The sequence below is a fragment of the Trachypithecus francoisi genome, unplaced genomic scaffold (assembly GCF_009764315.1).
Source record: "Trachypithecus francoisi isolate TF-2019V2 unplaced genomic scaffold, Tfra_2.0 Lachesis_group5, whole genome shotgun sequence".
Lineage (NCBI taxonomy): Eukaryota > Metazoa > Chordata > Mammalia > Primates > Cercopithecidae > Trachypithecus > Trachypithecus francoisi.
In genome coordinates this window covers 142,715,017-142,774,913 of record NW_022681470.1, presented here as the reverse complement: position 1 = coordinate 142,774,913, position 59,897 = coordinate 142,715,017, and the positions used below count along the sequence as shown (strand labels likewise).

Below are 59,897 nucleotides of genomic sequence, written 5' to 3'. Positions count from 1 at the left end.
CCAGCTGGCGTTTTCTGGGGTCACCTTCTTGATAAACTACTTTTGCTAGAATTCTTGTCTGAGGGTCTGCTCTTATGAGACCCTAAGATGTTACCAGAGAGAGTTAGGAAGCGGGGAATGGGGTGGAAGTGTTGCTGTATAGTGGTTAGACAGAGTTGAGATCTGAAGAAAAATAACATAGTTAAAGCTCTTGACTCTGGAGTCAGAGGGTCCTGGGTTCAAATCTCAGGTTTGAGAGATCTTGGACAAGTTATAACTTCTCTACAAGTCTCAGTTTCCATTTTGTTGGTGAATGGAGGGAGGGAGGGGAATTCCTACTTTACGAGGTTGACATGATAGTGAAATTACACTTTGTTGTCAATGTGCCTAGCACAGTGCCTGGTACGTGATAGTTGTGATGGCTGTTATATGGGAGACTGGGAAGAGATCCTAAAGGCTGAGATTTGCTTCACTGGAGGCAGGAAGTGGAAGCTCCTTTATTGGGTGCAATAAAAGAAGGTGTTGAGAGATGGGAGATAGATGTTGATGGGAAAGAAAAAGGGAGAGATGGTGGGAAGGAGAGAGAGAGAATGGTACGCATTAGGCAGATTAACTTCTCTTTATTGCAGAGAAAGGGGGGAAATTAGGATTTTCTAGGCTGTCTGCAACTCAGCAAAAAGGTCTGTGATGACTGGGCAGCATTGAGCAACTCTGACTCCGCCTTCCCCTCTTCCCACACCTTCTGGTTACCAAAAACCCAGGGTATAGAAAAGCTTCTTCTCTTTGAATGACAGAACCACAGCATAATGCGTGGCTTCAACCTGCTCCTCTTCTGGGGTGAGTGTGAGGTTGAATGGGGGGCTAGAGGAGGCCTGGGTTGGAAATAGGCTTCAGGGGAAATGGGAGGGCCATGGATGGTCCAGCCAAGAGATCATAAGTCCAGGCTGGATGCTGCAAACACCTTCATTCGGGGAACCTTTGACAAAATTCCATTGCCCAGGGAAGTCCATCTGTCACATTAGATTTTTCTCAATAGTCATTCATTTGACCTGTGTTTCCTGAGCATGTCCTGTGTATTAGGAGCTGTTCTAGGCACTAGAGGATATAGCAGTGAGAAAAAAAGACAAAGTTCCTGCACTCTTGAGGCTGATATTCTAGTGGGTAGGAGCAGATGGGAAAGAAGGCACAAACGATCATAGCCCACTTAGCACTGCTGTAACTTCTTTAAACATAGAATGTATCCAATTGTCACAACATTTCTATGACATTGGGTCATTATTAGTCCTATTTTGCAAATGAGAAAACTGAGGCAAAGGAGATAAAATAATTTTCACAAGGCCACTTAGTCAATAAGGGCTAGAGGCTGGATTTCAAGCCAGGCAGTCTGACTGCAGAGTCTGTAAGCTTTTCCACTACACTATGTTGCCCCAAATGATAAGTAAACATAGGAATTTCAGGTAGTGATAAATGCTATGAAAGAAGTTGTTACAGAATGTGGTTGGGGTTATGTTGAAGGGAGAAGTCTGGGGTTGAGGAGGGGCAATTCGAGCTGAGTCCTGAACAATGAGATAGACCCTTCCTGTGCTCTTATTTCTCTTTCTTCAGGTGTCAGTTTGTCTCAACCTTGTTTATCTTCCATGTTTCTGGTTTTTCTTCTATGTCTTGTGTATTTTGGTCATTGGATCACATTTAAGAATGGAGGATATTGGGGACATATTCTAAGTAGCAAGTATGGGTTTCCTCTGCTGTTGTACAGTGGATCTGAATCCCTTGTTTTAACAAGGAGGAAACTGAGGCACAAAGAGATTAAATAACTTCCTCAAGGCCACACAATCATTTATTGGTGAAGCCAGATTTTTAAACCCAAGCATTTTGAGTCTAGATGTTGTATGCCTAAACAGTATGCTGAATTGCCTCTAAAATAATTAATGAATGAGCAGAAGAATTTTTGTTAGTAATAATAGATAGAATTTGGGAGTGTGGATCTGTGGGACCTGTTGACCGGCAGGCTACATTAGAAGAAATAGGTGGCCTGTGGGCATCAAATGTAGGAATGTAGAGTTGTTATTTTGGGGTGCTGGCAATGGTATTAACCGTTAACACTCCTTATTCTGCCCTGAAGCCAATCAGCAAAGAGTTGTGATGGTGATAGTGATGATAATGATGGTGATGATCATGATGGTGGTGGTGATAATAGTGATGATGAAGATGGTGATGATTATGGTGATGATGATGATGATGATGATGATAATGGTGATGATAGGGATAATGAAGATGATGGTGGTGATGATGGTGTAATAATGACCATGAAGATGGTGATGATGGTGATGATGGTGATGGTGATGATGATAATGGTGATGATGGCAATAATAATGGTGATGATGATGATGGTGATGATGAAGATGATGATGGTGATGATGACAGTGATAATGATGGAGATAATGATGATGGTGCAGGAGACCTAAATGCTGCAGGGCTGCATTGCCTTTAAACATTAAAAAATGGGCTGGGTGCGGTGGCTTACGCTTGTAATCCCAGCAGTTTAGGAGGCTAAGGCAGGCGGATCATGAGGTCAGGAGATCAAGACCATCCTGTCCAACGTAGTGAAACCCTATCTCTACTAAAATACAAAAATTAGCTGGGCGTGGTGGCATGTGCCTGTAATCCCAGCTACTCGGGAGGCTGAGGCAGGAGAAGAGCTTGAACCAGGGAGTTGGAGGTTGCAGTGAGCCTAGATTGCACCACTGCACTCCAGCCTGGCGACAGAGCGAGACTCCATCTCAAAAAAAAAAAAAAAAAAAAAAGAAAAGAAAAATGAACTGCCCTACCCTGTCATGAAATTTTAATACTATAGACACACTGTATATCTATATATGTATTTTCTGTATATACATATGTATCTTATAAAAGAGTAAGCTTAAAAAAATCTCTTCCTGAGAACCAAGTTTGGATCCTTTTGGGGAGATATCAGCCCTTTTGAGAATGCAGGCTTTAATGTATAGTTTTGAGAATCAACTGGAACTTTTTTTTTTTTAGAGACAAGGTCACCTAGGCTGGAGTGCAGTGGCATGATCTTGGCTCACTACAGTCTCAATCTCCTGGGGTCAAGCAATCCTCCCACCTCAGCATCCTGAGTAGCTGGGACTACAAGGGGTCACCACCACCCAGCTAATTAAAAAAATTTATTTTGTAGAGACGAAGTCTCACTGTGTTGCCCAGGCTGGTCTCAAGTGATCCTGCCAACTCAGCCTCCTGAGTAGCTGGGGCTATAGGCATGTGCCACTATGCCCAGATAGTTTTTGTATTTTGTAGAGATGGGGTTTTGCCACATTGCCCAGGCTGGTCTTGAACTCCTGGGCTCAAGGAATTTACCCACCTTGGCCTCCCAAAGTGCTGGGATTACAGGTGTGCATCATAGTGCTTAGCCTGGAACTACTTAATCAAAAAGAAAAATAAGATAAAGACAGACAAAATGAAAAGAAAAAGCAAAGTGCAGAAAACCAGGAATGGTCATTGTTAAGCTTATGCAAAATAGTGTATGTTTGTTTCTTAACTAGGTTTGTCATCTAGCCTCTTCAAACCTGTTTCTGTGGGGCCAAGCCAGGAGCAATTTTGCAGGTTGAGCCCAAAAGGTTTTCTTTTGGTAGTTCATGGTGTTTTTCCGTTCTCTCTTCACAGGCTGTTGTGTTATGCACAGCTGGGAAAGGCACACAGGACCCACACTGAAACCAATGACAAAGGGTAAGTTGGCCAGAGAGAATGCAGATGCCGGAAGGGGTGGAGAATGTTTTCTCCCCAGGAAATCTCCCAGGAAGCTGAGCCTCATCCAGATGCTTGCTGGGAGCTAGTTAGTGGCAGAGCAAGGGTTAACATGCAGGTCTCCTGATTCTCATTTCAGGATCTTTCCTTTGTGCTTAGAATTGCTGTGTGATCTCAGATAAGTCACGTAACCTCCCTGAACTTCAGTTTCCCAAGCTGTGAAATACAGATAGCAATAGGGATGTTGTGAAACTTAACTTCAAAGAGGTAGCTTTGGAAACCACCTGATATATATATATATAGTGTGTGTATATAATGTAGTATATTTTTAATATTAAAATGTATATTTAATATATAAAATGTATCTACTATATATTATGTATGTTAAATACATGTGTTATATATTAATATATAGAATATATTAATATATAAAATATATTATATATATTTTATTAATATAATATATATGTTTTATAAATTGTTTATATATAAAATATATTTTATAAATAAAATAAAAGCAAGGAGAGGATGAGGAGGAGGAAGAGGAGGAGGAAAGGGAGGGAAAAGAAGAGGGCATCGAGAAATTGTGAAAATGTAGAACCAACCCACATGCCCATCAGTCAACAAGTGGATAAAGAACCTGTAGGCTGGGCACACTGGCTCACGCTATAATTTCAGCGCTTTGGGAGGTCGAGCCAGGCAGATCACTTGAGGCCAGGAGTTCAAGACCAGCCTGGCCAATATGCTGAAACTCCCATCTCTACTAAAAATGCAAAAATTAGGTGGGCATGATGGCACGTGCCTGTAATCCCAGCTACTCAGGAGGCTGAGGCAGGAGAATTTTATATATAAAATATATATTATATAATAATATATAATGTATTATATAATATATAACAATATATGATATATAAAATATTATATATTATATAATAATAAATCATTTATATATTATATAACATTAATATAATGTATTGTATTATTAAAATACATATTAATAGTATTCACATATTAATAATATATAACATATTATATATTAATCATATATAATGTATAATATAATACATGATTAATATATAAAATATATTTTATATATTATTAGTCGAGTGTGGTGGTGCGTGCCTGTAGTCCCAGCTACTTGGGAAGCTGAGGCAGGAGGATTGCTTGAGCCTGGGGGTTCAATACTGCAGTCCTCGAACACCCAGGCTGGAGTGCAGTGGTGCAATCATGGCTGACTTCTGCCTCGAACCCCCAGGCTCAAGTGATCCTCCCGCCTCAGCTTCCCCAGTAGCTGGGACTACAGGCACGCACCACCAAACTCCACTAATTTTCTTGATTTTTTAAAATGGTAGAGATAGGGTCTTGCTATGTTGCCTAGGCTAGTCTCAAACTTCTGGGCTCAAACAATCCTCTCACCTCAGCCTCCCAAATTGTTGGGATTACAGGCATGAGCCACTGTGTCCAGCTGGCTCCTGAAATATTTATAGGGACTTTTAAGATATCTTTTTCCCCATTCACGTCTTTGCTTTCTGAGAACTCAATCAACCAATTTGGTAATTAAAGAGTAAACATTACTGTTTTGCTCTCATTGTGTGTCTGGTGCTAAAACATCTCCAGTTCTCCTAAATGAGATGAAATCTTTCTCAGAATGGGTTGGGGGTGGTCACATCCATATACGTGGAAAAGAGAAAATTCCATTAAAACATTTTCAAAAAGGTTATCTTTGATAAAACAGCCATCATTATTATTGATCCCAGAAAGCCCTTGGAGGGTGGGGAAGAGGCTGTATTAATCTTTATACCTCTGGAACTCAGCCAGGATCTGGAAGCATGTAGGCAAGTAACGTGGGTAAATAAAAAAAGGAATAGACTAGGCATGGTGGCTCATGCTTGTAAACCCAGCACTGTGGGAGGCCTAAGCCTTGGATTGCTTGAATCTATTCTGTCATTCTTATGCCTTTGCATCCTCATACTTTAGCGCCCATTTATGAGTGAGAACATACAAGGTTTGGTTTTCCATTCCTGAGTTATTTCACTTAGAATAATGGTCTTCAGTCTCATCCAGGTTGTTGCAAATGCCATTAATTCACTCTTTTTTATGGCTGAGTAGTGTTCCGTCATATATATATATACTGTGATATATATACTGTGATATATATATATATATATATATCACAGTTTCCTTTCTTTTTTTTTTTTTTTTTTTTTTTGTTGAGATGGAGTCTTGCTTCATCACCCAGGCTGAAGTGCAATGCCACGATTTCAGCTCACTGAAACCTCCACCTCCTGGGTTCAAGTGATTCTCCTGCCTTGGCCTCCCAAGTAGCTGGGATTACAGGCATGTGCCTCCACACCTGGCTAATTTTTGCATTTTTAGTAGAGATGGGGGTTTCACCATCTTGGCCAGGCTGGTCTCAAAGTCCTGACCTCAAGAGATCCGCCCGCCTCGGCCTCCCAAAGTGCTGGGATTACAGGTGTGAGCCACCATGCCCAGCCTACTGTTTCTTTATCCACTTGTTGATTGATGGGCATTTGGGTTGGTTCCACATTTTTGCAATTTCTCAATGTCCTCTTCTTTTTCCTCCCTTTCTTCCCCCTCTTCCTCCCCCTCCTCCTCTCCTTCCTTTCTCTCCTCCTTTTCCTCCTCTTCCTCTTTGTCTTTGGGGGTCTTTAAAAATTAAATTATCCTTTGGAAGTTAGTAATGAAGACTGAATTTAAACAGAGGCAGGATTCTAACAAACCCACTTTTTTGACGATAATAAACCCAATGCTTTATTTAATCTGTATAGTAACATAGAACACATCTAAAGTATGGTAAACAACACTACAGAAAAAAAATGTGCTGGTTTAAAAACCTTTCTTTACTCTGTTTTGTATGTTTGTTTCTTTTTCCTCCCATGCTTGCATTTGATAAAAGAGCTATTATTTTCCTGCATTATGATAAACTTTAAATTTATCCTGATATGGTTTGGCTGTGTCCCCACCTAAATTTCATCTTGAATTGTAGCTCCCAGAATCCCCATGTGTCAGGGAAGGGACCCAGTGGGAGCTAACTGAATCATGGGGGCAGGTTTTCCCATGCTGTTCTTGTGATAGCATCTCGTGAATAAGTCTCATGAGATCTGATAGTTTGATAAAGGGTAGTTCCCCTGCACACGCTTTTGCCTGCCGCTGTGTAAGACATGCCTTTGCTCTTCCTTCACCTTCCACTATGATTGTGAGGTCTCTCCCACCAAGCTGAACTGCCAATCAGTTAAACCCCTTTCCTTTATAAATTACCCAGTCTTGGGTAGGTCTTTATTAGCAGCATAAGAACAGATGAATACAATCCCAACTTACTTTTTTCTGAAAATTATTTATGTTCTATTTTTTTTTTTTTTTAAGACATGAGCTGTGCTTCGTAGATTTTTTTTTTTTTTTTTTTTTTGAGATGGAGTCTCACTCTTGTTCGCCTGGCGGGAGTGCAGTGGCACAATCTTGGCTCACTGCAACCTCCACCTCCTGGGTTCAAGCGATTCCCTTGCCTCAGCCTCCTGAGTAGCTGGGATTACAGGCACCCGCCACCACGCCCGGCTAATTTTTGTATTTTTAGTAGAGATGGGCTTTCACCATGTTGGTCAGGCTGGTCTTGAACTCCTGACCTTAGGTGATCTGCCTGCCTCAGCCTTCCAAAGTGCTGGGATTACAGGCATGAGCCACTGTGCCTGGTCCCTTTGTAGGATTTTTTAAAAAGGGCTTTATTGAGATGGTTGGGAAAACTTTTTCAAGGAAGTGATGTTCCAGTGGACTTAAAGGATGGATGAATTGATGTTACCCAGGCAAAAGGGCAGGGTGGGATACGGCATGACTGATGGCCAGAACAGTGGGTGCAAAGGTCCTGAGGTTGGAAAGAAGTTGGAGGACCGAGCGAAGGTGAGTGTGACTGATGGCACAGGGCAGGAGATGAGATGGGGAGCTGAACAGGTACCTAGTCCCACAAGACTGGGTTGTTATTCTGGACTTGGGTGGGTTTCAGTTGTGAGGCAGAAGGCTAGAGGAAGAGGATGATGGAAAACTCACAGCATTAAGAGACCACAAGTGATAAAATATCAGAAGTCTGCATAGAGAAATGTTGCCTCTGCAGATGAAAGAGGAAGCTAGAAATGAGAAGAGAGAGACCATCTGAGGCCTCATGCAGGGAAGGGAAATAAACCAGGCACATTATAGGAGCAACTTAGATCTCAGTTTTTCCATACTACCAATCAATGTTGACATTATCGTTGGTTCCTCTCTTTTCACTCCTCACAACCAATCCGTTGGCAAATTTTGTTAGTGTTGCTTTAAAAAAAAATCTGAATTGCATTCCCTCCATTGCTCCCCTCTGTGTTGTATCCACTGACATTGTTCACCTGGACAAGTGCAGTCACACTGTCCTTGGTCATTTTCTTTCTGATCTTCTATAGTTCGTCTTCCAACTAGTGGCCAGAAGCCTCATGTTAAAACTTTATGCTGTGTCCCTACTCTGCTCTAAATCCTCCCATGACTCCCATCTTTCTTTGATACAAAGCCCAAGTCTACTATTCATAATAGCCAAGAACCCACAGACCCTACTTTGAGTAGCAAGGGTCTAGGGTCTTCGAGGTACATTATTAAATATGATTGGTGGCCGCATCAAGTTTCCTAGGGCTGCTTAAAATGACAGAAATTTATTCTCTTCAAGTTCTAGAGGCCAGAAGTATGAAATATAGGTATTGGCAGGGCTAGTCTTTCTCCAAAGGCTATAGGGCAGAATCTGTTCCATGCCTTTTTTTAAGGCTTTTGTTATTACTGGCAATCCTTGATGTTCCTTGGCTTCTAGACATATCACTCTGATCCCGGTTTCCACTGTTGCATGGCACTGTCCCTGTGCACGTCTGTGTGTCTCCTCTCTTCTTATAAAGACACCTGTGGCCCACCCTACTCCAGCACTACTTCATCTTAACTTATATCTTAATTACGTCTACAAAGACGCAGTTTCTAAATAAGATGAAATTCACAGGTACCAGGGTTTAGGACTTTAATGTATCTTCTGGGAGGAACACAGTCCAACCCATAACAGCCACCTCCACCCTTGTATGCTGGGCTCCCTTGCAGCCTCACTCTCATGCTCTAATCTTGTCTAAACTTTTCTTTATACACCGCCTAGATAATAACTGTAGAGACAGTACCATGTGCCCATCTCATGCCACCTGCACCAGCACTGTGGACAGTTACTATTGTGCTTGCAAACAAGGATTCCGGTCCAGCAATGGACAAAGTCACTTCAAGGGTCCAGGAGTGGAATGCAAAGGTGAGTTCACAACCCCTCAACCCTCCAGCATTTGGTAGGAAAATCAAGTAAAAGCTGGCTGGGTATTGAACGTAGGCACTCCCCCACCCCCCTTTTTAAAATCTGGTTTAATAATCTATACCTTTTAAGTGGAGCATTAGGCCATTTCTGTTCAAGGTTAATATTGATATGTGACGGTTTTGTTCCTGTCACAGCGTTACTAGCTAGTGTTGCTAACAAATTTGACTTACTTATTTCCTTCCTTCCTCCCTCCCTCCCTCCATTCTTTCCTTCCTTCCTTCCTTCCTTCCTTCCTTCCTTCCTTCCCTCCTTCCTTTCTTCTTCCCCACCCTTCCTCTCTCTGATCGTGTAAATAAATTCCTGGTCACTGTAAAATGTCATGGATGGTTGAGTTTCCTCACAACATGGTGGCTGGATTCCAAGGATAAGCATCCCAAGAGAACAGGTGGAAGGACATGATATTTTTATGACCTAGTGTCCTTCCAGCATAGTCACAAGCATGCTCAGATTCAAGATGGGGACGTACATTCCATTGCTTGATCTAAAAAGTACCGAAGTCACATTGAAGGAAGTGCCTATGGAATGGGAGATATTGTTTTAACGATTTTTTTTTTTTTTTGCAAAATACAGTCTTCCATGTAGTATTAGCAAATTTGTAACTCTAACTCTCTGTCTAGATGTTGATGAATGTTCTGAAAGCCAGCCCTGTGGTCCTAATTCACTCTGCAAAAACCTGTCGGGGAGGTACGAGTGCAGCTGTTTACATGGGTTCTCTTCTCCCACTGGAAATAACTGGAAACCAGGAAAGCCAGGCAATTTCTCCTGTACTGGTAATGTTCTCAGACTCCCAGGGATGGGTCTTGGGTGGATGTCTATCAGTGGGATGATTTCATGTGTTTCTAAACTTAGGCACCCAATTTCTTATCTGCTCACTCTCTTCCACTGCTTCTCAGAGATCAATGAGTGTCTTACCGGCAGGGTGTGCCCTGAGCATTCTGACTGTGTCAACTCCATGGGAAGCTACAATTGCAACTGTCAAGTTGGATTCATCTCTAGAAACTCCATCTCTTTATTATTTACCTACTTAATTAATTAAGGGCCATCTCACTGGAAGACCATGTGAGAAAGGGATTTTCTCATGTGGGGATGAGAAAATTGGGGCTCAGAGAGGTAAAAATATATAGTTGCCTATATCTTTTTCTCTATCCCTTTACTTTGGGCCTGTGGGTGTCTTTACATGTTAGGTAGGTCTCTTGTAGGCAGCACATGGTTAGGTCTTTTTTTTTTTTTTTTTAATTTTGTATCTAGTTTAACAATCTATATCTTTTAAGTGGAGCATCAGACCATTTCTGTTCAAGGTTAATATTGATATTTGAGGGTTTTGTTCCTGTCACAGTGTTGCTAGCTAGTTGCTTTGTGATCTCAATTGTGTAATTGCTCTATAGGATCTGTGAACTATATGCAAATGTTAAGTGGAAATGCTGGGATTTGAACTCCCGTTGAGGACCTATTATAAGTCAGATAATGGCATCAGAATGTGATGGGGTGCATTGTCTCCAGATTGATATTTCCCCCAGGAGGCATTGGCATGATCTGGAGATATTTTTGATAGTCACAACTGGTGATGGTGGGGAGAGGTGCTGTGTATGCTACAGGCATCTGATGGGAAGAGATCAGAGATGCTGCTAAACATCCTATAATGTACAGAAAGGCCCTCACAACCAAGAATAATCTGACCCTAACTGCCAATAGTGCTGAGGTGAAAAAACCCTATTTTGGGCTGGGTGTGGTGGCTCACATCTGTGATATCAGCACTTTGGGAGGCCAAGGTGGACGGATCACTTGAACTTGGAGTTCAAGACTAGCTTTGCAAACATGGTGAAACCTTGTCTTTACTAAAAATACAAAAAATTAGCCAGGCATGGTGGCAGGCACCTGTAATCCCAGCTACTTGGGAGGCTGAGGCAGGAGAATTGCTTGAACCTGGGAGGTGGAGGTTGCAGTGAGCTGAGATCATGTCATTACACTCCAGCCTGGGCAACAGAGCAAGACTCTGTTTCAAACAACAACAACAACAACAAACACACAAAACCTATTCTGGGGAGATTCTACAGTCCAAACTTCAGAACTTTCCCCTAAAAGCTATTTGAATTAACGCTTGAAAATTATCTTTAATCAGCCGGGCATGGTGGCTCCTGCCTGTAGTCTCAGCAGTTTGGGAGGCTGAGGTGGGCGGATCATGAGGTCAGGAGATCGAGACCATCCTGGCTAACACGGTGAAACTCCATCTCTATTGAAAATACAAAAAAATTAGCTGAGTGTGGTGGTGCGTGCATGTAATCCCAGCTACTCGGGAGGCTGAGGCAGGAGAATGGCATGAACCCGGGAGGCAGAGCTTGCAGTGAGCTGAGATTGTGCCACTGCACTCCAGCCTGGGCGATAGAGTGAGACTCCATCTCAAAAAGCAAAAGACAGTTATCTTTAATCTTTTCTCTCCCTCCACATTAAAGCAGTCATCACACCTTGGGGAATCTACCTGCTAAATATGTTTTGAGACTGGGTGTGGTGGCTCACACCTGTAATACCAGCAGTTAGGGAGGCTGAGATGGGAGAATCGCTTAAGACCAAGAGTTTGAGACCAGCCTGGGCAACATAGTGAGACCCTGTTTCTCTAAAAAATTTAGAAAATTAGCCGGGTGTGGTGGTATGTGCCTGTAGTCCCAGCTACTCAAGAGGCTAAGGTGGGAGATGGGAGGTTGATGCTGCAGTGCACTGTGCTTGCATCACTACATTCCAGCCTGGGTGACAGAGCAAGACCTTGTCTCAAAAATAAATATATAAATAAATATGTGTTGAATTCCTTCACTCTTTTCCATCCTTGGTTCAGGCTTGATCATCATTGTAGCAGCCTCCTCTCTAGTCTCACCTTGTTCGGTCTTATTCCCTCCAATCCATCCTCTACACTGCACACAGAATGTCCTCACCAAGAGACAAGGGCTCCATCTTCCTTTGTCTAGTGCATTGTTATTCTCCACATTCATTTACAGGGATAGTGACTCCATTGAGAAAGGCAAGGAGTGATCAAGCCCTCATTATATCCCCCTGGCTTAGTTTAAGAGATGTTTGAAGTCATCTCTGCCTTTGCTACTCCATTTGTAGCAGTGAGCTATCACTGGGTAAAAAATCATCCTAAAAATTAGTGTCTAAAAACAACCACCATATATTTAGCTCTTGATTCCATGAGCGGACATTTTAAGTGGTCTATTCTAGCCAGATCTTTTGGTCTCAACTGGTCTTGTTCTTGTGTCTGCAGTCAGCTGATCTTGGCTGGACTTTTGTCTTATTGCCTCTCCAAACTTAGGTGTGAGCCTCATCCCCATGGTTGGGAATGGATCACCCCACTCTGTCCATCTTCCAGCCCAGGTGAAAAGGGAGAAGAAGTGTAGAGTATGCTGTTTCTTTTCAAGGGCATGACCAGATGGTGCACACATCACTTCTATTCATTCTCCTTAGCCAGAGTGTCACCATGTAGCCACACCTAGCTGCAAGAGAAGCGGGAATGCAGTCCTCAACTGGATTGTTATACTATTACAAGGAGGAGGGAACAGGTCTCACATGTCTGGGCCTCATCTAGGATGATTCATTTCTCTGCCATTTGGTCTTTTGTTCTTCATTAGGCTAGTCAGGGGCTTGTTCGTGTGGCAGAGGTCAGAGGCCCAAGAGAATGAACAGAAGCCAACAGGTCTCTTGAGGCCCATGTTTGAAATTAGCACCTCATTACTTCACTGTCTTCTATTGGTCAGTGCAAGTCATAGGGCCAGCTATATTTAAGGGGTAGAGAAACAGACTCCACCTCTTAGTGCAAGGTATGGTAAAGTCACATGGCTTGCAATCTACATCTTGGGGTGTATATACAGAGAGAAGTAAAGGACTATGGCTACTTTTGCAATCTCTGACAATTATGTTTTGAAACTATTTGCCACCCTTCTGCTTACATGCCACCCTTCTGCTTACATGCTAGTGGCTAGAAATTGTTCTCATGGCCATGCCTACTGCAAGAAGGGACTGTGTGCCTAGGAAGAAGAGGGGAACATGGATATCGGGGAGCATCAGCCCTGTCTGCTGAAAATCAACACTCAGAGTGAATCTCCTATTTGTTGTCTCTACTCCTTGCTTTGTCATTTACCTTGACCTGGGTTTTTTCTTCCACTTGTCAGATGAGGATGAATGTGCCAATCCAAGAACTTGCCCAGAGCATGCAACCTGTAGTAACACTGTTGGAAACTACTCTTGTTTCTGCAACCCAGGATTTGAATCCAGCAGTGGCCACTTGAGTTTCCAGGGTCTCAAAGTATCGTGTGAAGGTAGATGGGGACGTCTTCTGAGAAATCAGGTCCAAGGCTGTTTGCAAAGACAGCAGTGAGGGAATTGGGGTGGGTCTTGGTTGAGTTTGAGATTTTCATCTGCAAATCTGAAGCCAATAGTCACTCATTCACTCATTCATTCACTCATTCATTCATTCATTAAAGAAATACCTCTTGAGCACTTATAATATACGAGGCACTATTCTAGGCACTGAGGATACAGCAGTAAATAACATCTCCAGATAACATCTCATTGGGGCTTAGGGCTTCCACATAGGAACTTGGAGGAGAGGCACCATTCAGTCCATAGCACCCATGAACAAACAGCCTGTAAGTGACAGCCAGGCTATGAACCCAGAATGTCCATGTTCTCAACCCCTCCACTCTATGCCTCTTTTTTTGTTTGCTTTTTGGTTTTTTGCTTGTTTGTTGTTTTGTTTTTGTTTTTGTTTTTTATGGAATCTTGCTCTGTTGCTCAGGCTGGAGTGCAGTGGTGCAATCTCGGCTCACTGCAACCTCCCCCTCCTGGGTTCAAGCAATTCTCCTGCCTCAGCTTCCCAAGTAGATGGAATTACAGGCATGTGGCACCACGCCCAGCTAATTTTTGTGTTTTTAGTAGAGACAAGGTTTCACCATGTTGGCCAGGCTGGTCTCAAAGTTTCACCATGTTGGCCAGGCTGGTCTCAAACTCCTGATCCCAGGTGATCTGCCTGCCTCAGTCTCTCAAAGTGTTGGGATTACAGGCATGAGCCACTGTGCCCAGCCTGTTTTTTGTTTCTGAGACGGAGTCTCGCTCTGTTGCCCAGGCTGGAGTGCAGTGGCGTGATCTCAGCTCACTGCAACCTCTGCCTCCCAGGTTCAAGCAATTCTCCTGCCTCAGCCTCTTGAGTAGCTGGGATTACAGGTGTGTGCCACCGTGCCTGGCTAATTTTTGATTCGGGGCAGGCGAGCCCCAAAGTGGGGTTTACCTCACAAGGGTTCTTGGCTTTGCCCAGGAAAGAACTCAAGGGCAAGCCAGAGGTAGAAGACAGCTTTATTGAAGAGGCAGGCAGTGTTACAGTTCTGTAAGTGTCACAGCTCCTGCAGAGCAGGGCTACCTCATAGGCAGAGAGCAGCAGCTCAGGGCAGTTTTGCAGTCATTCTTATACCTACTTTTAATCATATGCAGATTAACAGGTGGTTTCTGCAAAATTTTCTAGGGAAGGGGTAGTAACTTTTGGGTCATCGGGTCATTACCATAGAAAGGGGAAGTAACTCTCCAATGTTGCCATGTCAGTGGTAAACTGACCTGGTACACTGGCGAGCATGTCTTATGGAAAGCTGCTTCCACTCTGTCCTTGTTTTAGCTAGTCCTCAATTTCCTCCAGTGTCCCAGTCCCTCCTCTGGAGCTGAGTCCTGTTTCCTACCTCATTACTAGCTTAACGTAATAGAAATTTATCACTCTCATAATAATTCAATACGGATATACCTGGCCCGTGGGCAGCTTTTCTCCACGCGGTGATAAAGGAATTCAATCTCTCTCCATCTTTTGGTTCTTGCATTCCTCAGAGCCTTGGAGTTCCTGGTTTTAGCCAGTTGAGGCGAAAGAGGGAGGAGAGAAGTTACACCCACTTCTTGACCACCTTGTTCTTGAAATGACATATATCATGGCTCTCATATTCTATGAGTGAAAAGTAGTCACATGACCTCACCTGGATGCAGAGGGTTCTGGGAAATGTAGTCCCTGGCTGGGGTGCCAGTTTCTAGTGAAACATGACTCCATATTTTGCAAAGGGAAGTATGATTTTGTTGGATCACTGACCAACTTGACTCCACACCCATTCTATACCCCACAGATATTGATGAATGCACTGTAATGTGCCCCATCAATTCAACATGCACCAACACTCCTGGGAGCTACTTTTGCACCTGCCACCCTGGCTTTGCACCAAGCAATGGACAGTTGAATTTCACAGACCAAAAAGTGGAATGTAGAGGTGAGCAGAGGGTTTGATGGACAATCCAGAAAAGACATTTCTCTTTGTTCTTTTGGGTTTCTTGATATTCTCCAGTTCTTTGCAGATATTGATGAGTGCCGCCAAGATCCATCAACATGTGGTCCAAATTCTATCTGCACCAATGCTCTGGGCTCCTACAGCTGTGGCTGCATTGCAGGCTTTCGTCCCAATCCAGAAGGCTCCCAGAAAGACGGCAACTTCAGCTGCCAAAGTAATCATCTCTTCGTATGTGTTGGCAATGGAATCTGTTTCTGGCTTTCACTGGAAAATACTCATTCTACCCAACCTCAAGATCTTCCTCTTACTGTTGCCTCATCCGCATATTCTGTTTCTTTTCTTCTTCATCCATTTCCTCTTTCAATAAATGATTTTTGGAGTACCTATTAATTAATTAGTTAGTTAGTTAAACAGGCCCCTGCAGTAGGCGCTGAAGATTTGGTCCTAAATATGATAGGCATGACTCTTGTCCTCTTGTAGCTTATAGTCTAGGGAAGGAGCCAGAAAACACACACACACACAATTATTTAATTATAACTATGAATAAAACAACAAAGAAACATAGTGTGCTTTGAAGTGACTAATAGGATATTGATTATGCGCCAAGCAAACAGTTAAGCAGAAACCTGAAGAAGGAGAAGCACTGCTCTAGAGGAAGAATGGAGATCATGCTGTTCTGGGTTATAGCAGATGCAAAGGTCCTGAGGCTCACACCAAATGAGGACAAGGGGAAGTGGCATTAGACATATCTGATGAAGTGGACAGAGGTCAGATTCTGCAGGGTCTTGGTGGCTTGTGAAGAATTTTGAAAGGGCTGGATGCAGTGACATGCCTATAAACAGCACTTTGGGAGGCCAAGGTGAGAGGATCACTTGAGGCCAGGAATTCAAGACCAGCCTGGGCAACACTGCAAGACTCTGTCTCTACAAAAAATAATGATAAAAAATTAGCCAGATATAGTAGCATGGGCTTGTAGTCCTAGCTACTCAGGAGACTGAGGTGGGAATATCACTTGAGCCTAGGAGATTGAGGCTGCAGTGAGCTATGCTCATGCCACAGCACTCAAGCCTCGGTGACAGAGTAAGACCCTGTCTTTTTTTTTTTTTTTTTTTTTTACGGAGTCTCCCTCTGTTGCCCAGGCTAGAGTGCAGTGGCGCTATCTCAGCTCACTGCAACCTCCATCTCTGGGTTCAAATGATTCTTCTGCCTCGGCCTGCCGAGTAGCTAGGATTACAGGTGCCCCCACCACACCCAGCTAATTTTTGTATTTTTAGTAGAGACGGGGTTTCATCATGCTGGCCAAGCTGTTCTTGAACTCCTGACCTCGTGATCCGCCCACCTCGGCCTCTCAAAGTGCTGGGATTACAGGTGTGAGCCACCATGCCCGGCCAACCCTTTCTTTTAAAAAAGAATTTCAGAGTCCTTTCCCCCCCCAAGAATAATGGGGAACCATGAAATGTATAAAACTGTTAAAGTATGGATTATTTATCACATTAAAAATATGTGTACCTTATTGGAGGCAATGAAGTATAACAAGCAAATGAATATAGCTGATGTATTTCCCAATATAATAAAGATAATAACAATGCCACTGGTTCTCCTATACATTTCTTCTCCACTCTATCTCCTCGTATCCTCCTCAGAAAACCACTTGGAATTTTGTGTTTATTATTTCCCTACTTAAAAAAATATTTTCCCCTGGTACGTACCCCTAAACAATATCTGCCTAGTATTGCTTGTTTTGGAGCTTTGTAAAAGTGATATCACACTACATATGACTATAGATGTATGTCTTTTATATGTATGACTTCTCTAATTTGCTCTGTTTCACTTATTATCATGCCTCTTAGAGTATAAGTTGTGCAGGGACATAATATGGAGTGAGAAGTCACACATATAAAAAACATACATCCATAGTCATATGCATGATTGCCTCTAAGAGGCATGATATTGAGTGAAATAGAGCAAAGTAGAAAATTGTGTGTTGTAGTAAACACATCCTTCATGTTGTAGTGTGTAGCTGTGGTTTGTTCATTTCCCCCCTTGTGTATTAGGGTAATAGATGGATTTTAAGCCAGGGAGGGGAGGACATGAAATCAGATGTGAATTTTCGTCATATTTTGCTGAGGTTGAAATTTTTTTGGTTGCTGTTGTTTTCTTCCTAGGGGTTCCCTTCAAATGTAAGGAAGATGTGATACCTGATAATGAGCAGGTCCAGCAATGCCAAGAGAGAACCACAGTGAAACCTGAATATGCAAGTATTTCTTAAGCTTCCTAGTTTCTGAGGTTTTCTTAGAAGTCATTCAGGTAGAATGTTGTTTTTGCAGTTCTAACAAAGGCAAAAGTAATAGTGGCCAAAACCAACAGCAGTTTATTTTTCTCCTCTGTAACCAGCTGAGTGTAAGCTGTGCAGAGTTCGTACAATGGCTCCATTATGCTCTGTCAGCATCAACACAAGCCTCTCACTTTGTGGTCCAAGATGGCTGCTCCAGCTCCTGCCCTCACATCTGCATTCCAGCTTGTGGGAAGGGGAGAAGAGGAAGTGAAAGGCATGATCCTTCTCTTCAAGTGTATGACCCAGCACCACTTCTGCTTGCACCTGATTGGGTAGCAATTAGTCACGTGGTCACATCTAGCTGCAAGGGAAGCTGCGAAGAGAGGATATTTGCCTATTGAAAACTTGAGGATTCTCTTAATAAAAGAATAGGAGAATATATTGGAGTCTTCCTGTCGGTGAAGGTGTTGATGCTGCAACTGAGGGATGTTGGTGTGGGGGTGTTACACAGCCAGCCAGACCAAAAGGAATTTGGACATCCTGATTGTCTAATGAAATCATTGCAATGAGTAAAGACTCCATGGCCTCTTTAGACATTAATGTCACTATTCTAAATATGAGCTTGTAAATTAGCTTTGGACCACTGTTTTTCTTTTTAAATTGCGGTGAGGTACACGTAACATAAAATTCACCACTTTAACTATTTTGAAGTGTGCAATTCAGTGGCACTTAGACCATTCACAATGTTATGCAGTCATCACCTCAATCTACTTCTAGAATTGCTGTTTTTTTTTTTTTTTTTTTGAGATGGAGTCTTGCTCTGTTGCCCAGGCTGGAGTGCAGTGGGGTGATCTTGGCTCACTGTAACCTCCACCTCCCGGATTCAAACAATTCTTCCTGCCTCAGCCTCCTGAATAGCTGGGACTACAGGCACCCACCACCATGCCTGGCTAATTTTTGTGTTTTTAGTAGAGAGGGGTTTCGCCATGTTGACCAGGGCTGGTCTCAAACTCCTGACCTCAGGTGATCTGCCCACCTCAGCCTCCCAAAGTGCTGGGATTACAGGTGTGAGCCACCATGCTCAGCCAGGTTCTGGAATATTTTTATCATTTAGCAGTCACTCCCCATTTTCCCCTCCCACTAGCCCGTGGCAAACACTAATCAGCTTTCTGTCTCCGTGGATTTGTCTATTCTTGACATTTTATAGAAATGGAATCATGCGATATTTGCTCCTTTGTGTCTGGCTTCTTTCACTTAGCATGATATGTTCAAGGTTTATTCATGCTGTAGTACATTTCAGAGAACTCCATTCCTTTTTATGGCTGAATAATATTCCATATGGACCACTGTTAGTTCATACATTTCCTCTCCTTTTAATATCACTAAGTAGTTTTGCTATTTGTTTGTGTTTGCTTTTTTTATTCATGGAAGGAAAAGGTGATATGATTCTAATTCTGATCAAACAATGAGTTTTTATTTCCCTGAGAATTCTACAGACTCAGGAATTCAGGGCTACCTCATATGACGGGCTTTATGGGCTAATTTATAGATTACATGCTTGGGGGAATAGATGGATTCATGCTCACAAATGCTCTTTTTATTTTTCTGGGTCACAGGTCTCCTTTTGTGCACAAATAAATAACATCTTCAGTGTGCTGGACAATGTGTGTGAAAATAAAACGACTGTAGTTTCTCTGAAGGTAACGATTGGGTCTTTTAAATTATGTTTTGAGTTTCAAACATCCTGGGCACACTTTGGGTGCAGAAAGATGTCTTTATGGTCGGGCGTGGTGGCTCACACCCGTAATCCCAGCACTTTGGGAGGTTGAGGCATGTGAATCACTTGAAGTCAGGAGTTCGAGACCAGCCTAGCCAACATGATGAAACCCTGTCTCTACTACAAATACAAAAATTAGCTGGGCGTGGTGGCAGGTGCCCATAGTACCAGCTACTCAGGAGGCTGAAGCAGGAGAATTGCCTGAACCCGGGAGGCGGAGGTTGTGCACCACTGTACTCCAGCCTTGGCAACAGACCGAGAGTCCGTCAAAAAAAATAAATAAATAAAGGAAAGAAAGGTTTCTTTATAATTAATGGATTGTGAATTAATATTTGATTTTTTATAGCTGTAAGATTTGAAAAATTAGCACATAGTAAAATTACCTTTTTACTTGTATAGTTCGATGAGTTTTCTCACCTGAATAGATTTGTGGAACTACCACTATAATTAAGATGCAGAACAGTTTAATTATCTCTAAACTGTTCTGCATCTTAATGTGGAGTGAGAAGTCACACATATAAAAAACATACATCCATAGTCATATGCATGATTGCCTCTAAGAGGCATGATATTGAGTGAAATAGAGCAGAGTAGAAAATTGTGTGTTGTAGTAAACATATCCTTCATGTTGTAGTGTGTAGCTGTGGTTTGTTCATTTTCCCCCTTGTGTATTAGGGTAATAGATGGATTTTAAGCCAGGGAGGGGAGGACATGAAATCCTTTGGGCTTCTCCTTTATAGTCAGATACTCCCTCCACCACTAACCTCTACAAATCCCTGATCTAGTCTCTGTCACTGGAGTTTTGTCTTTTAAAGATTGTTAAATAAATGAAACCGCATAGTATGTGGTCTTTTGAGACTGGCTTCTTTGACTCAGCATAATGCATTTGAGATGCCTGAATAGTGTGTGTATAAACAGTGCCATTTCCTCCTCCTCCTCCTCTTTCTTCCTCTTTTCTTTTCCTTCCTCTTTACCGTGAATGAGATTCAGCACATTCTCATTGCTGTATAACCATCACCACTATCCATCTCGAGAACTTTCTCATCTTTCCCAAAAAACGCTGTCCCCGGCAGAGCGTGGTGGCTCAGCCTGTAATCCCAGCACTTTGGGAGGCCGAGGCAGGCAGATCATGAGGTCAGGAAGAGGTCAGGAGATCGAGACCATCCTGGCCAACATGGTGAAACACCATCTCTACTAAAATACAAAAAATTATCTAGGCATGGTGGCACGTGCCTGTTGTCCCAGCTACTCAGGAAGCTGAGGCAGGGGAATCACTTGAACCCGGGAGGTGGAGGTTGCAGTGAGCTGAGATAGAGCCACTGCACTCCAGCCTGGGCAACAGAGTGAGACTTCATCTCAAAACAAAACAAAACAAAACAAAAACAACAAAAATAAAAAAAAACAAAATATCCCACTCTGTCCCCCTGGAACACTCACTTCGCATCCCAATCTCCAGTCCCTGGCACCCACCATCCTACTTCCTGTCTCTGTGATTCTGGTGACTCTAGAAACCTCCTAGGAGTGAGATCACACAGGATTTGTCCTTTTGTGTCTGATTTCTCTCACTGAGCGTGATGTCCTTGAGGTTCATCCACGTTGTAGCATGGATCAGTGCTTCGTTCCTTTTTCATTACCGAGTAATATTCCATTTTATCAATGTGTCATCATTTAGTTTATCTGTTCATCTTTGAAAGACATTTGGATTGTTTCCAGTATTTTGGAGATTATCAATAGAGCTGCTATAAACAAACATCCATATATAGTTTGTGTGTGTCTGTGTGTGTGTGTGTATATATATATATATATATATATGAGCATAAATTTTAATTTCTCCAGCATAAATACCTAGGAGTTGTTAGGTTATTACAGTTGTTGATATTAAGTTTTTCTTTCTTTCTTTTTTTTTTTTGAGATAGAGTTTCACTCTTGTTGCCCAGGCTGGAGTGCAATGGTGTAATCTCGGCTCACCGCAACCTCCACCTCCCAGGTTCAAGTGATTCTCCTGCCTCAGTCAGCCTCCCAGGTAGCTGGGATTATAGGCATGCACCACTACATCCAGCTAATTTTCTATTTTTAGTAGAGAGGGGGTTTCTCCATGTTGGTCAGGTTGGCCTCAAACTCCCGACCCCAGGTGATCCACCCACCTCAGCCTCCCAAAATGCTAGGATTACAGGTGTGAGCCACCACGTCTGGCCAAAACCTAGTTTTTCTCAAGCTTTACGTTGAACTCATTGACATTGTCATTTTCTTTATAAATCTGGTTATTTCTGTATGAAAATAAGAATAACTTTTTACTTATAATTTTATTAATTTTAAATTAATACATTTATTCATAAAGTATACATTCATTCCTAGGGTTTTCAGATTAAATTTTTATAAATGGTTAACCCTATTTACAAACAGTTCAATTTCCTCAAATGTTTTATACTATGTTTATAAATATTCCAAATCCCCCCTCCCCACTCCACGCAAATTTCAAGTACCTAGTGAAGAGGATTTACAAATCTAACAGGCAAAGTCGCCTGGGTCCTCAGCGACTCATAAATCCAATTGATCGAATCTGTAAATGTAGTAATTCAGATTCTTTTAGACATTAAATATGGTTATCTTAAATTGTTCATATTAAAATAACAAGTCTAATTGCTTTTTGCAATAAAAATCATGTGGTTAATTGGTTAGCATCTCTAATGTGTCAAACTGTTCCAACTCTTTTTTTTGAGGGGGGAAAGAGTTTTGCTCTGTTGCCCAGGCTGGAGTGCAGTGGCGCCATTTCGGCTCACTGCAAGCTCCACCCCCTAGATTCACGCCATTCTTCTGTCTCAGCCTCCCAAGTAGCTCAGCCTACAGGCACCCACCACCACACCTGGCTAATATTTTGTATTTTTAGTAAAGAAGGGGTTTCGCCATGTTGGCCAGGCTGGTCTCGAACTCCTGACCTCAGGTGATCCACCCACCTCAGCCTCCCAAAGTGCTGGGATTACAGGCACAAGCCACCACACCCAGCCCCAACTGTTTAAATAACAGATGTTTCCAGATTATGCTAAAGATGTCAAAAACTTCTAAATTTAACACAAATCCTACTAAGGAGTTTTAGTTGGCCTAAAATTTTCTAACTTTCCTGAGGATATAATGTAACTTTCCTAGCTAGGAAGAATAGACTTGACAAATCAGACGGGCAGGATTTGAAGAGCTTTCAGCTGTAGAATTGAGTAATATGTTTCCTGGAGATGGTGCTAGTTGAGATATTTCTGCTATGTCAGTGGGGAGGGGAATCCCACACCCATACCTTTCGGGGAATACAGAACTCAGGGCATCCTGTTTCTTTTGGGCACATGTCTGTCAAATGTCCTGCTTACCCCGTGTTTATTGAAATCCTTTTTTTCCTTTTATCGTCTAATTTGGATAGATAGAAATTTGTGTTGCTGCTCAAATTTCAGTTTAATTTCCTCTACCATCCGACTGGATTTAATTCATTTAATACATTTTCCTGCATTTATTAGGTTCCGAATTCCTTTTAGTGTTTTGGGTTTTTTTTTGCTTGGGTCAGAGTTACATGTGATAATCCATTTATTGATGATAATCAATAATAAGGGTAATCACATGAATATTACTATTACTATTGTTGTTATTGTTTTCTTACCTTAATCCTCTTCTTCAGACATATCCAGTGTTAAGAGGTAGAAAAGTATCTTCCCCTTTTTACCTTGTGAGCATGTACACACATACACACATATACATACATACACATACAAATAAACACACACATATACACACATATACATACATATACAAACACACATACACATATACACACATGCACACACACATATATATACACATACATGTACACTGGATACATACACACAAATACACACATACACATATACACACATATACATCTCCCCCCATGCACACACATAAGTACACACATACACAAATATGCATATGCACATACATATAACACGTACATACACACATGCACTCACACATTTACACACACACCCCCACACATTTACACACATACACACAGGTAGACACACATATATGCATATACCCATACACACATACAGACATACACAGACATCTACACACAGATATACACATACACATACATACACACATATACACGTTCCTCACACACACACACATATATACATACAGGCATATACAAATGTACACACATTCACGAACACACATATATACACACACATATACATACATATACAAACACACATACACAGGCATACATAGACATACACAGAGATACACATGCACACATGCACACAGCCCAACACATACATATACACACACTCCCATACACAAGCGCACACACACACACGCACACACATTGGAGTCATTTTATTGAGCACTTATTTGAGAGGTTTAGGACAGTGATGAATGATTCAGCCTCTGCTGCCAGACTGTCAAGGTTCAAATCATGGTTCTTCCACCTGCTACATATGAGTCCTTGTTTCTCCTTTCAAACATCAAAATGATCATAAATAGCCTCTACTTCCTAGATATCTTCTACAAATTAAACAAGTTAATATATAAAAGACATTTAGAGCAATACCTGGCTCATAAAAAGTGTGTGCTATTTTTATTTCTATATGCCAGAACATAAATACCATAATATATAATTTAAAGTTAAACCAATTGTTTCTAAACCAAATACGATACTATATACATGATACTCTGTGATTTGCTTTGGCTAACAATGGCTCGGAGACCTTTTTGCTTGTTGTGGCCTGTAGGTGTACTGCAATATTCATTTTAACAGCTATATGGCTATCTCATTATTTGATTTCATTTTCATTTATTGACCCAACCTGTAAGGCACTGAGGCTTTCCACAAACTATCCCAAAATGAACACCACTGGACAAGATCCTTGCATAACTTTTAAGTATTTCTGGAAAGATTAATTCCTGGAAGGGGAATTGCTGAGTCAAAGGGTCTATGCAATTTACATGGTTATAGATACAAACTTACTACATTGCATAAAGGTTACATCAATTTATCTTTCTTCTTGCTTGCTTTTGACAAGATCTCACTCTGCCACCCACGCTGGAGTGCAGTGGAGTGATCACAGCTCACTGCAGCCTTGAACTCCAGGGCTCAAGAGATCCTCCCACCCCAGCCTCCTGAGTCGCTGGGACTAGAGTCATGCACCACCGTGCCTGCTCATTTTTAATTTGTTTGTAGAGATGGGGTCTTATTATATTGTCCAGACTGGTCTTGAATTCCTGCACTTGAATTTGTATTTCTTTTCTTCTTTTTTGAGATGGCCTCTCGCACTGTCGCCCAGGTTGGAGTGCAGTGGTGCAATCTCAGCTCACTGCAACCTCTGCCTCCTGGGTTCAAGCTATTCTCCTGCCTCAGCCTCCCGAGTAGCTGGGATTACAGGCACGTGCCACCACGCCTGGCTACTTTTTTTTTGTATTTTTAGTAGAGACAGGGTTTCACTGTGTTCGCCAGGCTGGTCTCGAACTGCTGACCTCATGATCCACCCACCTCAGCCTCCCAAAGTGCTGGGCTTACGGGTGTGAGCCACTGCACTCGGCCTCAATTTGTATTTCTTTTTTTTTTTTTTTTTTTGAGACGGAGTCTCGCTGTGGCTCCCAGGCTGGAGTGCAATGGCATGATCTCTGCTCACTGCAAGCTTTGCCTCCTGGGTTCACGCCATTCTTCTGCCTCAGCCTCCCAAGTAGCTGGGACTACAGGCGCCCGCCACCATGCCTGGCTAATTGTTTTGTAATTTTAGTAGAGACGGGGTTTCACTGTGTTAACCAGGATGGTCTCGATCTCCAGACCTCGTGATCCGCCTGTCTCGTCCTCCCAAAGTGCTGGGATAACAGGCGTGAGCCACTGCACCTGGCCTCAGTTTGTATTTCTAATAGGGCTTCTTGAATCAGATAAAGGAGCCCGAGTGGATGCCCCTTTTAATTCTCCTTTGGATTGACTCCCAGCCTATTCCTTTTCTTTTTTTGAATTATTATTATTATTATTTTTTTACTATACTTTAAGTTCTAGGGTACATGTGCACAACGTGCAGGTTTGTTACATATGTCTACATGTGCCATGTTGGTGTGCTGCACCCATTAACTCGTCATTTACGTTAGGTATATCTCCTAATGCTATCCCTCCCCCCTCCCCCCTCTCCACAACAGGATTCCGTGTGTGATGTTCCCCACCCTGTGTCCAAGTGTTCTCATTGTTCAATTCCCACCTATGAGTGAGAACATGCGGTATTTGGTTTTCTGTTCTTGCGATAGTTTGCTGAGAACGATGGTTTCCAGCTGCATCCATATCCCTACAAAGGACACGAACTCATCCTTTTTTATGGCTGCATAGTATTCCATGGTGTATATGTGTCACATTAATGAGAAAAAAGACAGTTGTTATTTCATTAATGAGAGAGAGAGAATGAACAAACACGTCTTTCCTTGCAGAATACAACTGAGAGCTTTGTCCCTGTGCTTAAATGGATATCCACGTGGACCAAATTCACCAAGGAAGAGACGTCCTCCCTGGCCACAGTCTTCCTGGAGAGTGTGGAAAGCATGACGCTGGCAGCTTTTTTGAAACCCTCAGCAAATGTCACTCAGACTGTTCGGACGGATTACATAGGTAGGAGATACCCTTCGTGCAAGGTTACATCTAGGTGATGATTTTGAGAGTTGACTTTGGCAATGGGATTTTCCCTGGGTTTCCCACCCATTCTTACGCCAACTGTTTAAATACATTGAATTCACAGCAAAGTAAGTCCAATCATATTGACAACACTTTCCATTCACTGAGCACTTGGCAAAGGCCAGGCACTATGCTAAGACCATATCATTAATTTATTCTACAAATATTTGCTGATTAGCTGCTATGTGCTGGGCTAAGCTATGACAGCCATAGGCTGTGCTCAAGTACTTCCTGTTTGCCCTGCTGGGCCCACGTAGAATTGTACTTCCTGGCTACTGTGTGGTTAGGTGGGATTTGGGGACTAGTTCAGGCCAATAAATTGGGGAATAGAGTAGTTGCCAGTATGAGACTTTCCAGAACTTTCTTTCCCTCTGCCCATATGATTAGCAGTGCTTCAGGTCACAGCTGCTCCATCTGCCTGGGTGCCAGAATAAAGATAATATGGAACATGGCCTCAAGTCAATTTACAATAGATACAAAGCATTAATGAGATATAAACGCTTGTTTTTTTAATCCACTAAGACTTAGGGTTGTTTGTTACTGCTGCAAGACTGATCTTTTCCTGACTCATATATACTTGATAGATGACTACTTGGGAATAGTGGGTGCTGTAGATCTTTTACATTAGCACCCTACTCCTGGTAGTAGTTCCAGTATCATTCACATAAACCTAGGAAGTTCCAACCTAATGGATGCCGAGAAGGCCAAGAGGTGGAAGTAAAGTATTTGGTGGACTCCAACCAGTAGTGAACAAAATTAGCCTCATGAATCTTATAGTTTAGTGAGTTGAGTCAGACAATAAACAAACAGACATCTGGTATACCAAATAGAGGTAGTGCTACTGAGAAAAAATACAACAGGCTAGGGAGGTTAGAGAGGGTTGGGATTAGAGGGAGAGTTGCTACTTTATATAGTGAGATCAGGGTAAGTCTCACTAGGGCAGGGATGTCAGGGAAGAAAGTCATGTAAATATCTGGAGAAAGAGCAAGTGCAGGAATACCTGGAGAACTCAAGGAACAATGAGGTACCCAGTGTGGCTGAAGTGGCATTGAAGATGGTGATAGCAGTAGGAGAAAGGAAGGGAGATGGAAATGTAGATAAATGTAGGGACTTGAGGTTTTTCTTTTTCTTTTTTTTTTTTGAGACAGGGTCCCACTCTGTCACCTAGGCTGGAGTGCAGTGGTGCGATCGTAGCTCACTACAGTTTCGCGATCCTCCTGCCTCAGCCTCCTGAGTAGCTGGGAACTATAGGTGTGCACTACCATGCTTGTCTAGTTTTTAAAATTTTTGGTAGAAATGTGGTCTTGCTATGTTGCCCATGCTGGTCTTGAACTCCTGAGCCCAAGCGATCCTCCTGCTCGGCCTCCCAAAGTACTAGGATTACAGGCCTGAACCACCGCACCCAGCCAAGATTTTATTTGAAGTGAGATGAAAAGACATTGGAAAATTTGGGAACAGGTATGGTATTATCTGGATTATATTTTACAAGGATTCTTCTGGTTCCATTATCTAGTTTATTTTCAGGAAGGGCCAGTGGGTTAGGTCCTGCAATGTGTTGCCATGATACAGATGAGAAATAGGAGGCATAGAGAGGTTAAGTCAATGCTCAAATTTAGGCAGCTAGTGCGCCGCAGAGCTGGACCTCCCAGTTACCACCATCTGACTGCAGAACCTGATCTCTTGTGTACCATGCTAGGCTTGCCCCAATCCCTTACTATTTATTTTGGTTTTAGAAAACATACGAGGCCTGGGGCAGTGGCTCACGCCTGTAATCTCAGCACTTTGGGAGGCCGAGGCGGGCGTATTACGAGGTCAGGAGATCGAGACCATCCTGGCTAACACGGTGAAACCCCGTCTGTACTAAAACTACAAAAAATTAGCTGGGCATGATGGAGGGCATCTGTAATCCCAGCTACTCGGGAGCCTGAGGCAGGAGAATGGCGTGAACCCGGGAGGCGGAGCTTGCAGTGAGACAAGATCGCACCACTGCACTCCAGCCCGGGCAACAGAGTGAGACTCTGTCTCAAAAACAACAACAACAACAACAACAAAAACAAAAAACAAAAGCAAAAACAAAAACAAAACTTAGAGTAGAGAGAGGATCATGACTGTTGCCTTCCATCACTGTTGACTTTGACCCCATCTTTCCCTGAGGCACCTCCGAAGATATAAGAGCTCGCTTCTAAGGCTCCAGCTGAGCTACTCATTTGTTTGGTGCTATGGTCCCCCTATCATTCATCATGGGACTCAAGATCTTTCCTATCATGAATCGAACTTTCTATTCTTTTTCTCTGCTCGCCACGATGGATGTGTACCTTTTTTTGGACAGAAACCAAATTCACGACCGACTTCCTGGGCGACCTCATAGGAACTCTCCCTTTCTCTTTTTAGACATTGAGAGCAAAGTTATCAACAAAGAATGCAGTGAAGAGAATGTGAACTTGAACTTGGCAGCCAAGGGAGATAAGATGAAGATCAGGTGTTCCACAATTGAGGAATCTGAATCCACAGGTACAGTTCCTCTCCTGAGAATGCAGGTGATGGTGTATTCCATTAAGAAGCATTTATTGATTCCCTTTCAAGGTGCCAAGACCAGTGCCAGATGGTTGAGAACCAATGAGGGCAGAAATGGCCTATGCCCTCGGAGAGTTTTCCATCTGCTAGGGAAGTCAAACATTAAATGAGCTTGTAATACTGGAGTATTGAGACCTTCACTGGCCTATATGATATGAACTGGTCACATTAAGCTGTTGAGCAGTTGAAATTTGATTAAGCCAGGTTGAGAACTACTGTAAACCTAAAATAAACACCGTATTTCAAAGGCTTGGTGCCCAAAAAGAAGGATTAAAACATCTCACTAGTCATTTTTTTGTATTTAAAATAATGTAAAAATAAAAAATATTTAAAATTTTAAAATATTTAAATTTTTTAAATATGTAATATTTAAAATTTTTAAATATGCAATATTTAAACTATATTTTTAAATTTTAAAATATCACATTTATATGTTGAAATGATATTTGGCTTATACTGAGTTAATATATTATTAAAATTAATTTTATCCTATTTTTACTTTAAAAAAATGTGTACTAGAAAATTTAAAATTACATATGTGGTTCATACTATATTTCTGTTGGACACTGCTAATCTGTGTCAGGGATGGCAAACCTTTTCTTTAGAGGGCTCGTTAGTAACTATTTTAAGCATTGCAATTAATACAGCCTCTATCACAACAACTTAACTACCATTATAGTTCAAAAGCATTCATAGACAATATATGAATGTGCCTGGGCATGTTTCAATAAAACTTTATTTAAAAAAGTAGGTGACGGCCAGATTGGCCCATAGGCCACAGTTTTCCAGCCCCTGATCTGATCTATGCCTATGATTAACACTGCGATTAATACTTTAATGTGCAAAATGGAAGAGATATTTAAGCGAAGTCCTGAGGAATAGGTAGAGAAAGTAGCAGAGAGTGTGTTACAGGAAGTACAAGCTATGGCTCTGTGTTGAAAAAAAGCTTGGTATGGTCATGGAACTAATAGTAGAGTGGGCTGGAGCACCAGGAACGTGGGGGAGAGAGGGAGAAGAATTGAAGGTCACTGGGCGTGGTGGCTCACACCTGTAAGCCCAACACCTTGGGAGGCCAAGCTGGAAAGAGAGAGACAGGGATATGTCCTGTGCCGCTTCCTGTAGGGTCCAGCCCCACAGGGTCAGTGGGTTTTTCTCCCCGTGTGCGGAGACAAGAGATTGTAGGAATAAAGACACAAGACAAAGAGATAAAAGAAGACAGCTGGGCCCGGGGGACCACTTCCACCAAGACGTGGAGACCGGTAGTGGCCCCGAATGCCAGGCTGAGCTGATATTTATTGGATACAAGACAAGGGGGCAGGGTAAGGAGTGTGAGCCCTCTCCAGTGATAGGTAAGGTCACGTGGGTCCCATGTCCACTGGACAGGGGGCCCTTCCCTGCCTGGCAGCCGAGGCAGAGAGAAAGAGAGGAGAGAGAGAGAGAGAGAGACAGCTTACACCATTATTTCTGCATATCAGAGACTTTTAGTACTTTCACTAATTTGCTACTGTTATCTAGAAGGCAAAGTCAGGTGTACAGGATGGAACATGAAAGCGGACTAGGAGTGTGACCACTGAAGCACAGCATCACAGGGAGATGGTTAGGCCTCCGGATAACATCAGTCAGGCCCTCCACAAGAGGTGGAGGAGTAGAGCCTTCTCTAAACTCCTCCGGGAAAAGGGAGACTCCCTTTCCCTGTCTTCCTTGTCGGCTAAGTAGCAGGTGTTTTTCCTTGACACTGACACTACCGCTAGACCACGGTCCGCTTGGCAACGGGCATCTTCCCAGATGCTGGTGTTACCGCTAGACCAAGGAGCCCTCTGGTGGCCCTGCCCGGGCATAACAGAAGGCTCACACTCCGGTCTTCTGGTCACTGAGATATGTCCCCTCAGCTCCTATCTCTGTATGGCCTGGTTTTTCCTAAGTTACTATTGTAGAGCAAGGATTATTATAATATTGGAGTAAAGAGTCATTGTTACAAACTAATGATTAATGATATTCATACATAATCATATCTATGATCTATATCTACTATGAGTATTCTTATTTTACATATTTTATTATACTGGAACAGCTCGTGCCCTCGGTCTCTTGCCTCGGCACCTGGGTGGCTTGCTGTCTACAGCTTTCTGTCCGAACCAGACAGTACCATCCCCCAGGCTTCATCTGCCACTGCCAAGCTAATGGAGGGACCCCTTGGATGTCCCCCCAGACATCATAAATTGGGCACTTCCTCTCTCTCCTCCTCCTCCTCCTCCTCCTCCTCCTCCTCTCCTCCTCCTCCTCTTCTTCTTCTTCTTCTTCTTCTTCTTCTTCTTCTTCTTCCTCTTCCTCCTCCTCCTCCTCCTCCTCTTCCTCCTCCTCCTCTGTCTTCTTCTTCTCCTTCTTCTTTTTCTTTTTCTTTTTTTTGAGATGGAGTCTTGCTCTGTTGCCCAGGCTGGAGTGCAATGGCATGGTCTTGGCTCACAGCAACCTCCGCCTCCTGGATTCAAGTGATTCTCGTGTCTCAGCCTCCCGAGTAGCTGGGACTACAGGCACCTGCCACCATGCTCAGCTAGTTTTTTTTTATTTTTAGTAGAGACGGGGTTTCACCATGTTGGCCAGGCTGGTCTTGAACTCCTGACCTCAAGTGATCCACTTGCCTTGGCCTACCAAAGTGCTGGGATTACAGGTGTGAGCCACTCTGCCCAGCTGTGGAAGTTTTCGTTTTGTTTTGTTTTGTTTTGAGACTGAGTCTTGCTCTGTCACCAGGCTGGAGTGCAGTGGTGTGATCTTGGCTCACTGCACTCTCTGCCTCCCAGGTTCAAGTGATTCCCCTGCCTCAGCCTCCCAAGTAGCTGGAGCTACAGGTGTGCATCACTACACCGGGCTAATTTTTTGTATTTTAGTAGAGACGGAGTTTCACTATGTTGGCCAGGATGGTCTGGATCTCCTGACCTTGTGATCCACCCGCCTCGGCCTCCCAAAGTGCTGGGATTATAGGCGTGAGCCACCATGCCCAGCCGGAGGTTTATTTTTTAATGGTTCTGGAAGTCCGCTGGTTATTTCAATCTCGGAGCAGCACAGTGAGGTGCATCTCTCTCTCTCTCTCTCTCTCTCTCTCTCTCTCTCTCTCTCTCGTGTGTGTATCTGTGTGTGTGTGTGTGTGTGTTCGATCTTCTATAATAACTATTGAGCAAATGATTCCCTCCTTTTTTCCTTTGGGGAAACCTGCAGGGACCACTGGTGTGGCTTTTGTCTCCTTTGTGGGCATGGAGTCTGTTTTAAATGAACGCTTCTTCCAAGACCACCAGGCTCCCCTGACCATCTCCAAGATCAAGCTGAAGATGAATTCTCGAGTCGTTGGGGGCATCATGACTGGGGAGAAGAAAGATGGCTTCTCAGATCCAGTCGTCTACACTCTGGAGAACATTCAGGTTTGTGAAGAGGTCTCCACTGAGATTCCTGTCTACCTGTTGGGAACTCCTCGTCTCTCGATTTCCTTAACTCTCCTTTTTGATGGGAAGCTATTGAGGTCGGTAAGCTTCCACAATTTCTAGCAATTCAAGTCAATCAATAGAAGCCACCGCTAGAGGAATGAGGTCTCCCACTGTTACCAAACAGAACTAGGTCCATTTGCCCATGCGCAACAGAAAGCCAAACACTGAAGCACGGGGTTTTGGTAGAGAGATAAGTTTATTGCAAGACTGCCAAGGAAGGACACAGGAGTCTGGCTCAAATCTGTCTCTCCGCTGGGGCAGGTTTTATAGTCAGTGGGTAATGAGCTGCGTTCTGATTGCATCTTACAATGAAGTGATGCAGGAAGGTGTAATCTGATTGGATCCTGCCATGGGGTGATGCCAGGGCTTGATCTGATTGGATCCTGGATCCTGCTATGTGGTTGTTGCTTCTTTTATTATTATTATTATTATTATATTTTAAGTTCTAGGGTACATGTGCACAATGTGCAGGTTTGTTACATATGTATACATGTGCCATGTTGGTGTGCTGCACCCATTAACTCGTCATTTACATTAGGTATATCCCTAATGCTATCCATCCCCCTCCCCCCACTCCACAACAGGACCCAGTGTGTGATGTTCCCCTTCCTGTGTCCAAGTGTTCTCATTGTTCAGTTCCCACCTATGAGTGAGAACATGCGGTATTTCGTTTTCTGTCCTTGCGATAGTTTGCTGAGAATGATGGTTTCCAGCTGCATCCATGTCCCTACAAAGGACATGATCTCATCCTTTTTTATGGCTGCATAGTATTCCACGGTGTATATGCGCCACATTTTCTTAATCCAGTCTGTCGTCGATGGACATTTGGGTTGGTTCCAAGTCTTTGTTATTGTGAATAGTGCCGCAATAAACATATGTGTGGATATGTCTTTATAGCAGCATGATTTGTAATCCTTTGGGTATATACCCAGTAATGGGATAACTGGGTCAAATGGTATTTCTAGTTCTAGATCCTTGAGGAATCACCATATTGTCTTCCACAATGGTTGAACTAGTTTACAATCCCACCAACAGTGTAGAAGTGTTCCTATTTCTCCACATCCTCTCCAGCACCTGTTGTTTCCTGACTTTTTAATGATCGCCATTCTAACTGGTATGAGATGGTATCTCATTGTGGTTTTGATTTGCATTTCTCTGATGGTGAGTGATGATGAGCATTTTTTCATGTATCTGTTGGCTGCATAAATGTCTTCTTTTGAGAAATGTCTGTTCATATCCTTTGCCCACTTTTTAATGGGGTTGTTTTTTTCTTGTAAATTTGTTTGAGTTCTTTGTAGGTTCTGGATATTAGCCCTTTGTCAGATGAGTAGATTGCAAAAATTTTCTCACGTTCTGTAGGTTGCCTGTTCACTCTTATGGTAGTTTCTTTTGCTGTGCAGAAGCTCTTTAGTTTAATTAGATCCCATTTGTCAATTTTGGCTTTTGTTGCCATTGCTTTTGGTGTTTTAGACATGAAGTCCTTGCCCATGCCTATGTCCTGAATGGTATTGCCTAGGTTTTCTTCTAGGGTTTTTATGGTTTTAGGTCTAACATTTAAGTCTCTAATCTATCTTGAATTAATTTTTGTATAAGGTGTAAGGAAGGGATCCAATTTCAGCTTTCTACTTATGGCTAGCCAGTTTTCCCAGCACCATTTATTAAATTGGTAATCCTTTCCCCCTTTCTTGTTTTTGTCAGGTTTGTCAAAGATCAGATGGTTGTAGATGTGTGGTATTATTTCTGAGGGCTCTGTTCTGTTCCATTGGTCTATATCTGTTTTGGTACCAGTACCATGCTGTTTTGGTTACCATAGCCTTGTAGTATAGTTTGAAGTCAGGTAGCATGATGCCTCCAGCTTTGTTCTTTTGGCTTAGGACTGTCTTGGCAATGTGGGCTCTTTTTTGGTTCCATATGAACTTTAAAGTAGTTTTTTTCCAATTCTATGAAGAAAGTCATTGGTAGCTTAATGGGGATGGCATTGAATCTATAAATTACCTTGGGCAGTATGGCCATTTTCACAATATTGATTCTTTCTATCCATGAGCATGGAATGTTCTTCCATTTGTTTGTGTCCTCTTTTATTTCATTGAGCAGTGGTTTGTAGTTCTCCTTGAAGAGGTCCTTCACATCCCTTGTAAGTTGGATTCCTAGGTATTTTATTCTCTTTGAAGCAATTGTGAATGGGAGTTCACTCATGATTTGGCTCTCTGTCTGTTATTGGTGTATAAGAATGCTAGTGACTTTTGCACATTGATTTTGTATCCTGAGACTTTGCTGAAGTTGCTTATCAGCTTAAGGAGATTTTGGGCTAAGATGATGGTGTTTTCTAAATATACAATCATATCATCTGCAAACAGGGACAATTTGACTACCTCTTTTCCTAATTGAATACCTTTATTTCTTTCTCTTGCCTGATTGCCCTGGTCAGAACTTTCAACACTATGTTGAATAGGAGTGGTGAGAGAGGGCATCCCTGTCTTGTGCCAGTTTACAAGGGGAATGCTTCCAGTTTTTGCCCATTCAGTATGATATTGGTTGTGGGTTTGTCATAAATAGCTCTTATTATTTTGAGATATGTTCCATCAATACTGAATTTATTGAGAGTTTTTAGCATGAAGGGCTGTTGAATTTTGTCAAAGGCCTTTTCTGCATCTATTGAGATAATCATGTGGTTTTTGTCTTTGGTTCTGTTTATATGCTGGATTATGTTTATTGATTTGCGTATGTTGAACCAGCCTTGCATCCCAGGGATGAAGTCCACTTGATCATGGTGGATAAGATTTTTGATGTGCTGCTGGATTTGGTTTGCCAGTATTTTATTGAGGATTTTTGCATCAATGTTCATCAGGGATATTGGTCTAAAATTCTCTTTTTTTGTCATGTCTCTGCCAGGATTTGGTATCAGGATGATGTTGGCCTCATAAAATGAGTTAGGGAGGATTTCCTCTTTTTCTATTGATTGGAATAGTTTCAGAAGGAATGGTACCAGCTCCTCCTTGTACCTCTGATAGAATTTGGCTGTGAATCCGTCTGGTCCTGGACTTGGTTGGTAGGCTACTAATTATTACCTCCGTTTCAGAGCCTGTTACTGGTCTATTCAGAGATTCAAATTCTTCCTGGTTTAGTCTTGGGTGAGTGTATGTATCTAGGAATTTATCCATTTCTTCTAGGTTTTCTAGTTTATTTGCATAGAAGTGTTTATAGTATTCTCTGATGGTTGTTTGTATTTCTGTGGGGTCGGTGGTGATATCCCCTTTATAATTTTCTATTGCGTCTATTTGATTCTTCTCTCTTTTCTTCTTTATTAGTCTTGCTAGCGGTCTATCAATTCTGTCGATCTTTTAAAAAAACCATCTCCTGGATTCATTGATCTTTTGAAGGGTTTTTTGTGTCTCTATCTCCTTCAGTTCTGTTCTGATCTTAGTTATTTCTTGCCTTCTGCTAGCTTTTGAATGTGTTTGCTCTTGCTTCTCTAGTTCTTTTAATTGTGATGTTAGGGTGTCGATTTTAGATCTTTCCTGCTTTCTCTTGTGGGCATTTAGTGCTATAAATTTCCCTCTACACACTGCTTTAAATGTGTCCCAGAGATTCTGGTATGTTGTGTCTTTGTTCTCATTGGTTTCAAAGAACATCTTTATTTCTGCCTTCATTTTGTTATGTACCCAGTAGTCATTCAGGAGCAGGTTGTTCAGTTTCCATGTAGTTGAGCGGTTTTGAGTGAGTTTCTTAATCCTGAATTATAGTTTGATTGCACTGTGGTCTGAGAGACAGTTTGTTATAATTTCTGTTCTTTTACATTTGCTGAGGAGGGTTTTACTTCCAACTATGTGGTCAATTTTGGAATAAGTGTGATATGATGCTGAGAAGAATGTATATTCTGTTGATTTGGGGTGGAGAGTTCTGTAGATGTCTATTAGGTCTGCTTGGTGCAGAGTTGAGCTCAATTCCTGGATATCCTTGTTAACTTTCTGTCTTGTTGATCTGTTGACAGTGGGGTGTTAAAGTCTCCCATTATTATTGTGTGGAAGTCTAATTCTCTTTGTAAGTCTCTAAGGACTTGCTTTATGAATCTAGGCGCTCCTATATTGGGTGCATATATATTTAGGGTAGTTAGCTCTTCTTGTTGAATTAATCAGGCTCACTCTGTCACCCAGGCTGGAGTGCAGTGGCGCAATCTCAACTCACTGCAAGCTCCACTGCCCAGGTTCACACCATTCTCCTGCCTCAGCCTCCCAAGTCGCTGGGACTACAGGCATCTGCCACCGCGCCCAGTTAATTTTTTGTATTTTTAGTGGAGATGGGGTTTCACCATGTTAGCCAGGATGGTCTCGATCTCCTGACCTCGTGATCTGCCTGCTTCGGCCTCCCAAAGTGCTGGGATTACAGGCGTGAGCCACCGCGCCAGCCTTTTTTTTTTTATTTTTTATTTTTTTGAGATGTAGTTTCACTCTTGTTGCCCAGGCTGGAGTGTAATGGTGCAACCTCGGCTCACTGCAACCCCTGCCTCCTCGGTTCAAGCCATTCTCCAGAGTAGCTGGAATTACAGGTGCCCACCATCACGCCCAGCTAACCTTTTTGTATTTGGTGGAGACAGGGTTTCACCATGTTGGTCAGGCTGATCTCGAACTCCTGACCTCAGGTGATCCACCCACCTCAGCCTCTTAAAGTGCTGGGATTACAGGCATGAGCCACCATGCCCACCCTTCTAGTATACATTCTTAAAGCATGTTGTTCTTAAACTGTTACTAAAAATATTTCTCTGCTTACTTGGCTTTTATATGTTTTTCCTCCCACTGCACTATGATCTCCTTGGGGGAAGAACTGTGTCTATTTTGTTTACTAATGTCTCCCGTAAACAGCACAGATCAAGGCATGTAATAGGTATTCAATAAAAACACATTGAACAAGGCTGGGTGTGGTGGCTCATGCCTGTAATCCCGACAGTTTGGGAGGCCTATGCAGGCAGATTACTTGAGGTCAGGAGTTCGAGACCAGCCTGGCCAATATGGAGAAACCCCATCTTTACTAAAAATACAAAAATTAGCTGGATATGGTGACACACGCCTGTAATCCCAGAACTTTGGGAGGCCCAAGGCAGGTGAATCACTTGACATCAGGAGTTCAATACTGGTCTGGCCAACATAGTAAAACCCCGTCTCTACTAAAAATACTAAAATTAGCTGAGCATAGTGGTGGGCACCTGTAATCCCAGCTACTTGGGAGGCTGAAGCAGAAGAATCGCTTGAACCCTGAGGCGGAGGTTGCAGTGAGCTGAGACTGCACCACTGCACTCCAGCCTGGGCGACAGAGTGAGACTCAGTCACACACAGATACAAAGTAAAACCACACATTGAATGAATAAGTGAATAATGAGTGACTATGCAGAAGGCCTTATTATGGATGTGATGAAAGGAGGAGTTTTCTTCTAGCAACAGGAATGTAAGGTGCCCCATCAGATTGACCCTCACTGCATAATGAAATATCAGCATTTCCCCCCATTCCCTGAAAACATACCCTGTGTATTCTTGTTCCCAGTGACTCTTGAGGATGGTCACATTTAATCCATTTGATGGGGATTCTCAGGTGACCAGGGTCTTTGTTTTGTTTTTTTGTTTTTCTGGGTTTTTTTAGCCAAAGCAGAAGTTTGAGAGGCCCATCTGTGTTTCCTGGAGCACTGATGTGAAGGGTGGAAGATGGACATCCTTTGGCTGTGTGATTCTGGAAGCTTCTGAGATACATACCGTCTGCAGCTGTAATCGGATGGCAAACCTTGCTGTTATCATGGCTTCTGGGGAGCTCACGGTTAGTAATGATGATTTGTTCCCTGAGGCAGAGTATCTGCCTCCAAATCCAATGGGAAAATATGGATGAAACATCTGTTGTGTGTCTCCCAGGGGGTTGGGTGTTGTGGGACGGAGTCATGGGGACAGAAGGGGTAGGTGATATGCCTTTGCCCCTGCAGAACTTACAGTCTGGTTGGAAGGCCATGAAACTCAAATATACAATGAGAACTGACCCTAAATAGGGCCAGGCACGGGAGCAATCACAGATCTTACTTAATGAGCACCTACAGCATGCTGGGCTCTTTAAGTTAAGTGGTTTTGGATGCACTTCACAGAATGGGCAAAGTGGCCCATCTAGGCCTGAAGCTAGAAATTGGGGCAGGTGGAATTCAAATCTGGGGAAGTCTCTTTCGACTAAAACATGCAAATGGGTCAGGAAGGAATGCTATAAGAATTCAGAGGTGTTGGCTGGGCGCGGTGGCTCATGCCTGTCATCCCAGCACTTTGGAAGGCCAAGGCGGGTGCATCATGAGGTCAAGAGATTGAGACCATCCTGGTCAACATGGTGAAACCCCATCTCTACTAAGAATACAAAAATCAGCAGGGCGTGATGATGCATGCCTGTTGTCCCAGCTACTCCAGAGGTGGAGGCAGGAGAATCGCTTGAATCGCTTGAACCTGGGAGGCAGAGGTTGCAGTGAGCCAAGATGGCACCCCCCCCCGCAATCCAGCCTGGCAACAGAGCGAGACTCCGTCTCACACACACACACACACACACACACACACACACAAGAATTCTGAAGTTTTTGCAAGGAAGCTGATGATAGATCGAGAGGAAACAGAATATGAAATAAGCCTTGGTGAATAAGTAGATTCGGCAGAGAGGAAGGACGTCCTCATTAGTGTTGTAGAAAGCATCCTTTCGCCGGGCGCGGTGGCTCACGCCTGTAATCCCAGCACTTTGGGAGGCCGAGGCGGGTGGATCAGGAGGTTGGGCGATCGAGACCATCCTGCCTAACACGGTGAAACCCCGTCTCTATTAAAAATACAAAAAACTAGCCGGGCGCGGTGGCGGGCGCCTGTAGTCCCAGCTACTCGGGAGGCTGAGGCAGGAGAATGGCGTAAACCCGGGAGGCGGAGCTTGCAGTGAGCCCAGATCGCATCACTGCACTCCAGCTTGAGTGACAAAGTGATACTCTGTCTCAAAAAAAAAAAAAGTATCCTTTCCTATTATGGTAGACCCAATGTTTAATTCCCTCCCAGGGAGGCCATAAGTCAGTGCGGTTTTAAGGACCATGTGGCTTAGGATTTAAGAGAACTGGATCCAGAACAAAACTGACTTAGTTTCAAGTCTCGTCTCTACCACTTTCTAGCTGTGTTTTCTTGGAAAAGCCACTTAACTTCTCTGCACTGAGCCCAGCTCTCTCATCTCAAAAATGAGAACAACACAAAATGCTGATGATCACTAGCATTTATATAGTATGTTTCTGGCACAGTTGTACTTTAAATGTTTTCTTTTAATCCTCCTACAACAACTCTGTAAGACAGTTGCCATTAATATTCTCTTTTTAACAGATGAGGAAACTGAGGGCAAAGAGCAGTTAAATGTCTTGTCCAAACTCATACAACTAGAAATTGGTCAGTTTTCTTTTCTTTTTTCTTTTTTCTTTTTTTTTTTTTTTTGAGACTGAATTTCGCTCTTGTCACCCAGGCTAGAGTGCAGTGGTGCGATCTCGGCTCACTGCAACCTCCGTCTCCCAGGTTCAAGTGGTTCTCCTGACTCAGCCTCCCGAGTAGCTGGGATTACAGGTGCCCACCACCATGCCCAGTTTTTTTTGTTTTTTTTTTTTGGTAGAGACAGAGTTTTGCCATGTTGGCCAGACTAGTCTTGAACCCCTGACCTCAGGTGATCCACCCACCTCAGCCTCCCAAAGTGCTGGGATTACTGGGCCCAGTCAGTGGTCAGTTTTCCTAACCACTTTGTGACAATATCATAGAGAGGTGCTCATAAGATGGTGCCTGGCATATCTTTAACCCACAGAAAGCACTCGGATACATTTAAAATCAATTTTAAAATTAATTATGAATAAATGGCATAGAAGAAGAACTTAGCTTGTCATGTTCCACTCCTGAAGTTGGAGCATTCCTGAATGTCTGCATTATCAGTTGGGATGCAGTAGAGGAAGGAAAAAACACCCCAGGTATTTCAAGCAGAAAGGGATTTAACACAGGGAAGTGGGTGCTCACAAAAATCTCTGGGAGGGGATGGAGGAGTTGAAGTCAGGGGGCTGTCACTTCAATGTTGGCTTCAAGATCATCCCCCAATGCAGCTATAACTCAGAGGTCAGAAATTGCTGCTGTCGTTTTGCCACCCCACTCCACCATGAAATTGGGGACTGGACAGTTGAAATGTGGAATTAAGCTCACTCCTGTCTGCCAAAAGCTGATATTTGCCTCCCTTCTGCATTCCAAGACATTCACAGATGTATCTCACTGGAGAACCTAAATTACATCCAGGACCTTAGTTCCCAAGGATTCTGGGAGATGTAGTTTGTGGACATCCAGTCCCAGTAATACCTGGAGTAGCGCATAGGACAGGGCTGGGAACAGGTGCTGGTGGATGCCAGTTGATTGCAAAGGATAATGAAGGACAATATCTAGTTCACTGAGTGTTAGAGGGAGAAAAGGCCCCCAAGCTAATTTTGCCCGAGCCAGGGTTTTAGATAACTGTTCTTCCCACCTGAGGGGGATTTTGATCCCATTCTCAGGCCAACTATGGAATTCCTTCCTGACAGATGGACTTCTGCTTGTACATCATTAGCCACGTGGGCATGATCATCTCCTTGGTGTGCCTCGTCTTGGCCATCGCCACCTTTTTGCTGTGTCACTCCATCCGAAATCACATCACCTACCTCCACCTGCACCTCTGCGTGTGTCTCCTTTTGGCCAAGATCCTCTTCCTCGCCGGTATAGACAAGACTGACAATCAGGTCTACATCGCTCGGGCTGTGTCCCTACCAAGCCCCATCTTCTCCCCACCTGCCTCAGCTCATTCCTACCCAATCCCCTCTACCCCTATTCCTACCTCAGGGCCTTTGCATAGGCTGTGCCCTCTGACTGTAACACTCACTTCCCAGCTTCTTACCTGCTTGACTCCTTGTGATAGCTCTCAGTTCAAAATTACATCCCTGATCATGTTATGAATTCTAGCAGTTCCTCCTATTACTCGTTTCTGTTTGTTTGTTTGTTTGTTTTTATACTGAGTTTCGCCCTTGTTGCCCAGGCTGGAGTGCAATGGCATGATCTTGGCTCACTGCAACCCCCTCCTCTTGGGTTCAAGCAATTCTCCTGCCTCAGCCTCCTGAGTAGCTGGGAATACAGGCATGAGCCACTATGCCCTGCTAAATTTTTTGTATTTTTAGTAGAGATGGGGTTTCACCATTTTGGCCAGGCTAGTCCTGAACTCCTGACCTCAGGTGATCCACCCACCTTGGCCTCCCAAAAAGTGCTGGGATTACAGGCTTGAGCCACAATGCACAGCCCCTCCTATTACTTTCTAAACCAGAGGTTCTCTTCCTGGGTGCTTTCCCCGCCAGGGGAGACTTGGCAATGTCTGGAGACATTTTTAGTTGTCACAACTGGAGGAGCGTGCTACTGGTATCTAGCAAGTAAAGGTTAGGGATGCTGCTAAGGATCTTGTAGTACACAAGACAGCCCTCCATGACAGAGGATGATCCTGCAATAATGTTACAAATGTCGATAATGCTACAGCTTAGCATCTCGACTTCTCTTTCTTTTTATTTTCTTCCTTCCTTCCTTCCTTCCTTCCTTCCTTCCTCTTCCTTCCTTCCCTCCCTCCCTCCCTCCCTCCCTTCTTCTCTCTCTTTCTTTCTTTCTTTCTCTTTCTTTCTTTCTTTCTTCTTTCTTTCTTTCTTTCTTTCTTTCTTCTTTCTCCTCTCTATCTCTCTCTCTCTCTCTCTCCTCTCTCTCTCTCTCTCTCTCTCTTCTCTCTTCTTGCTTCGCTTTGCTTTCTTTTTTTTTTTTGAGACAGGGTCTTGCTGTGTCACCCAGGCTAGAGTGCAGTGGCTGAATCACACCTCATTACAGCCTTCCGGGCTCAAGCGATCCTCCCACCTCTGCCTCCCAAGTACCTGGGACCACAGGCCTGTGCCACCATGTCTGGCTAATTTTTGTATTTTTTTTTTTTATAGAGATGGGGGTTTTGTCATGTTGCCCAGGCTGGTCTCAAACTCCTGGGTTCAAACGACCTGCCTGCCTCAGCCTTCCAAAGTGCTGGGATTACAAGCATGAGCCACCACACCCAGCCAATAAAACTTTATTTACAAGGCAGGCAGTCAGCCTATGGGGTCTAGTTTGCTGAACTTGCCTATTTTCAACCATTCCCTAAAGTAGGGTGATCAACAGTCAGTTTTCCTAAAACTCTTCCTGTTTTAGAACTGCAAGTCATGTGTCTTGGGAAATCTCAGTTCCAGATAAACCAGGACCATGGGTCACCTTACCAGGAAGTGGTGCTGCCTGTGGTCAAGAACCACTGCCCATCTCTATAAATGTTTGTGAGATGAATGAGTGAGCTAGGTTTGGAGAATTTCCAGCCAAGGAGTCTCTCTCTTCCTTTCTTCCTCTCGATTTCTCTCTGGGGTGGAGGATCCTGACGTGCATGCTTCTCCCCTCCAGATGGGCTGTGCCATCATCGCGGGCTTCCTGCACTACCTTTTCCTTGCCTGCTTCTTCTGGATGCTGGTGGAGGCTGTGATGCTCTTCTTGATGGTCAGAAACCTGAAGGTGGTGAATTACTTCAGCTCTCGCAACATCAAGATGCTGCACATCTGTGCCTTTGGTTATGGGCTGCCGGTGCTGGTGGTGGTGATCTCTGCCAGTGTGCAGCCACAGGGCTATGGAATGCATAATCGGTGAGTGACATCCTCTCTCTTCCTGAAGACCGTGCTGCCAAGGATCATAGTGATAATGACATGAGCGACAAGGAGAGTAACAACAGTAGCAGTAGTTGTGGCTACCATTTGTTGAGCTCTTACATTATGTGCTATTGGTTTCAGGACCACCATGTACAGGAGCATAGGTTGTGCACTGCACAAATCCAGGGTCACTACTATTTGAGATTTATGTTCCAGGAGGAGAATACCTAGTTTACCTAACTTGATTATTTTCCTTTTCTTGTGTGTATGACATGGAAGGTGGGGGTGAAAGCGAGAGAGGAATACTTCTGCATGGTGGCGTGTGTCTGTAATTCCAGCTAGTCGGGAGGCTGAGGCAGGAGAATTGCTGAACCTGGGAGGCGGAGGTTGCAATGAACTGAGATCGCACCATTGCACTCCAGCCTGGGGAACAAGAGTGAGACTTTATCTCAAAAAAAAGGTGGGGGAATATTGGGGTGCTGTTATTGAACATGACGGAATGGCTGTTGTGTAGTAAAAGAAGCTAATGTACACTAGAGACATAATAAAAAGAGGCAATCCCTTCTTCCTCCCTCCAACCCTCCCTCACTCCCTCCTTCCTCCCTTCTTCCTCTCTCCGTATCTCCCTCCCCTCTTCCCTCCCTCCTTCCTTCCTCCCTTCCCTTTCTTCCTTCCTTCCCTTCCCTCCCTCCTTCCCTTCCCTCCCTCTCTTCCTCCCTTCCTCCTTTCCCTTTCTTCCCTTCCTTCCCTTCCCTCCCTCCTTCCCTTCCCTCCCTCTCTTCCTCCCTTCCTCCTTTCCCTTTCTCCCTTCCTCCCTCCCTCCTTTCCCTTTCTTCCCTTCCTTCCCTTCCCTCCTCTCTCCTTCCTTCCCTCTCTTCCTTCCCTTCCCTCCCTCCCTCCTTCCCTCCCTTCCTTCCCTTCCTTCCCTCCCTCCTTTCCTTCCTTCTTATCATTCCCTCCCTCCCTTCCTTCCTTCCTTCCTTCCTTCCTTCCTTTAAATAAACAATTATGAAATATCTTGTCTATGCTAGACTTTGCTCTGAGTGCTGAGTATTCAGAGATGAACAAACACTCAAGGCCCAAATTCTCATGAAACTCATCGTCTAGTAGTGGAAGACAGTTTGCAATTACACAAGCAATTAAACAAGGTAACTTATGATAGTGATAGCTGCTATTTTAAAAATGTAGTGAGCTCTGCTAGATGGATACCAGGAGTAGAGACAGGATGCCCTATCTAAGGATAGTCAGGAGTGGCTTCTCAGAGGAGGTGACATTTGAGCTGAGATTTATTTATTTATTTGTTTATATGTTATTTATTTATTTTAAGACAGTTTTGCTCTTGTCGCCCAGGCTGGAGTGCAGTGGTGTGATCTCGGCTCACTGCAACCTCTGCCTCCCGGGTTCAAGCGATTTTCCTATCTCAGTCTCCCAAATAGCTGGGATTACAGGCGCCCACCACCACGCCCAGCTAATTGTTGTATTTTTAGTAGAGATGGGGTTTCACCATGTTGGCCAGGCTGGTCTGAAACTCCTGACCTCAGGTGATTCACCTCCCTCGGCCTCCCAAAGTGCTGGGATTACAGGCGTGAGCCACTGCACCTAGCCTGAGCCGACATTTCAATGACAAGGTGTACTAGTGGAGAGTTCTGCATAGAGGGGGACGGGATTACGAAGTTGTGAACTGGAAAATGAGCTCCACCTCGAGCACCAGGTAAACATTTCCGGTACATTTGCCCAGGAAGAAGGTCTAAAAGAGGAAGCACGGTGGTCTAAAGGAAACTGAACTGCAACCGGGACCGTCCTGAGTGTCATCTGAGTCTCACCTCCCAGTGTTCTCCTCCACTAGGGCATTCGCTGGGGCAGGGTTAACTGTAAGGTCCGGACTCTGAGACGAGCACTGACTCCTCCTATTTCTCTCCATAGTTGCTGGCTGAATACAGAGACAGGATTCATCTGGAGTTTCTTGGGGCCAGTTTGCACAGTCATAGCGGTAAGCAAATACTACAGCAGCCTGGCGAAGTGTGTTCTGGAGGAGGAGCAAGGAGACCTGCGAGATCTGGAATTTCCAGGGACGTGTGCAGCTGAGAGGGTCACTTATTCCCGTCAGGAGTTCTCTTTTCCAGGCCAGGCGCGGTGGCTCACGCCTGTAATCCCAGCACTTTGGGAGACTGAGGCGGATCACCTGAGGTCAGGAGTTCGAGACCAGTCTGACCAATGTGGCGAAACCCCGTCTCTACTAAAAATACAAAAAATTGGCCAGGCACAGTGGCTCACGCCTGTAATCCCAGCACTTTGGGAGGCCTAGGCGGGCAGACCATGGGGTCAGGAGATCGAGATCATCCTGGCTAACACAGTGAAACCCCGTCTCTACTAAAAATACAAAAAATTAGCCGGGCGTGGTGGTGGGCACCTGTAGTCCCAGCTACTCGGGAGGCTGAGGCAAGAGAATGGTGTGAACCCGGGAGGCGGAGCTTGCAGTGAGCCGAGATCATGCCACTGCACTCCAGCCTGGGCGACAGAGCGAGACTCTGTCTCAGAAAAAAAAAAACAAAAAACAAAAAATTAGCCAGGTGTGGTGGCAAGCACCTGTAATCCCAGCTACTCAGGAGGCTGAGGCAGGAGAATTGCTTGAATCCAGGAGACACGGAGGTTGCAGTGAGCTGAGATCGTGCCACTGCACTCCAGCCTGGGTGACAGAGCAAGACTCCATCTAAAAAAAAAAAAGAAAAAAAAAATGGCAGCTACTTCTTCCCTTTTCTTTGTAAACCATGTGGACAGTAAGGAGAAGACAACATGTTGCCAGCCAAGTAAAGACCCCATTTGCATAATAAAAGATCAGGGTGGGTGGCCAGCATCCTCGCACTCTATGTAAATGTCACACTGGATCCAACCAATCTTTGGGCCCTATGTAAATCAGACACCGCCCCCTCAAGCCAGCCTATAAAATCCGGTGCACTTTGCTGTGGGCCAGAAGTCCCACTCAGGAGGCCCTCTCTCTTGCAAGACACAGAGATCTAGTCTCCTTTCTCTTTCTTTTGTCTGTTAAACTTCTGCTCTTAAACTCACTCCTCATGGGTGTCAGTGCCTTGATTTCCTTCGCATGAGGCAATGAACCTCCCATATTAGTACCCCCAGACAACAACTCCACCTCAGAGAGACTCATGGACCCGTACACAAGATGGATACAATTATGGTCCCTCCCAGGGGCATTTGCCTTTCAGAAGGAAAAACAAAATTCGCGAATCAAAGAAATTACTCTCGGACTTAAAAATCTCAAGAATGAAATATTGAAAAGGAGAACTCTTTTTTTTTTTTTTTTGAGACTGAGTTTTGCTCTTGTTGCCTAGGCTGGAGTGCAATGGTGCGATCTCAGCTCACCAAAACCTCCACCCCGCTGGTTCAAGCAATTCTCCTCTCCTGCCTCAGCCTCCTGGGTAGCTGGGATTACAGGTGTGCACCACCACACTTGGCTAATTTTATATTTTTAATAGAGATGGGTTTTTACCATCTTGGCCAAGCTGGTCTCAAACTCCTGACCTCAGGTACTTTGCCTGCCTCGGCCTCCCCAAGTGCTGAGATTACAGGCACATGCCACTATGACCAGCTAATTTTTGTATTTTTAGTAGAGATGGGGTTTTACCACGTTGACCAGGCTAGTCTCGAACTCCTGACCTCAGTTAATCCACCTGCCTCAGCCTCCCAAAGTGCTAGGATTACAAGCGTGAGCCTCTGTGCCCAGCCACAGCCACCATTTTGAACGTGCCTAGTTCCCAGGTAGCCTCTTTCCTATTGGCACAACTGCCAGCATTCACCCGTGAAAGCTTCCAGCTTGCCTTTCTATGTCTATAGCTCGATTCTACCAGCTGCTCTCTGTTAGAAAAGAAAATGATTTGGGAGCTGCTTTTCATTAAAAGGAAAACCTTACCGAGGACTTCCTTACCCTCACTATCTGCCTAAATAATTCTTTTTTAACTCCTATGTCATCTCCTGGGCACAGATGTTGAATGAAAGAAAAAGTAAAAAGAAATTAGGAGGAATTGTGGGGAAAGGAGTGAGATGACAGAGGGAAATGGTGGATCGAGGCAAAGGGAGGCTGGGGGATGATAAACACCCATCTCTTTGCCTCCCAACCTCCATCCAGACTTGACAGCCCTGCCAGATGATGATTCTTCTGACTCTCATTCATGGTGACTCATTCCCTTATGTCTTTTGTCATATTTTTTGAGGATTAAATTTTTTTTATTTTTAATTTTTGTAGGCACAAAGCAAGTGTATATATTTATGGGGTATATGAAATATTTTTGTACAGGCACAGAATGCATAATAATCACATCAGAGTCAACGAGGTATCTGTCCCCTCAAGCATTGGTCCTTTGTGTTACACACAATCCAATTATGTTCTTCTGGTTTTTGTTTTGTTTTCTTGTTTGGTTTATTTTTATTTTTATTTTGAGACAGAGTCTTGCTCTGTCACCCAGGTTGCAGTGCAATGCCACGATCTCAGCTCACTACAGTCTCTGCCTTCCGGATTTAAGCAATTCTCCTGCCTCAGCCTCCCAAGTAGCTAGGATTACAGGTGTACGCCATCATGCCTAGTTAAGTTTTTGTATTTTTAGTAGAGACAGCGTTTCACCATGTTGGCCAAGCTGGTCTCGAACTCCTGATCTCAGGTGATCCACCTGCCTCGGCCTCCCAAAGTGCTGGGATTACAGGCATGAGCCACTGTGTCTAGCCTCTTATAGTTATTTTTAAATCTACAATTCAATTATTATTGACTATAGTCACCCTGTTTTGCTAACAAATACTAGATCTTATTCCTTCTTTCTATTTTTTTGTACCCATTAACCATCCCCTCTTCCCCATTCCCCGCCCACCCCTCCACTATCCTTCCCAGCCTCCAGTAACTGCGGTTCTACTCTCTAGCTCCATGAGTTCACTTGTTTTAATGTTTAGCTCCCACAAAGAAGTGAGAACATGTGAAATTTGTCTTTCTCTGCCTGGCTTCATTTGTAATTTTTAATTGACCGATCTAATTCTTGGGGATGCTTGAAATTAAATTCCTCCACGGAGGTTTTGTGCTGATTCTAGCAGATTTTTTTTAATGGGGGGGTGTGTATTAATTTTCAGGGGTCACCGTAATAAGCTACTACATGCTGGTGGCTTAGAACAACAGAGATTGGTTATTTCACAGTTCTGGAGGCTTGCAGCCTGAAATCAAGGTGTTGGCAGGGCCACACTGCCCACGACAGCACGAGGGTGGGTCTGTTCTAGTCCCCTCTCCAACAAATTTTCCCATTTGATAAGAACACCAGCCAGGTGCAGTGGCTCACACCTGTAATCCCAGCACTTTGGGAGGCTGAGGCAGGCGAATCACCTGAGGTCAGGAGTTCGAGACCAGCCTGACCAACATGGCAAAAGCCTGTCTCTACTAAAAGATACAAAAAAATTAGCCGGGCATGGTGGCAGGCATTGATGGTTCCAGCTACTCAGGAGGCTGAGGCAGGAGAATCGTTTGAACCCGGGAGGGGGAGGTTGCAGTGAGCCAAGATAACACCACTGCACTCCAGCCTGGGCGACAGAGTAAGACTGTCTCAAAAAACAAAAACAAAAACAAAAAACAACAACAACAAAAAAAACGCCAGTCATATTTCACTCATGTCTGCCCTAATGAGTTCATCTTAACTTGATTATTTCTGTAAAGATTCTATGTCCAAATAAGGGCATATTCTGAGATCTTGAGACTTAGGGGTTCAACATATCTTTTTCTGGAGACCCAATTCAACTAAAACTGGGTACGACGAACCTGAAACAATTTTAAATAAATGCCTCATCTAACAGCTTCCTAGACTGTAGTGTAAAATTGAACTCCCAATCCGTGGAAGGCCAGAGCTGGGGTTCTTTTCTTTCCCCTCCTCCTTCTCCTCCTCTTTGTCCTCCTCTTCCTCATCTTCCTCCTCCTCCTTGTCCTCATCCTTTTCTCTTTCTTTCTTTCTTTCTTTTTTTTTTTGAGGCAGGGTCTTACTCTGTTGCCTAGGCTGGAGTGCAGTGGTGCAATCATGGTTCACTGCAGCCTCAACTTTTCGGGCTCAATCGATCCTCCTGCCTCAGCCTCCCAAGTAGCTGGAACTACAGGTGCGTGCCCCCATGTGGCCCAGGCTGGTCTTGAACTCCTAGGCTCAAGCCATCCTCCCACCTCAGCCTCCCAAAGTGCTGGGATTACAGGTGTGTGCCTTGGCAGCCGGCCCTCATCCTGTTCCTTACCCCTCTCTTCCCCCGCTTCCTCTACTCTGTCTCTCTCCTCTTTTTTCTTTTCTCTTTGTTCTTCACTAAGATCCAAAGCCTAGACAGAACAGTTACCTTATTTCCTCTGTTGGCCAGAATTTTCTTTTCTTTTCTTTTTCTTTTTTTTTTTTTTTTTGAGATGGAGTCTCACTGTGTCACCCAGGCTGGCACAGTCTCGGCTCACTGCAAGCTCTGCCGCCCGGATTCACACCATTCTCCTGCCTCAGCCTCCCAAGTAGCTGGGACTACAGGCGCGTGCCACCATGCCTGGCTAACTTTTTGTATTTTTAGTGGAGATGGGGTTTCACAGTGTTCGCCAGGATGGTCTCGATCTCCTGACATCGTGATCCGCCCGTCTCGGCCTCCCAAAGTGCTGGGATTACATACGTGAGCCACCACGCCCAGCCCAGAGTTCTCCTTTTATAGGTGTTCTGGCCCTTGTCCATTTGTATATCCAGCCTCTCCATCCTTCTGCTTGACTTTGCAGATCAACTCCATCCTCCTGACCTGGACCTTGTGGATCCTGAGGCAGAAGCTTTCCAGTGTCAATGCCGAAGTCTCAACGCTAAAAGATACCAGGTACAGCCCTCTTTCATGTCTCCTCCTCTTTTCATTTCCTCTTCCTTCTTCCCAGAAAAGTTCTTTGAGCACTTTTTGTGTGCTGGGTCCTATGCCCGAGACAGAGGTGATGAGGTCTGTTTAGCATATCACACCACCTAGATCTGGAGGCTTAAAGTCCAGCTCCCCCGTCTCTACTAAAAATACAAAAAAAAACTAGCCGGGCGAGGTGGCGGGCGCCTGTAGTCCCAGCTACTCGGGAGGCCAAGGCAGGAGAATGGCGTGAACCCGGGAGGCGGAGCTTGCAGTGAGCTGAGATTGCGCCACTGCACTCCAGCCTGGGCGACAGAGCAAGACTCCATCTCAGAAGAAAAAAAAATAAAATTCCAGCTCAACTATTGACGAGCTGTGTGACCTTAGGCAAGTTACAGAACCTCTCAGAAGCCCATTTGCTTCACCTACAGAATGGGGATATTAATATTGCTTATTTTAGGTGCCTTACAAAGCGTTTAGCACAGTTACTAGGAACAGCGAGTGTCTCATATATTACAACTACTAATAAACGTTCTAATTTTTCCCTGTGCATTCTTATATGTGCATATTTACAAGAAACTGAATCATAGTATTTGGTTTTTTATGTTTTTTTTTTTTTCTCTCAAGAATGTCCTGACGATTTCTGACTTAGATATTATTCTACAATATGATTTTCTTGCACAGCATTTTGGTGTAAATTTGTAGCACATTGTATTGAAGTCATACCATATTCATGGACACTTAATTTGCTTCTGTGTGTTATCGGTTTTGTTTTGTTCTCCGTATAAAAAATACTGCTTTGAGCACCCTTGTAGGTAAATCCTTCCACACCGTGGTTATTTAATTACAACACAAAACATGAAACTACCTAAATCCAACTGCCTAAAGGGTAGGTTGGATTGTAATGCTTCTAGTATGTGCGACATAAATCGATTTTCAGAAAATTTGTTTCCAATGATGAGAATATACCTATTTACTTGCAACATTGTCAACACTGGAGTTTATTGTTTTTGATGCATTTTTTGCTGATTTAATGTGTGAAATATTCTATCTCATTATTTTTGTTACACATATTTTATATTAGGGATTTGGGACTTCTTAAATACTTTTATAGATCAACTGTGTTTCCTAACTTCCTCACTCAACTACTGTTCATTTCAAGAAACTTCAGCAACCATCGTCTAGGTTTCATTGTCAGTAACCTAATAATATTCTTTGTTTCTTTTTTCTTCAGTATCCAATCCCTTATCCATTTTAAATATGTTTGAAAAGTTAGTACAACAGTCAAAAAGGAGGCTGGGCATGGTGGCTCACACCTGTAATCCCAGCACTTTGGGAAGCTGAGGTAGGCGGATCATGAGGTCAGGAGATCAAGACCATCCTGGCTAACATGGTGAAGCCCCGTCTCTACTAAAAATACAAAAAATCAGCCGGGTGCAGTGGCGGGCACTTGTAGTCCCAGCTACTCTGGAGGCTGAGGCAGGAGAATGGCGTGAACCCAGGAGGCGGAGACTGCAGTGAGCAGAGATCACGCCACTGCAGTCCAGCCTGGGCGATAGAGCGAGAATCTGTCTTAAAAAAAAAAAGGCAAAAAGGTAAAACAAAGTTGATACATACACACAGCAGAAAATTTAAGCAATAAATTTCACATCAGATGAATTTTAACCATTTCACCATTTTAACCATTGTAAAGCATGTAATTCAGTGGCTTTTAGTACATTCACGGTGTTGTGCCCTGACCACCACTATCCAGTGGCAGATCTTTTTTTTTTTTTTTTTTTTTTTAGAAAAAGTCTCACTCTTACCCAGGCTAGAGGGCAGTGGCATGGTCCTGGCTCATTGCAACCTCCGCCTCCCGGGTTCAAGCAATTCTCCTGCCTCAGCCTCCTGAGTAGCTGGGATTACAGGCATCTGCCACCACATCCAGTTAATTTTTTGCATTTTCAGTAGAGATGGGATTTCACCAAGTTGGCCAGGTTGGTCTTGAACTCCTGACCTCAAATAATCCACCTGCCTCGGCCTCCCACAGTGCTGGGATTACAGGCGTGAGCCACTGAGCCGGCCTTTTGGCAGAACATTTTCATCATCCCCAAAAGAAGCCAGGTGCCTATGAATATTATCTTTCCGTTAACGCTGCCAGGTCTCCAGTTCTGCCCTACCTGAAGCAATCATTATTATACAAAATGTGCTTCCTTTTAGAATATTCTGTGCCTGTACATCTGCGTACCTTTACATAAATGATAGGATACTGTATGTATTGTTCTGCACTTCACTGTTTCAAAATGACATATAGATTATTTCATAGCAATACTTGAGGCTAATAACAACTAACACAAATTCTTATTTTGTACCAGGCACTTGTTTTCTTTTCTTTTCTTTTTTCTTTTTTATTTCTGAGACAGAGTCTTGGTCTGTTGCACGATCTAGGCTCACTGCAAGCTCTGCCTCCCGGGTTCAAGCGATTCTCCTGGCTTAGCCTCCTGAGTAGCTGGGATTACAGGAATGCGCCACCATGTCTGGCTAATTTTTGTATTTTCAGTAGAGATGGGATTTCACCATGTTACCCAGGCTGGTCTCAAACTCCTGACCTCAAGTGATCTGCCCACCTCGGTCTCCCAAAGTGCTGGGATTAGAGGCGTGAACCACTGCGCCCGGACTTTTTTTTTTTTTTTTTAACTTGCAAGATTCATCCATGTTCTGTCATATTCCAATACGTCATTCCATTTCATGGCTGAATAAGATTCCATTAAATAAATATACCGTATTTTGTGTATTCATTGTTGGATACTTGCATTGCTTCCGCTAGAGGGAGAGGAGACTGGGAAACAATCAGTATGAGGTTTCTTTAGGAGCTGATAAAAATGCCTTGCTATGGCCGGGCGCAGTGGCTCACGCCTGTAATCCCAGCAATCTGGGAGGCCAAGGTGGGGGGCTCACGAGGTCAGGAGTTTGAGACCAGCCTGGCCAAGATGGTGAAACTCCATCTCTACTAAAAATACAAAAATTAGCCAGGTGTGGTGGTGGGTGCCTGTAATCTCAGCTATTTGGGAGGCTGAGGCAGGAGAATTGCTTGAACCCAGGAGACGGAGGTTGCAGTGAGCCAAGATCGCGCCACTGCACTGCAGCCTGGGCAACAGAGGGAGATTCTATCTTAAAAAAAAAAAAAAAAAAGCCTTGGTACTATATAGTGGTGATGGTTGCACAGCACTGGGATAAAATGGTGAATTTTATGTTAGGTGAATTTGACCTAAATAAAAAGAAAGGCATCACAGTATTTCGTACTATGATTTCATCACTCATTTAACATGTCCCGATTTTTTTGGACCCATGGGTTTTTCTACCCTTTTATTACTACAAACAAAAATTCACCAAATCCACATGTGCACAGTGTCCATGTATATTGAAGGCTGATTGCATTTTTTTTTTTTTTTAAACGGAGTTTCACTCTTGTCACCCAGGCTGGAATACAATGGTATGATCTCGGCTCCCTGCAACTTCCACCTCCTGCGTTCAAGTGATTCTCCTGCCTCAGCCTCCCAAGTAGTTGGGACTACAGGCATCCACCACCACGCCCAGCTAATTTTTGTATTTTTAGTAGAGATGGGTTTTCACCATGTGAGCCAGGGTGGTCTTGAACTCCTGTCCTCAGGTGATCCACCAGCCTCGGCCTCCCAAAGTGCTGGGATTATAGGCACCCACTACCACGCCCAGCTAACTTTTGTATTTTTAGTAGAGACGGGTTTCACCATGTTGGCCAGGGTGGTCTCAAATTTCTGTCCTCAGGTGACCTGCCCACCTCGGCCTCCCAAAGTGCTGGGATTACAGGCTTGAGCCACTGCACCCAGCCTGATTGTGTTTTAAATGTCTATAGGATTTGATTTTCCCACACCTCAGCTTGGAGACCCCAGCCTACATTTGTCCACACCCAGGTGGCAAATTGCACAGTGGCCGCCTCAGACCATTCCTGGAAGCGGGGCCTACAAGGACAATAGCCACCTCCCAGAGCCTTACACACTATACATCTCCTCCCCAGGTTACTGACCTTCAAGGCCTTTGCCCAGCTCTTCATCCTGGGCTGCTCCTGGGTGCTGGGCATTTTTCAGATTGGACCTGTGGCAGGTGTCATGGCCTACCTATTCACCATCATCAACAGCCTGCAGGGGGCCTTCATCTTCCTCATCCACTGTCTGCTTAACCGCCAGGTGTGTAGCTGCTGCCCTCCCCATCCCCTCTCCCCACCCCACCCCCAGCATCCCTCCACCCAACATCCCTGTCCCTAGACCATTTCCCTGCATCTGGATGTGCCTCCTTCTCCAGGTACGAGAAGAATACAAGAGGTGGATCACCGGGAAGATGAAGCCCAGCTCCCAGTCCCAGACTTCAAACATCTTGCTGTCCTCCATGCCGTCCACTTCCAAGACGGTGAGAGACTGCGTGCTCCCTGCGGGTGCTGGTCAAGGGAGGTGCCAGCCACTTGGTGACAGCTCTGCCACGTGTTGGGTACTCAATGGGAGCTGAGGGTGCTCACCCTAGTTAGCTCATGGATGAAGTGTGGAGTTGAAGACAGGGGATTTATATGTATATATCAGCAGACACACACACATTATCTATCTATCTATCTATCTATCATCCCTCTATCATCTATCTGTCATCTATCTATCTATCATCTATCATCCCTCTATCATCTATCTATCTATCTATCTATCTATCTCTATCTATCTATCATCCCTCTATCATCTATCTATCTGTCTATCTATCTGTCATCCCTCTATCATCTATCTATCTATTATCTATCTATCTATCTATCTATCTATCATCCTCTATCATCTATCTATCTGTCTATCTATCTGTCATCCCTCTATCATCTATCTATCTATTATCTATCTATCTATCTATCTATCTATCATCCCTCTATCATCCCTCTATCATCTATCATCTATCTATCTATCTATTATCTATCTATCATCCCTCTGTCTATCTATCTATCATCCTCTATCATCTATCTATCTATCATCCTCTATCTATCTATTATCTATCTATCATCCCTCTATCATCTATCTATCTATCATCCCTCTATCTATTATCTATCAGTTATCTATCTATCTATCTATCATCTATCTATCTATCATCCCTCTATCTATCTATCTATTATCTATCATCCCTCTATCATCTATCTATCTATCATCCCTCTATCTATCATCTATTTAAATAAAATTTCAAGAATAAATAAGACATATATAATCTATAAGAGATTTACATAGATACATTTGTATATGAATTATGTAACATATATTAAACATAATACATACTTATATATTATGTTTATAAAGTAAATTTATATACATTTATTATGTACATATAATGTATAATATTATATACATATAAATATAAGATGTAAGTTTAAATATAGATATCGGCTGGGCATGGTGGCTCATGCCTGTCATCCCAGCACTTTGGGAGGCCGAGGTGGGCAGATTACCTGAGGTCAGGAGTTTGAGACCAACCTGGCCAACATAGTGAAACCCCCATCCTACTAAAAATACAAAATTAGCCAGGCGTGGTGGCAGGTGCCTGTAATCCCAGCTGCTTGTGAGGCTGAGGCAGGAGAATGGCTTGAACCCGGGAGGCGGAGTTTATAGGGAGCAGAGATTGCGCCATTGCACTCCAGTCCGGGCAAAAAGAGTGAAACTCTGTCTCAAAAAAAATTAATTAAACAAATATAGATATCTTCACATATATATTTATATAGAGAATTTTTATGTATTATGGATAGCATATTTATATATGCAGATTTTCAGGAGTATCAAAATATTAGAATGAATATGCAAATGGAGGCAAAGCTGATTTTCCCACTAGAATGTCTTTTTTTTCTAACAATGTTTTCCATGCCCCTAAAATGCTGTCTAGCATACAGTAAGTTCTTGGTGAATATTTCCTGAGTAAATAATAATTCAATAGCTTAGTTTCCTCACTGATAAAATGGGGATAACGGTAATCCTTACCTTGGAAGGGTATACTAAATATTAGATGAACTGGTATGCAACGGGGTTAGAAGAGTGCCTAGGACGTAGCAGGATCTCAGTGTTAAGCCTTGCAAAAGTCCAGTGAGGTAGGTATCATTGGTCTGTTTTCATTATGAGGAAACTGAATGTCATCGAGATTAAGTTTGGTGATTTCAGAATGAGCCACAGGAATCACCCACTGGAAAAACTGTCCAAATTACGGATGACATATTCTCTTGGCAATAAGTTTTTAAACATAATACGGTTTACTAGAGTTTCAATGAAAAAGACAGTATAGGTACAGAACATTTCAGAAAATAGTTGTAAGCATTGAAAACAAATAAAATTAAAATGTCCCATTATCCCAGCACATAAAGATCCCAGTGAGTCATACTTTTGGATGCAAGCACATTAGATACAGTGGCTTAATTAAATAGGGAATGATTTTCCTTGCAAGAAGAGAAGTCCAGAGTTAGGTGTTGGCAATATTGCTGGTGTTGCTGGTTCTATGCTTAGTGGTGTTGTAAAAGCTCTAAACTAAGAATCTAGGTTTTCCCGTTTTCCATTCCACCATCAGCATGTTGACATTTTATTGTATTTTCATGGATGCAATACGGTTGCCACAGCTCCAGACATCATGACTATGTTCAAGTCAAGAAGAAGAGGGATGGGCAGGACCAGAAAGCCCTTCTTTCATATCTCTGTCTTTAACAATAAAGAAAAGCTCAGAAAACTCTCAGTAGATTTCCCTTTATCTAGTTGGTGAGAAATGTATCACGTGACCACTCGTATGGGCAAAAAAATTCAAACCAACAGCTGTTTGACTTTCTGAAGTCCAATGTGGGTGCTCTCAATGCTGAGGAGGTTGAGAATGGCTTTTGGGTTTTCCAACCATGCCTGTCACACTAGGGACAATCGCATTTATCATTTTAATGTGTATCCTTCTAGTCTTTGTTACTGTATTTTTAATACTCCTGGCCCTGTAGACATGACCCTTTGAATCACGTTTGCATTAATCCCGCTGCAGACTCTGAAGAAATTCTTTTCTCTCTCACAGGGTTAAAGCCCTTTCTTGCTTTCAAATATGCTGTGGAGCAACAGTTGAGGACAGTAGTTTCCTGCAGGAGCCTACCCTGAAATCTTCTCCTCACAGCTTGACATGGAAATGAGGATCCCACCAGCCCCAGAACTCTCTGGGGAAGAATGTTTGGGGCCGTCTTCCCAGGGTTGTATGCATTGATGAGAATCAGGGGTTTCTGCTCCAAATGATCATTTTATCTTCTGTGCTCTGCAACTCTTTGAGTTCCAGAGTTTTTGAGAACAGACCCCAATTCAATGGCATGACCAAGAACATCTGGCTACCGTTTTGTTTTCTCCCGCCCTTGTTGGTGTATGGTTCTAAGCATGCCCCGCTAGCGCCTATCACACGCCTGACACAGAGGACCTCTCAATAAATGATTTGTCAGCTGGGCGCGGTGGCTCACGCCTGTAATCCCAGCGCTTTAGGAGGCCGAGGCGGGTGGATCACAAGGTCAGAAGATCGAGACCATCCTGGCTAACACGGTGAAACCCCGTCTCTAGTAAAAAATAGAAAAATTAGCTGGGCGTCGTGGCAGGCACCTGCAGTCCCAGCTACTCAGGAGGCTGAGGCACGAGAATGGCATGAACCCGGGAGGCGGAGCTTGCAGTGAGCCAAGATCACGCCACCGCACTCCAGCGTTGGGGACAGAGCAAGACTCCGTCTCAAAAACAAAATAAGAATAAAAATAAAAAATAAATTATTTGTTGCCTGTCTGACTGATTTACCCTAGGACAAAGACTCTTCATGATTTTAAAGAAATGGTCAGTAAAACTGTAATGAGAGTCCCAGGGAACCAAGATGGTGCATAGACAGATAAGCTACTTTGGCACAAACATTTAAAAAGAATTATGTTGGTAAGTAGGGGGACGTTTGATGTAGCAGAACTCTAACGCTTCCTGGAGGGTTGAAGCACTTGATGACAACACCCTTTGGAAAGTGCTTTGGTTTTCTGGGGTCCTTCAGGTAACCAAGACCTCCCTTTTTTCTAGAAACTTTCTAATGACTTGGCTAGGATTTAGGATTTGCTCTGTCACAGTTATCTCTATCCATCCTTAATTTTTTTTTTTTTTTTGACAAGAGTCTCACTCTGTTGCCCAGGCCAGAGTGCAGTGGCATGATCTCGGCTCACTGCAACCTCTGCCTCCCGGGTGCAAGGGATTCTCCTGCCTCAGCCTCCCGAGCATCTGGGATCACAGGCAACCACCACCACACCTGGCTAATTTTTGTATTTTTAGTAGAGACGGGGTTTCATCATGTTGACCAGGCTGGTCTCGAACTCCTGACCTCAGGTGATCTGCCCACCTCGGCCTCCCAAAGTGCTGGGATTACAGGCATGAGCCACTGCGCCCAGCCAATTATTATTATTTAGTGACAGATCTCACTCTCACCCAGGCTGCAGTGCAGTCGGCACAGTCATAGCTCACTATACGTCAAACTCCTGCACTCAAGTGATCCTCCCACCTCAGCCTCCCAAGTAGCTGGAGCTACAGGTGCCCACTACTATGCCTGGCTAATTTTTTAAAAAATTTTTATAGAAATGGGATCAAGGAGTGGTCTCACTATGTTACCCAGGCTGGCCTCGAACTCCTGAGCTCAAGCAGTCCTCCTGCTTCAGCCTCTCAAAGTGCTGGGATTACAGGCATGAGCCACTGCACCTAGCCCCAAATATTTTAAAACTTTTTTTTTCTTTTTTTTTGAAGGTCTTCATGGTAATCTGGGGTGTTCATGTGTCATAAAGTATTTAATCCCAGTTTGTATCATTTCTAAATTTTCAGCACTATAAACAACACTGTAATGAATATCTTTGAGCTAAAATTTTAACACTCTACTATGTAAGTGCCTTTAACATTAGCAGTAGGTTATAAGTGGGAAGAAATTTATATGTTCCCCTTAGTGTTTGATTAAAGACAAACATTTTTCACTGTACAAAGGCTTCCAAAACTTTCCCAAACTGTAAAAAATAAACCATTACAGGCCGGGCATGGTGGTTCATGCCTGTAATCCTAGCACTTTGGGAGGCTGAGATGGGCGAATGACTTGAGCCCAGGAGTTCAAGATCAACCTGGGCAACATGGCAAAACCCCGTCTCTACCAAAAATACAAACATTAGCCACTCTCATAACTGGTCTCTAAATAAATAAATAAATAGATAAAAATTTAACATAATTCAGGGAGGCATGATTTACAAACACACACAACATCATTTGTGAAACAGCACACCACGTGGAGGGGTAAGTCATGCTGTACAGGCCTGAATAAATTGAGTTTAAAAGATGGATTTACTTTGCCAGGCGCAGTGGCTCACGCCTGTAATCCCAGCACTTTAGGAGGCTGACGTGGGTGGATCACGAGGTCAGGAGTTCAAGATCAACCTGGCCAACATGGTGAAACTCTGTCTCTACTAAAAATAGAAAAATTAGCTGGGCATGGCATGCTGGCACGTGCCTGTAGTCCCAGATACTCTGGAGGCTGAGGCAGGAGAATTGCTTGAACCCGGAAGGGGTACCTTGCAGCAAGCCGAGATGGTGTCATTGCACTCCAGCCTAGCCACACAGCAAGACTCCATCTCAAAAAAAAAGAAAAAAGAAAAAAAGATGGATTTATTTGAAAGCCTGAATAAGAAATTGGTTTTGAAGGAAGCAGAAGCCATACTGGCTCTTAAAAAGAATGGAAAAGAATGGGAGAGGCAGGAAAGAAAGAAAGGAGCCTATCAGGCACAGTGGCTTACACCTGAAATCTCAGCACTTTGAGAGGCTGAGGCAGGTGGATCACCTTAGGTCAGGATTTCGAGAGCAGCCTGGCCAACATGGAGAAACTCCATCTCTACTAAAAATACAAAATTAACTGGGCGGGCATGGTGGTGTATGCCTGTAATCCAAGGTACTAGGGAGGCTGAGGCAGGAGAATCGCTTGAACCTGGGAGGCATAGGTTGCGGTGAGCCGAGATTGCGCCATTGCACTCCAGCCTGGGCAACAAGAGCGAAACTCCACAAAAACAAAACAAAAAAACAAGAAAGAAAAAGAGA

The 59,897-nt window shown here is 43.6% G+C and overlaps 1 protein-coding gene across 3 annotated transcripts; it reads left to right on the top strand.

Moving 5' to 3' along the window:
- The first annotated feature begins 691 nt into the window (after window positions 1-691).
- Window positions 692-57,379, top strand: ADGRE1 (adhesion G protein-coupled receptor E1). 3 transcript variants are annotated; one of them, XM_033195156.1, is made up of 20 exons: window positions 693-816; window positions 3,658-3,720; window positions 8,903-9,046; window positions 9,724-9,876; window positions 13,264-13,410; window positions 15,247-15,387; window positions 15,473-15,619; window positions 17,571-17,659; window positions 19,297-19,380; window positions 25,908-26,085; window positions 28,540-28,659; window positions 31,936-32,135; window positions 37,830-38,000; window positions 40,777-40,971; window positions 42,677-42,912; window positions 44,839-44,905; window positions 49,685-49,776; window positions 53,822-53,990; window positions 54,106-54,210; window positions 56,848-57,379. In XM_033195156.1, exons 1-20 carry the CDS (start codon window positions 786-788, stop codon window positions 56,851-56,853), a joined length of 2,538 nt encoding a protein of 845 aa, XP_033051047.1. In that variant the 5' UTR covers window positions 693-785; the 3' UTR covers window positions 56,854-57,379. The 3 variants fall into 3 exon arrangements, with proteins under 3 accessions (XP_033051049.1, XP_033051047.1, XP_033051048.1); XM_033195158.1 differs by lacking the exon at window positions 40,777-40,971 and having other exon boundaries at window positions 692-816; XM_033195157.1 differs by lacking the exon at window positions 13,264-13,410.
- Window positions 57,380-59,897: the final 2,518 nt, after the last annotated feature.

What these genes read in the sequence shown, in the direction of transcription:
- ADGRE1 (XM_033195156.1), top strand. Translation starts at nt 786, where the DNA reads ATGCGTGGCTTCAACCTGCTCCTCTTCTGGG. An exon ending in TAGACAAGACTGACAATCAG is followed by an intron (nt 40,972 to 42,676) that starts GTCTACATCGCT and finishes TCTCCCCTCCAG; the next exon opens with ATGGGCTGTGCCATCATCGC. An exon ending in GGCTATGGAATGCATAATCG is followed by an intron (nt 42,913 to 44,838) that starts GTGAGTGACATC and finishes TTCTCTCCATAG; the next exon opens with TTGCTGGCTGAATACAGAGA.